At 35.8% G+C, this 72,089-nt stretch overlaps 9 protein-coding genes and 1 pseudogene across 9 annotated transcripts; 6 read left to right on the top strand and 4 right to left on the bottom strand.

Annotated features, from left to right (window-relative positions):
• Nucleotides 1-5,146: 5,146 nt before the first annotated feature.
• Nucleotides 5,147-5,860, bottom strand: LOC137709884 (late embryogenesis abundant protein At1g64065-like). The gene has a single exon (XM_068448864.1). The coding sequence runs from the start codon at nt 5,776-5,778 to the stop codon at nt 5,188-5,190; it is 591 nt and encodes a 196-aa protein (XP_068304965.1). The 5' UTR covers nt 5,779-5,860; the 3' UTR covers nt 5,147-5,187.
• A 1,025-nt stretch (nt 5,861-6,885) lies between these two features.
• On the top strand, nt 6,886-7,696 carry LOC137709789 (late embryogenesis abundant protein At1g64065-like). Its single transcript, XM_068448772.1, has one exon. The coding sequence runs from the start codon at nt 6,926-6,928 to the stop codon at nt 7,556-7,558; it is 633 nt and encodes a 210-aa protein (XP_068304873.1). The 5' UTR covers nt 6,886-6,925; the 3' UTR covers nt 7,559-7,696.
• Nucleotides 7,697-19,711: 12,015 nt separating this feature from the next.
• On the top strand, nt 19,712-20,660 carry LOC137711713 (late embryogenesis abundant protein At1g64065-like). Its single transcript, XM_068450973.1, has one exon. It carries the CDS (start codon nt 19,809-19,811, stop codon nt 20,439-20,441), a length of 633 nt encoding a protein of 210 aa, XP_068307074.1. The 5' UTR covers nt 19,712-19,808; the 3' UTR covers nt 20,442-20,660.
• Nucleotides 20,661-24,510: 3,850 nt separating this feature from the next.
• LOC137711469 (late embryogenesis abundant protein At1g64065-like) lies at nt 24,511-25,721 on the top strand. Its single transcript, XM_068450716.1, has one exon. The coding sequence runs from the start codon at nt 24,625-24,627 to the stop codon at nt 25,255-25,257; it is 633 nt and encodes a 210-aa protein (XP_068306817.1). The 5' UTR covers nt 24,511-24,624; the 3' UTR covers nt 25,258-25,721.
• Nucleotides 25,722-37,524: 11,803 nt separating this feature from the next.
• On the top strand, nt 37,525-38,456 carry LOC137711284 (late embryogenesis abundant protein At1g64065-like). Its single transcript, XM_068450515.1, has one exon. It carries the CDS (start codon nt 37,641-37,643, stop codon nt 38,274-38,276), a length of 636 nt encoding a protein of 211 aa, XP_068306616.1. The 5' UTR covers nt 37,525-37,640; the 3' UTR covers nt 38,277-38,456.
• Nucleotides 38,457-39,278: 822 nt separating this feature from the next.
• LOC137710081 (late embryogenesis abundant protein At1g64065-like) lies at nt 39,279-39,887 on the bottom strand. Its single transcript, XM_068449035.1, has one exon. The coding sequence runs from the start codon at nt 39,885-39,887 to the stop codon at nt 39,279-39,281; it is 609 nt and encodes a 202-aa protein (XP_068305136.1).
• Nucleotides 39,888-42,369: 2,482 nt separating this feature from the next.
• On the bottom strand, nt 42,370-43,228 carry LOC137711435 (late embryogenesis abundant protein At1g64065-like). The gene has a single exon (XM_068450678.1). The coding sequence runs from the start codon at nt 43,128-43,130 to the stop codon at nt 42,495-42,497; it is 636 nt and encodes a 211-aa protein (XP_068306779.1). The 5' UTR covers nt 43,131-43,228; the 3' UTR covers nt 42,370-42,494.
• A 2,631-nt stretch (nt 43,229-45,859) lies between these two features.
• On the bottom strand, nt 45,860-46,738 carry LOC137709791 (late embryogenesis abundant protein At1g64065-like). Its single transcript, XM_068448775.1, has one exon. The coding sequence runs from the start codon at nt 46,674-46,676 to the stop codon at nt 46,101-46,103; it is 576 nt and encodes a 191-aa protein (XP_068304876.1). The 5' UTR covers nt 46,677-46,738; the 3' UTR covers nt 45,860-46,100.
• Nucleotides 46,739-47,786: 1,048 nt separating this feature from the next.
• On the top strand, nt 47,787-50,116 carry LOC137710080 (large ribosomal subunit protein eL34-like; annotated as a pseudogene).
• Nucleotides 50,117-60,383: 10,267 nt separating this feature from the next.
• Nucleotides 60,384-61,132, top strand: LOC137711730 (late embryogenesis abundant protein At1g64065-like). The gene has a single exon (XM_068450986.1). It carries the CDS (start codon nt 60,457-60,459, stop codon nt 61,003-61,005), a length of 549 nt encoding a protein of 182 aa, XP_068307087.1. The 5' UTR covers nt 60,384-60,456; the 3' UTR covers nt 61,006-61,132.
• The last annotated feature ends 10,957 nt before the right edge of the window (nt 61,133-72,089 follow it).

Here is a 72,089-nt window from a genome sequence, read left to right as displayed (position 1 = left end):
CCTGTAAAATAAGAGAGGCTTTCAAGAATTTAAAAAGCAACGTGATCGAAAAACGCCAACCTTAACAGTATTGAAATGAATCTATACCTGGTGGAGTTCATGTAGGACTTGACCACATTTAGCCCAGGAAATGGGAGAACTTGAGAAAAAGTTTTGTTCATAAAATTAACAAAAATTATCCCAACTGCCCCAGATCTGTAAGCCCCAAGAATTCCAGTGTTCTTCTCACATACAAATATCTTTCCCTTAACTAAATCAGGGTCCAGGCAACCTTCCCAACATATACTAAAATGCAACAAGAAGTAGTCAGTACTATAGTTTCATTTTTATTCCTTTCTATTGTATGCAGTAAAAGTGAAACGGGGACAAGAATTACCTAGCTAGCATTTGAGAGCAATTTGTTCTTGAAGCATCTTTTCCATATATGAGAGGAAAATTTGTTCCATTTAATGTGAACGTGTTCGTAGAGTGCCCCTGTTTGTGATAAGAACATTAAAATGTATTGAAATGAAAACAATCTGAGCCACAGTATGTACAAGTATTCATAAAATATTTTTATTTTGTTGAAAAAGGAAGCAGATGAGCCATACGACTAGTTTCTTTCCGTTTGCAAGAACAGTGCTGTTAATCCGGCGATATGTGGTACTAGCTGCAACTGTGAATATCCATGGTGCTACACTTGACACAGAACCAACCTTATAACTATTAAATATGGTTCTGGCAGACTGTGAAGTTAGTATCCCTTTCTTCATGGCACGAAGGGCACCAATTGCAATCCGATCAATATAAAAATGAGGCTCAGAACGAAAAAATCCATTAAGTGAAATTGAAATGATGTCAACTACATCAGCAATTGCATCGTCAAAAGCAGCCAAGATACCATCTGAACTACACACGAAACCAACATCACAGACTTTATATGCTGCGATTCTCGCAGCAGGTACACCTCATCTTGCAATACCATTTGCTAGTCCGTAAAAGCTTGCATCCTTTACAGTACTCCTGGCTACAATTGATGCACAGTGAGTTCCACGACCCTGGAAATCCCTTGCAGAGTCTGTTAAGTAATATCGAGCACCAACAATCTTTCTGCAAAACAAACATTTCTTGATGTTAACTAATTTGATCGTTAATTTAAAACATTCACACAAGTGGATACCACAAAAGAAAAATGCAATGGAAGAAACCCAAAAGAAAAGCAAAAGGCGAAAAAAAAAAAAAAAAAAACACAACTTTGCGCTACGTAGGTACAACTGCGTCGCGCAAAGCTGTTTTGCGCGACGCCGTTGTACCTACGTCGCGCAAAGTTGTGTTTTTTTTTTCCTGCCTTTTTGCTTATGAGTACAAAATAAATAAACTAAAAATAGGAAACACATTGTACGGAATTAGTTTTCACAATCCAACCGTCATATTTGTTAGGATATACTTCGAGATCGTACACGCCAAAAATCACAAAAAAAAAAAACATTCAAAGATCAAGTTACAGGACAAAACTTTTCGACGGTTATAAATGAAAAATCACGATTTAACGATTATTTTAACTCTGATTTTGATGATTTTTTACAGCTACACTCCTTGACCTTATATGAATACAACGAATGGATTCGATCGTCAATTTAAAATATTACAAGTGGATACTACAAAATCTTATGTTACACTTAATGAAAGTATAAATAAACTCTAAGTGTTAGTGAATCTATCGTTTTGATGGGAAACTCTTTGTACGAAACTAGTTTCAACGATCTAACCGTCAAACTTGTTTATATATGCTTCGAGATCGCATACGCCAAAAATTGCAAAAAAAAAAAACATTTAGATATCAAGTAACGGGGCAAACCTTTTCGACGGGTATAAACGAAAAATCACGATTTAACGGTTATTTTAACTCCGATTTTGATGATTTTTTACACGTACACTCCTTGATCCTATATGAATACAATAAACTAATTTGATCATCAATTTAAAATATTTAAACAAATGGATACTACAAAATCTTATGTTATACTTAATGAAAGTATAAATAAACTCCAAGTGTTGGTGAATTTACTGTTTTGATGGGATACGCATTGTATGAAACTAGTTTCAACAATCCAACCGTAAAACTTGTTTGTATATGCTTGGAGATCGCATACGCCAAAAATCGCAAGAACAAATATTCAGAGATTATGTAATGGGACAAACCTTTTCGACGGGTATAAACGAAAAATTACGATTTAACGGTCATTTTAACTTTGATTTTGATGATTTTTGACAGCTACACTCTTTAAACCTACATGAATACAATGAACTAATTCGATCGTCAATTTAAAACATTTACACAAGTGGATACCACAAGAGAAAAATGCAATGGAAGAAACCCAAAAGAAAAGCAAAAGAAAAAAAAAAAAGTGTGGGTGTGTGTGTGTGTTTTTTTTTTTTTCTTTCTGCCCTTTTGCTTATGAGTACAAAATAAATAAATTAAAAATAGGAAAAAAGTGGTAAAACATTCATGTTTTGCTGCCAAAATCTTGCGTGACGCATAAAATGTCACGCAAAAGACCTTTGCGCGACGAAATATGGCGTCGCGCAAAGATGTTTTGAGCGACCCAATTGTATCTGCGTCGCGCAAAACTATTTTGCGCGACGGCAACCTTCGTTGCTCAAAGTGTTGTCGCGCAAAGGTCTTTTGCGCGACGTTTTGTGTTTTGCGTCGCGCAAACATGTTTTTCTACTAGTGACCCTATAGCTTATGAGATATCAAGTGGACGTCAATGAAGATAAAGGTTGGGTTCTACAATAAAAAAAGGGCATGTACCGAGGTACCATGTATAGTATTATTTTTATTTTATTCTTCTGTGAAAACAAAAGAGAAGAAAAGATAAATAAAAATAAAAGATTTAGAAAAGAAGAGTTTGAAATTGTTCCATTCTTATGACATGAGTCCTGGACGCCAATAATAGAAGATCCAAGTTTGAAAAGAGGATCAATTGAATTACATTATGAAGATATCTTGGCATTTCTTAAGCTTTAGTTTTTTCCATATCCTTTCTTTGATAGCTCATACCCTAGCCTATTGTTACAACTCTTGTAAAGATCTTTGATCTTTGGTGTTGCATTGATTTACATTAGTGGAGAGTTGATATGAAGAGCAAGCTTATGGGGTTTTATTTTGCTTATCATAATTTGAGTGAAACAATTTGCCCTTTAATGTGTGATTTTCTTTTTGAGTGATATTCATGGTAGAGGATTTGAAGTGGAAGCTTTGGTTTGCATATACCTATCCGGGTTGAGTAAGTTGTATTGATATTGTTTATTTCACTCATTACACTTGAGAATGTCGTGTAAGGTTTGGTTAGTTCTATTTTGAAAAATATTTAATTCTCTTAAGTTTGGTGACCGTCTATTGATTGCTTTGAGGCTAATTTATGGAAGGTCTATTGTTTTCTTGTTGTCTTTTATTTTTTGTTTTGCTCGAGGACTAGCAAAAGCTTAGTTTGGGGGTATTTGATAGGTGCATTATTTATCATATTTTCATATTAATTATCCCTAAGTTTTGTTAAGGAATTGATTATAAAAGAGCATTATTACTTTCCTTTTCTCTGTTTCAGCCAATCTGTGCACTTAGGACGTTTTTGGTGATAATTCGACTTTCCAGAGGATTTTTGATGCAAGGCTAATTGGAGAAGGAGGCTAAGAGGCTGAAGATCGTTATGTCCGAATTTCATAATTTTCCATGGAGCCATTCATTCCAGTTTCACAAATGAATCCCGCAGAAGTTGTTTTCCCGTCAGAATTGCGCAGCTGTAGGAGAATGAAGATTTGAAGGCTTTCCCGATTTTTCCTAGTGACGTGTGATATATGCTGGAAAGATAAGAGATAAAGCTACGTTTCTCATATTTTTACAGAATTTTCCAGAAGGGAAATAGACTCCAAATCTGGCATGTAAATTAGATGCCGTGTTTCCCAAGTCAAGAAGGACTCTTTCCTAGTTTGTGTCGTTAATTATTTAGGAGTTTGCTTTCTTTTAGGATAGTTTTTATTAGACTTTTTATAATTTTATAGAATAAATAGAGGGCCATAGGCTATCTAAAAGGAGGAACAATACACAAGAAAATTCATCCAACGTGAAGGAGGGCAGTTTAATGTGCTTTTACCATTCTTTTCCGGGTTTTATCTTCCATGACTTCTTTTGTGATTTCTATTATGATTATGTGTAACTAAAATACTTTTCTAAGGTTTATGATGAAGCCATGACATGATTATTCCCGAAGTATTTTGTTGATTATTGTTCGATTACATGCCATGTCTAGTTCTTAATCTTTGTGCTTAATCTATTCTAGTTTCGAATGTTCTTGTGATTGGCCATCATTGTGAACTTGTTTCTAGATATTTAGATAAATCTGAGAGGATAACCAATATCAATTAGGTTTATTGGAACTAAGATTAAGAAGAGTGGACAAACTAGTGAGGATAACCAATATCAAGCTAGTCCTACTTGGTTGACTTTATTCTTCAGTGCTTAATGGGTTTTTATGTGTTTAACTGTATGCCTAACCAATAGGATATAGTTATCATGTATAGACACACGAGTTGATGCCTGACCAAGGATTAATTCATATCTTAGAAAGAACAACCTTAAATATTGGCATGGTAATTGGATAGTAATCGGCTTGAAGAAAAGGGAATATGCTTGTCATTGGTGGATTCATGACCTTAGGCTTCCATCACATTAATTTCTTTTAAACTACATTTGTTGTGTGTTTTTGGTTATTCATATTTATTGTTTAATTTTAAGTTGAAGTTTTAATTACTTTTCATAATCAATTAGTAAATCAGTTGTTTCCTAGTTAAGTTAAGTTTCACGTAATCAACAGGTTGAATTGGTATTAGAAGCATTCCTTGTGGGATCGACCTCGTATTTGCATATATTTCTACAATTAATTCGTGCGCTTGCGAGTTTAATTTGGTTTAAATTAATCTATTATTTAGGTTAGTTTAAATACATATCAATCATCTATTGGAGACAGGAAGAAAGGAAAAACTGGCATAAATGGTTAAAAAATAATTAAATTTTTTTTACATCAAATACAAATTCAATGTCGCATAAATAATAATAAATCAAGAACTAGTCTTGTTCACTCGCAATTTGAATCCTAAAGATGTTACAGAAAGAACGCAGTTCAACTCCACCCTACTTGGTTTGTGTGATCACTTGCATTGCAAACTTTTGACCGTCTTTGATGACAAATCAAATGCAATGGTGCAGTCCATGGTGGAAGACTTCTTCTTCTTCATTATAAACATAAGTTCAACCTTTCCAGTCAACGTAGCCGCACTGTTGAGAATCAACACCTCGCTACTCAATTCACTGCCAAGATTGGAACTGCTCAGTGCACTTGAACTCAAGCTCACCTCGACGTCAACTTTTTTGGTGGAAAGCATTCCAGCCTTGCTCTTTGGAATAGAAACTTGCCCGACGGTAGCGCCTTGGTACAAAAATGTGACAATGCCAGCATCATACTTGTATGGACCAAAATTTGTGTTCTTGACTCTGATTTGGGTTGTGAATTTAGTGTCGAATGAAGATGTTGCCGGGATGGAGTTGAGGTCTTGGACATTGATGTTGCCTAGTCTGACCTTTGGGGTTTTAACTTTCATGAAAGTGAGACTCATCGTGGTTATGACAATGATCTGAAACACAATAAAAATACCAATATAAATGGCCAACTTGATTCTTTTCTGGCGTTTCACCTCATCAGCGGATTGCAAAGATTCCTCATCATTTCTTTTCCAAGCCATGTTAATTTCTTATTCTTTTCTGATATGAAAGTGGAGACAATGTTAGTTATCCGCTACTTTTGCTAGTTTCTTTTGTGGGATGAAAGCTTGGAAGTGGAGGGAGTTTATGGAAATGATGGAAGAGCAGTGTGTTATATATAGAGGGTTAATGTTGTGTGGTACAAGCTTCTAGGAAATGCTCAAATAATGTATCCAAAACGCGCGTATAGGGTAGGGTTTTTGACATTCTGGATCAATCTAGGCGGCTGTACGTAGGAAGAAGTCTTTTGTGTCACATAGCATACAAAGAAATGGATATAAAATACAAAATAACACATGAGGTGCCTTTCTCTGTAAGACTTGTGGAGATCCAATTGTTTGTGTTCTAGGCAAAGTTTATATTAAAATGTTCCCTGTACATCAGTATTATGAGTCATGTGCTTTCTATTATAATAATCATATCAATCACATGTGAAACAAAATATTAGCTTGAATGTTAATTTAAGTTTCTTAAGCCTTGTTTTTTCTGGATTAGTTTGAAAATATCTTTCAGTCTAATATTATAATCTGAGAACCCATTCTACTTTTTCCATACGAAATAGAAAAAAGAAAAATGTTTTTCGCCCTCAATTTTCTCCTCTGCACTCATCTATTTTTTTTTTCCTGCTACTGTATTTCTACATTTTTTTTAGTCTTACGATTGAATAAATTAAAGAAAAATAACTAAATAATTAAAAAGGGCAAAAAGAGAAATTGAGAGTGAAAATCATCCTAGAAATTAATATCCTTCTTGTCCAAGTTTATAAATATTAAAGTGTACTAATAGATGCTTCCATTGATATTTTGAATGTCGATGTCAAGACAGCTGAAAGAAAAAATAACAATATAAGATGATCTAAAGTGTATATTAGATGCTTCGCCAAAGTCGTCGAACATCTAGAAGACAGTAAGTTCACCTTTGGCTTTGGACGCGTTTGGCGCGTCTGCAATCAAATTCTTCCCTTGAAACTCACTTTACAGGAAGCTCATTCCCCCCTACACAACTTATTGAAAATAGTCCAAACTCCAAACGCTATATATAGTGCATGACTCTTCCGTCATTTCCACAAACTCCCTTCACTTCCAAGTTTCATCCTTGAAAACATACACCTCAAACAATCACAAGAACATGGCCGAAAAGAACCAACAGGTTTATCCTTTAGCACCAGCAAATGGTTACACAAAAAGTGATGCAGAGTCTTTGGAATCCGCTGATGAGCTGAAACGTAAGAAGAGAATCAAGTTAGCCATTTACATTGGTATTTTCATTGTGTTTCAGATCATGGTCATAACGGCAATGAGTCTCACTGTCATGAAAGTTAAGACCCCGAAAGTCAGACTAGGCAACATCAACGTCCAAGAGCTCAACTCCGCCTCAGCAACACCTTCATTCGACACGAAATTCTCAACCCAAATCAAAGTCAAGAACACAAATTTTGGTCCATACAGGTTTGATGCAGCCATTGTCACGTTTTTGTTCCAAGGTGCAACTGTCGGGCAAGTTTCTATTCCAAAGAGCAAGGCTGGAATGCTTTCCACCAAAAAAATTGACGTCGAGGTGAGCTTGAGTTCAAGTGCATTGAGCAGTTCCAATCTTGGCAGTGAATTGAACAGTGGGGTGTTGACTCTCAACAGCACGGCTAAGTTGACAGGAAGGGTTGAACTTATGTTGGTAATGAAGAAGAAAAAATCTTCCACCATGGACTGTACCATTGCTATTGATTTGTCATCAAAGACTCTCAAAAGTTTGCAGTGCAAGTGATCAGACTTGCGAGATCAACATTAATTCTTGATTTATTATTTTTTCATTTTTTTTTTCACTCTTTGTGAGTTTAGTGTATTTTCTGCAGAAACACAATATTATTGCTGTACTTGTTTTCCAAATAGGCTTTTTTTTATTAGCACCACATATAATGTTGAATACACTCCATTTTAAAATTTAATAACTTATATACTGTGCAGTGACAATTTTGACCTTATAATGACACACCCCGACCGAGATCAGGACATGCTGGCTGTCACGTGGAAGTAACGTAACCATGTGTACAGTGTGGAAGCTAATAAATAATAATAAAAGTACGAATAAATAAAAACCAGCTATATACAAAGTAATAACATACATGTGCAAGCGTAAGTGTGAGAAACAAAGTTCAGAGCACGGAAGACCTAATGCAGTCCGGGCGAAACAACACTAAATAAACACACCCAAAGGTGGTCCTACACTGGTGATAATCTGTCAGATAAGCCGGGAAAATCCTCTGGGGAGCCACCAAAAGCGCTAGCCGAACTAGAACCTGGAGGTGGAGGGGCGCAAAACAGAAAGTGTGAGTGAGAGCCACCAAAATTCTCTGGGGAAATCCTCTGGGAAGCCACCAAAATTCTCTGGGGCACAAAACAGAAAGCTGGGAAAATCCTCTGGGGAGCCACCAAAATTCTCTGGGGCGTAAAATAGAAAGCTTCACCAAGTCGTCACGTGATCGTAGCACTTGAGCGTACTTATTATACACTCAGTCCTGTCGTACAGACCACTTTAGGTGGTTCCGACTCGTGTGCAGGTATAGCTAGTGAGTTGGAGATTTGAGCTCTAGATTCAGCCGTACAGGTCACGTTAGGTGACTCCGGCTGACAGATTACATGGCATTGTTTGGCATTACCTGAGTACTTGCATTTTATTTCGAGGCATTTGGCATGGCATATTTCTAAGCATGGTTATTATATATATGTTTATATTCTATTTTTCTGGGAAGTATACAGGTTTTACGGCGAGGGGTTAGAACTTTGTTTATAAAATGGTTTTTGAAAAGCTTTGTTTTTGCCCACTCACACTTTCTGTTTTGCGCCCCTCCTAGTTCTAGTTCTATTAGCGCTTTTGGTGGCTCCCCAAAGGATTTTCCCGACTTATCTGACAGATTATCACTAGTGTAGGACCACCTTTGGGTGTGTTTTTTTAGTGTTGTTTCGCCTGGACTGCATTAAGTCTTCCGTGCTCTGAACTTTGTTTCTCACACTTACGCTTGCACATGTATGTTATTACTTTGTGTATAGCTGGTTTTTATTTATTCGTACTTTTATTATTATTTATTAGCTTCCGCACTATGCACATGGTTACGTCACTTCCACGTGACGGCCAGCATGCCCTGATCTCGGTCGGGGTGTATCATATAAGGTTTTTAAAAAAAATTAAAAAAATACTAAATGCACCCCAAATGACTTTTAACATGTATTTCACAAGATTATTTATCTTCTTCAACTCTATAAACCACTCTCACTCTCCATTGTAGAACAAAAAGCCTAACCACTGAAACTACAAACCCGTTGATTGAGAAAAATTAATTTTGATGAGTATAACATGAAATCGATGTTTCGAAAGTTTCACCTTATTCAAAATGCACCGTCATAAATAGTGAAGTTTAAACTTCATTGGTCTCAAATTACAGTCATTGCCTTCTTTCGCATAGAAACTTCTGCCGTTTCACTTTTGTAAGGTTCCCCAAACATGCAGCTTCTACTTTCCTCTATTATCTCTAGCAGTAAGAAAATCATGGTATGACATGAATGATTTTGTATCAACAGTACATAGCACAAAGAAAAAGAAAAAAGTCATTGTGAAGAGTACCGAGATGTGTATGGAGAAAATGTGGGGTGTTTATATAGAAATGTAAGGTGTATGTTGAGATTGTGGGGTGTGAGGGTATTATGGAAAAATATGTGGGGATGTATTAAGAAAAAATTTAATTGAAAAAGCAAATGTCGGGTGTATCAAGTATATAGGGTGTATTCAACAATATGTGAGGTGTTAATATAACAAGCCATTTAAATATGATGCCCTATTTTTTTTTTCTTGTCTTTATTTTGTTTGTACTTACTACATTTTAGGCATATATATATTCAACGATTCCATAAGCCAGTAAGATTACAATTTAATCTACTATCATATATATGTGTGCCATACGTCTTAGGAGACACATCATTTGGGCTTGTCGCACACCCCTTCTATTATTGGGTTTTAGCCCGATTCGCTATTATTTTATTTATTTTGTTAATTCGGTCTTTTCTTTCGGACTAGGCTTCCTTATTTATTTTAGTTCAAGTAACTTATAATAAATATAAGGCCCAAACCAATTAATCAAATATAAAATGAAAAAAAATTTCTATAAACAATTCATATTAAATTCAAACTTCACCAATTTTACATAGTTAGAAACCATTCTAATTCAAACTTATAGGAATATCCACAAATCGAATAGTAACATTTAGCAATGAGTTTCAGCTACCTAGATTAGTTAGAATATGTTTGAATTCATATAACACATATTTAGAACCTTAGTTACGGTTACAATGCAATTTGGTTCATATGTCTACTATATTCCGATCATATATTTTAGAAAATGTGACATTTGTCAAATGCTAAGCATGAATATGATCGCGGTGATGTATCTCATGTACGTTGCTTTGGCCAAAGACTGCTTCTAGAGATAGATCGTCAATGGGCTACTAGAATATCAACCTTCATGATTGCCTAGAAGGTGACAGATTCCTTTTTGTGCATTCACGTATCTCTATGTTGATACATATGATCTTGAACCTCACACTAAAGGGCTCCACTATTGTTTCAGACCTTCAAGGCGAGACCGAGATTTGATACATTAACACAAGATAACCAGTGAAGCCTCATGTCTAAGTACTAGTTGTGTCCATAACTCAAAAGTGTGGAATGATTGACAAGTACGAAATCTTCCATTCGTACACTTTTATGGTTGGTTAATATTCAATGAACTCGATCTCATAGACGATCACCTTTATACCTATTCTAAGTCACTACATGCATTGTCCAAGACTTACTAATGAATACGACACAAATGGGCCTTTGTTGACACTACTACAAAAAACACTTTGCGCGACGAAATAAGATTTGTTGAGCAAAGTAAGATTTCGTCGCTGAAAACCTTGTGCGATGAAATTTTGGTCGCGCATGGTTCGTCACGCAAAGCTCGTGAAGATAGGGTTTGCGCAACGAAACGCGAAGGTACTTTGCTTGACGAAATATTTCGTTGCGCAAAGTTTTTGATTTTTGATTTAATTAAATTAATTTAATATTTTATGCGACAAAATATTTGGTAGCGCAATTTGCGCGACGAAAGTTTTTAGTTTTTATTTTTTTATTTAATTAAATTGACCTTTTTTTTATTATTTCTATTATTTAATTTAATTATAGTAATTGTGATGAAATATTTGGTATCGCAAAATTTTTTGAATTTTTACTTTTTAATTTAATTTAATCGTATGGCTTTTTTTTTTAATTACTTTAATTTAAATTGACATATTCAAAATAAAATTACATATGAAAAATGTGATCAAATTATCCATAATATACGTATAAATTAACAAATTACAATAATAAAATCCTAATACAAGTCTATTGTGGTGGTGGTGGCAAGGGAAATGGTCTGATAGCATCATAATCCTCAACTTTCACCGTCAAAGTCCTGACAGATTCCCTACAAAAAAAAAAAAATGGTCAAATAATAAAAAAGTAACAACATAAAATAATACAAAAAAATAGGCATAACCTCCCCTAAAATCGGCATACCCCAAATCCGACCCCAAACTCCACCCCTCACCCTATACCCGACCCCAAACCCTACGCAAACCCAAAATTAACTCCAAAATCATATATTAATGTAAAATAAGTTAAAATTTAGAGAGAATACCTTTTGGCAAGATTGAGAGTGAGTGAGAGATAGGGAGAGAGAGTAGAGGGTGAGAAGAGATAGTGAGAGAGAGAGAGAGAGAGAGAGAAAATATTGAGTGCGAGTGAGGGGGTCGGATTTGGGGAGAGGGAAAGAGAGGAGAGGTAAGAAAACTAGAGAGATACGTTGAGAAAACTGTGGAGGAGTTATTTTGGTTTTAAAAACCATAGCACTTTGTGCGATGAAGGATATGATTTTATGTGATGAAAAAATGGTCGCGCAAAGTCTTAAGAAAAATTCTCGCACCCCATTTTTGGCCCCCACCCAAATTTTTAGGGTTTTGCGCGACGAAACATTGGTCGTGCAAAGCTTTTTTAAAAAAAAAATTTCAAAATTAAATTTCCCGCATCCCATTTTCAGCACCGCCCAAATTTAACTATTTTGCGCGACAAAATATTGGTTCGTTGCACAAAATTTATAGAAATAAATTTTATTAGAAAATTTAAAATATAAAATTAAATAAACAGGGTTTATGTGATGAAATATTAGTATTCGTCACACAAAGTTTTTAAAAAATAATAAAAAGAAAATAATTTTATTTTACAATTTAAAATATAAATAAATTAAAATAAATAAGGTTTAGGTGATCAAATGTGTATTCATCGCGCAAAGAAAATAATAAAAAAAATTAGGTTAACAATATAAAATATAATAAATAAAAAATAAGTAAATAAGGTTTTGGCGATGAAATATTGATATTCATCGTGCAAAAGTTTTTACAAAATAATAAAACCTTATGAAAATAACTATATTTTAAAATTTATAATATAAAAATAAATAAAAATGAAAATAAATTGGGTTTAGGTGACGAAACATTTGGTTTCCTTGCACAAAGATTTAAAAAAATAATTTTTATTTTTATTTTTGTAAAGACTTTGCAGAACGAAGTTTAAAGTTTTGTTGCGCAAAGTGACTTTGCGTGACGATGTGTGTTTCATTGCGCAAGGGTTTTTATTTTTTATTTTTTTATTTTTTATGTTCGATAGTCCTTTCATCATCCAATGGCTGGGAAGATAATTTTAGACTTAAGATCCATAGGCTACGTATATCAGGATTGGAACATCTTTACATCTAGTCCCTACTACTTAAGTTATTCCTTGGACTTATTCTAATCAATAATGAAGCTTCCTAATCTACTATTAGGTCCCATGCTCGGCGGATGTTCTCACTTGCCCTTTGTCGTCGATGACTCGGCATTGGGTTGCCTTGAATAACCAATTACGTGTTGCCACGTCAATTGCTTTTCAGGCATACTCCAATAATCTCCCACTTGCACAAAAGGTAGTTGAGCGCATGACAATTCGTACTATTACGAATTTCGTCCCAGTTATATGCCTTAATCACTCATTGAGTAAAGGTGTCCACTACGTTTTTTTCGATTATCGCCTCTAAGAATGTTTTTGCTCATATCTCTCTTGGATATGAATTAGAAGCTGATAAGAATTACTCCATGAAACCTATAAGGTCTTATGGCTTGAGCTATTGCCCCATCAAATCCGCAGTTAAGGGAATCTTGATACTCTTGATTGGATTAGAGCTTCAAATTAAACTTTTGAATTCTGTAGTCTCCTTACAACTTTACTTGACACTTCTAAAATACTTTCAAGTTGCACTCTCACTATTTCAAACATTTTGAATCCACTCGATGAATTTAATGGCATGATACAAACAATGTGCATCACCCAAGCTCCCACTTCTCAAACACTTCAAGTATATCACATTGATTAATTAATACAAACATTAATTTGTCAATAATTAAATCATTAGATTGAATTAATCTTCTTTATCCCTTATAGGGAAAAAAAAAATTAAATAATGAACAATGGACTAGTAATAATGTAGTTCAGATTTGCCTTTAATGAGAATCAAACCTAAGATCCTAGCCTTGGCTTGTGCCTTTGGCTTTCAACTTTTAAGTACTGGCTTTAGCTTTCTTTTTGGGCTTTGATTTAGACGATTCTCCCATGGCGAGCAACTCTTTGCTCCCTTTATCTCTCTTGATATCTTTGCAAGCGATGGACATCATCTGGACCAGTTCTTGTGTCGTACACGAGATGTCATTCGTATGGTAGTTTAAAAGAACCGGCTGAATGAGTCCGGTACAGATAGCAGTATGATGTTATGTTGAAGACCAGGATGAAGATCAACCCCAAGCCTCTTTATGTCATCGATCAAATGGAACATCTTGATTCCATGAGCTCGTATATCACCTCCTTCAACACAACGAGCTCATATGAACTCCCTAACAACATCAAAGCAGGCCGTGCGGATATCTTCTCCGAACAACTTCCCAAGTTGATCGATGATAACTTTGGCAGCTTTCATTTGTCAATCTATCTTCGAAGTTCGAGACTCAAGTTTGCTAGCATATAGCAATGCGCTGTCTCATTAGCCTCCAACAAAGTCTTCCTTTCACGCCTTTTCTGTTGAGTGGCGTTATCAGATAACTTCTTAGTAGGAGGGTCCAGATCCATATGGAATGCTAACTTCTCAACAGTTAAGACATAGCGAAGATTGCGGAGCCAATTTGAAAGTTTGGGCCAGTTAGCTTGTTTTCTTTGGGGTTTTTGAGAAAGTTTGTCATGCTATAAAATAAACATACAAACAAATTTTAATTAGTTTTAGTGGTTTAAATATTCACCAATCAAATTTTGATCTTAAAAATGAGATTGGGTCCTATAACATTTTTCGAGATTGGCCCCTTAGTAATTTACACATTCAATTATGTGTAATTCTGGTGACAGAATCAGAGGCTTGTGATAAGAGGTCTAAATACCACATGTACAGCTAATACTCGACTGGTTATTCACCACAAGAGATTTTAAACTCCTTTGCCATATTTTGCAAATACCGATGTTTAGCCTCTAAAATTGTTTACTTATCGTATGTGCAACTAATAGTCACAACTTTGGTTAGTTCTTTACCCACCAAATAGTGCCTTATTTGAATTAGTATCCTTAAATATTCTCCAAGCAATCATAGTAGTCATATTCAAAGTATTCATCAACACAAATTTAAAACAAAAACAAGGTTGGGGAAACGTATCCCTTGGCTGAAATTGACATGATCATGGGCTTCTAAAATTTTGACCCAATCCCGGGTCACGAAGATTGGTTCAGCTAGGTATGAGTGCTGTTGATTTATTTTAATTTCCTTAAAGAAACTCTGACTGTAAAATAAATACAAAGAAACCAAACCATCATACAGTGGTTAGTCAGGAGGCCGTGCCTCTTGTGTGTTGTACTTTTATGCGCAAGTGGAAGCGAATTCTAACAAAATACTAAATATGAACGTCATAGACGAATGCTAAAACAAACAATCTCAAAATAGCAACACAAGATATTAACGTGGTTCGGCATAAAAGCCTACGTCCATGGACGGAGAATGGCGATGAATTTCACTAAATAAACGGTGATACAAAAGAATGTTTAAACTCTCACAATCCAAATCTCACAAATTACAAATCCAAAACCAACGAGTAGAGAACCCAAAACAAATTGATTAGATTCTCCCATAATTGGTTGCTATCGGTTGGCGTTGGTTGCATTGGAATTGGAATCTGCATCTGCTTGGCCATTGGTTTCCTTCTTGGAAAGTTCACGTTGTTACCACCATGGTTTGACAAGGGTGTTGGAAAATTAATTTACTATGGTTTTTATTAGTTTACTTGGAGGACATGGATTAGGATTCCTTGCCCATTAAGTTTAGGATTTCTTGCTATATATAGGATTGTTTGTATTTCATTATGAACAACTTAGTTACGATGTAGACTCTTTAATTCATGTAGCCTTCTTGGCAGCTGTAGTTCTTTGTTTTTGCTTTATATTCCATTTGTTCCTTTTATACTTTGATTTTCAACTTTTCTCCGTTCCTTCATGAACCGAACTTCAACGAGCCAAACACGAGCCGAACCTGGCCAAGCTCAAACTATTTCAAGCTAATTTACGGCCCTAGTTGTGTGGTTATATTCCCTACCTAAACGCACATGGATTATTTTTATTTATTTTTTTAATTTTTTGACAAACAATAGGATAATCTACATTAAATTCATCTAAACTATGAGGATGGGGAGTTTGAACCCAAGAGATAATAAGTTGAAGAGGAAATCCGTATCCACAATGACAGTCCACCACTTGCAACTTCGATAGATTTTTAAATTGTGGCTTGTAAGTTTACGTCTTTGTATTCGCATCTATTAGCTTCATAATTTATATTAATCCCTCTGCTCTAAAGGACCGAAACTTTCAGTCTTCAAGAGTTTTGAAATTCTTGCTTATGATGGTTCACAAGCAATAATTGAAGAGGAAACCTTATTGGACAACAGAATCAGTCAAATTAAGAAAATATAGAGGGTGATTTTGTGAAAAATCAATAAAAAATTACAATATTAACAATAGATCAACAATAATTATGTTAATTATAAATAGGTCAATCATGTATTGTGATACTTAAATGCATTTAAATTTGACCCAATGCAGTGTCTGTTTCTTGATTCTGTTTTTTACATTTGGATTTAGACACTGAGTTGCAGTGTCCATTTATTGGTTTCGTTTTTTCCATCACTCACACACAGAGTTCTAAAAATCCCCGCCTAGGTGGTGGTGCTAGGCAGCTGGTCACTGCCCCGATTAATGCCTAGGCGTTTGAAAATTAAGAAAGGGTGCCTAGACCGCCTAGGCACCCACTTAGCCCGCCCAGACTTACTTAGACACCTGCCTAGGTTGCAACTCACTTAGATAAAAAAATAGATAACTTTCCTTTTGCATTTTATGGTTTCCAATAAATTGTAAGAGACTTATTGAACACTTAATAAACACACATTATATGTTTGCTCCCTATGTTTTCATTATGTTCCAATACTTCATAATATATATGTCATTCTATTTTCTAATTTATGATGCAATTATATATATTTTAAGTATAAACAAACACTTATTTACACGAAATACAATAGATTTACTTAAATCCGCCTACTCCGCCTAGGCGCTAGGCCCTAGCTCGCCGCCCTACTAGCATCTAGTGCCTTTTAGAACCTTGCTCACACGTCTCTTACATGTTCCTTTGTACATTTGGATTCAGACACTGCAATGCAATGTCCATTTCCTGGTTCTATTTTTTCCATCACTCACACGTCTTCTACACTTCACACCTCATGCGACTCATGATTTTACATTTAGTTTTAGACATTGTAATGCAATGTCTGTTTCCTAGCTCTGTTTTTTACATTTATATACATACATTGTAATGCAGTCTTTGTTTCCTGGTTCTGTTTTTTACATTTGCATTAGAACACTACAATGCAATGTTCGTTTCCTGGTTCCTTTTTTTTTTCTTTTTACTTGAGTAGACTCTTTTATGTAAACGTAGGGTGAGAGAGAGCAATAGAATATACATATTCTAACTATTTATTGGATTCAAATCCTCTCAAGATCAGTTCCATAGGAATAGAAATCCAACAGCCAAATCCTCCTCCCCCGCCTCTTTTCCCCCTCAACTCCTATTTCTCCCTCGCACCCCCACACCCCATCATTGTTAAAAAAAAACTCCAAATTCAATTGCAGGTCATCTGTGCTCTAAGTCAGATTTATTTTTTCACTATCCCTTACTGTTTTAGATTTATTTGTCATCTTTTTCTTCTTGTTCATATTTGAGATTTATCTCACTCTAATTATTCCATAGTTATGAAAAAGATCTCTGTAACCAAAAGACATTGGTTTGCATGACCCCTCTCTTTGTTGTTTCATTAACATCGGCTGAGATTTTAAGGTCAAGGGACTTGCAACTGAGGGATGTGGTGGTGATGGGGCTGATTTTGGAGAGGGTAAGGTGAGGGACTCGCAATTGGTGTTTATGGGTTGTGGCAGTGTTGGGGTTGATTTTGAGGTGGGGTTGAATTTAATTTGGAATTTGAGGAGTTGGTGGTTCGAGGTTGAGAGCTTCGAAGTGAGGGAAAAAGAGAAGAGTTGAGGGAAAAAGAGGAAGGATAAGAGATTTTGGCTGTTGGGTTTGATCCATTGGCTCGAAGGATCTCCAAAAATTGATCTGGAGATGATCTAAATCCATATTTATAATAGCTTAAGCCCATATAAAATTTAGAGAGAGAGAAAGAGACAGTAAATGATAGAATAGTCAAATTCTAACTATTTATAACGACTTAAAGCCTATGTGGCATTCATCATTGACCTATGCCTAATTAATAAAAATAAATCATTGATTAAGTTCAAACAAAAATATGTCATTGATATATGGCTTAATAGTAAAGTTTTTATTAACCTTTGGCTAAATTACCTAAATATAAATTTTGATAATACTATAAACAATTTGATTAGTGAAGGGTTATTATTATAGAGTAATGGTTCACAATCTCACCTGCCATTTGGGAGATGTGGTGTATGCCACGGATAGAATCGAATTGATGATTAAAACTTTGCACGACCAATAATCTTCCATCACGCAAAACTTTATGCAACCAATCTTTTCATCGCACAAAATCCTAAAAATTTGGGTGGGCGCCAAAAATGGGATGCGGGAATTTTTTTAAGACTTTATGTGATCAATCTTTCGTCGCACAAAATTGTATTATTCGTCACACAAAGTGATACAGTTTTTAAAACCAAAATAACTTCACAAATTTCTCAATGTCTCGCTCTATTCTCTTACCTCTACTTTCTCTTTCCCTCTCCCCAAATCCGACCCTCTCTCTCACACTCACTCGTCTCACTCACACTCAATCTCTCCTCTCTCTCTCTCTCTCTCTCTCTCTCCATCTCTCTCTCACTTACTCCCTCCTCTCTTTCACTATCTCCTTTCACTGTCTCACACTCTCTCCTCCTCCCTATCTCTCATTCACTCTCAATCTTGCCAAAAGGTATTTTCTCCCTAAAATTTAATTTTTTTTTTCATTAATGTGTTTTTGGAGCTAATTTTGGATTTAAGGTGGGGTTTGGGGTCGGGTATAGGGTGAGGGGGGAGTTTGGGGTATGCCAATTTTAGGGGAGATTATGCCAACTTTTTGGTATTATTTTGTGTTATTTTCTTGGTTATTTGACCATTTTTTTCTCGTAGGGAATCGTCGGGATTTTGACGGAGAAAGTTGAGAATTAGGACGCTATCAGACCATATCCCCTGCCACCACCACTACAATATACTTGTGTTAGGATTTTATTATTGTACTTCATTAATTTATATGTACATTTTAAATATAACATATATTATGAATAATTTGATCAATATTTTTCATATGTAATTTTATTTTGAATGTGCCAATTTAAATTAAAGCAATTGAAAAATAAAGTCAAATTACATAAAAAATAAAAAAAAAAGGGTAAAAACTCGAAAAATCTTGCGCTACCAAATATTTCGTCATGCAAACAATTACTATAATTAAATTAAAATAAGAGAAATAATAAAACAATTTTCGTCAAGCAAAATATTAAATTAATTTAATTAAATAAAATACAAAAAACAAAAAAAAAAAATTAGCGCGACGAAGATTAATTTTGATCACGCAACCTGCTAATCTTCACAAGCATTGCGTGACGAACCATTAGCGACAAAAATTTCGTTGTGCAAGGTTTTGAGCAACGAATTCATACTTTGCACAACAAATCTTATTTCGTCGCGCAAAGTGTTTTTTGTAGTAGTAACAACTTTGTATTTACATCTATGAGCTTCATAATTTATATAAATCCTTTTGCTCTAAAGGACCGAAACTTTCAGTCTTCAAGAGTACTGAACTTCTTGCTTGTGATGGTTCACAAGCAATAATAATTGAAGAGCAAACCTTATTGGACAACAGATTCAGTCAAATTAAGAAAATATAAATTTTGATAATACTATAAACAATATGATTTGTGAAGGGTGATTATTATAGAGTAATGGTTCACAATCTCACCTGCCATTTGGGAGATGTGTATGCCAACGGATAGAATCGAAGCTTCTGTTGATGATTAAGATGCTAAAAGTTATCTCAAAACTCATCCATCATCTAGAAGTCAAAAGTATGTTTTCACAGTTGGCTTTGGACGCGTTTGGCGTCAGCAATAAAATTCCTACCCCAACTCGCGATTTCCTGGAAATACATTCCCTCTCTTAACTCATTGAAAATAGGCCAAACTTTAAACAGCATATATAGCACGCTACTCTTCCAATATTTCCATAAACAACTCCCTCCACTATCAAGTTTAATCCAAGAAAACCGAACCCACGAAACAAAAGCACGGAAAGTTTCCTCCCCATTTCATACCAGAAAACAAAAGAAACATGGCTGAGAAAACCAACCAAGCCTATCCCTTGGCACCGGAAAATGGTTACCAGAGAAGTGATGCAGAGTCTTTGCAATCAACCGATGAGCTCAAACGCAAGAAGAGAATCAAGTTGGCCATTTATGTCGGTGTTTTCATTGTGTTTCAGATCATTGTCATAACTGTGATCAGTCTCACTGTCATGAAAGTTAAGACCCCTAAGGTCAGGCTAGGCAACATCAACATCCAAGAACTTAACTCCGTCCCAGCATCACCTTCATTCGACACAAAATTCACAACCCAAATCAAGGTGAAAAACACAAACTGGGGTCCTTACAAGTTCGATGCAAGCACTGTCACGTTTTTGTACCAAGGCGCGGCTGTTGGTCAAGTAGTTATTCCAAAGAGCAAGGCTGGAATGCTTTCCACTAAAAAAATGAATGTCGAGGTGAGCTTGAGTTCGAGTGCATTAAGCGGTACCAATCTTGGCAGTGAATTGAGCAGCGGGATGTTGACTCTCAACAGTGCGGCTAAGGTGACTGGAAAGGTTGAACTGATGCTTATAATGAAGAAGAAGAAGTCTTCCACCATGGACTGCACCATTGCATTTGATCTGTCAACCAAGACACTCAAAAGTTTGCAATGCAAGTGAAAACAGATTAGCTACTTGGCATTAGAGTTAGTACTAGTACTCTACATCTTTGGGAGTGATCAAGACTAGTTATTGGATTTTTTAATTCGTTGATCTTTATATTTCCTACATACGTATATTTGTTGTTCATAATGCTACTTTTGGTTTTTGAATCACTTGATGTTATCATTTGTTTTACTAAGGCTGAATTTTATCAGTAACAGAGCCAAAATTTTAATTCCTCATATGGAGCGTAAAAAAATAAACTAAATATAGTTAAATTATGAAATTCCAATTGGGACAAAGCCTCCACTACTTTTCTAAGTGGAGGTTTTACTACGCTCGGGTTCTATAATTTGCCACTCCAAAATTAATCGGACAAACCCTGCACTATTTTTCCAAGTGAGCGCAGCTGCACAGCCTGCACTCACTAGGCATGCATTAGCTCCGCCCGTGATTTTTACCAAACTATTTCCGATCGACTAGGACTTTAATTATGAAGTACAATTATAATTTCACAACAACAACAACAAAGTCTTTTCCCATTAAGTGGGGTCGGCTATATGAATCCTAGAACGCCATTGCGCTCAGTTCTATGTCATGTCCTCCGTTAGATCCAAGTACTCTAAGTCTTTTCTTAGAGTCTCTTCCAAAGTTTTCCTAGGTCTTCCTCTACCCCTTCGGCCCTGGACCTCTGTCCCTTAGTCGCATCTTCTAACCAGAGCATCAGTAAGCCTACTTTGCACATGTCCAAACCACCGTAACCGATTTTCTCTCATCTTTCCTTCAATTTCGGCTACTCCTACTTTACCTCGGATATCCTCATTTCTAATCTTATCCTTTCTCGTGCACCCACACATCCAAAAAGGCATCCTCATCTCCGCTACACCCATTTTATGTACGTATTGATGCTTCACCGCCAAACATTTTGTGCCATACAGCATCGCCGGCCTTATTGTCGTCCTATAAAGTTTTCCCTTAAGCTTCAGTGGCATACGACGGTTACACAACACGCCGGATGCACTCTTCCACTTCATCCATCCAGCTTATATTCTATGGTTGAGGTCTCTATCTAATTCTCCTATCTTTTGCAAGATAGATCCTAGGTAGCGAAAGTGGTCGATCTTTGGCACTTCCTAATCTCCGATCCTCACCCCTAACTCATTTTGGCCTCCATTTGCACTAAAATTGTACCCCATATATTTTGTCTTTGATCGGCTTAGGCAAAGACCTTTAGATTCCAACACTTTTCTCCAAAGGTTAAGCTTCGCATTTACCCCTTCCTGAGTTTCAGCTATCAACACTATATCGTCTGCGAAAAGCATACACCAAGGGATATAATCTTGAATATGTCCCGTTAACTTATCCATTACCAATGCAAAAATGTAAGGACTTAAGGATGAGCCTTGATCTAACCTTACAGTTATGGGGAAGCTTTCAGTTTGTCCTTCATGAGTTCTTACGGCAGTCTTTGCTCTATCATACATATTCTTTATAGCTTAGATATATGCTACCCGTATTCCTTTCTTCTCTAAAATCCTCCAAAGAATGTCTCTTGGGACCTTATCATACACTTTTTCCAAATCTATAAAGGCCATGTGTAAATGCTTTTTCCTATCTCTATATCTTTCCATCAATCTTCGTAAGAGATGGATTGCCTCCATGGTTGAGCGCCTTGGCATGAACCCAAATTGGTTGTCCAAAACTCGTGTCTCTTGCCTCAATATATGCTCAATGGCTCTCTCCCAGAGCTTCATTGTATGACTCATTAGCTTAATACCCTTATAGTTCATGCAATTTTGTACGTCGCCCTTATTCTTGTAGATAGGCACCAAAGTTCTCTTTCGCCACTCATTTGGCATCTTCTTCGTTTTCAAAATCCTATTGAAAAGGTCTGTGAGCTATGATATACCCGTCTCTTCCAAGACTTTCCACACTTCGATCGGTATATCATCTGGGCCCACTGTTTTTCTATGCTTCGTCTTTTTCAAAGCTACAACCACTTCTTCCTTCCTGATTCAAAGTTAAAAGGAGTAGATTCTACACTCTTCTGAGTTACTCAACTCCCCCAAAGAAGTACTCCTTTCATGTCCTTCATTGAAAAAATTATGAAAATAACCTCTCCATCTGTCTTTAACCGCATTCTCTGTAGCAAGAACCTTTCCATCCTCATCCTTGATGCACCTCACTTGATTTAGGTCCCTTGTCTTCTTTTCCTTTGCTCTAGCTAGTTTATAGATATCCAACTCTCCTTCTTTGGTATCTAGTCGCTTATACATATCGTCATAAGTCGCTAGCTTAGCTTCTCTCACAGCTTTCTTCGCCTCCAGCTTCGCTATTCTATACCTTTCACCATTTTCATGGCTATTCTATACCTTTCACAATTTCAATAAAAAAAAAACTTCGAACTTTTTGTATCTTTAATATTAAGGGAACTTCTAAAGAGGCCACTTAAAACATAGCATTGATTCAACAAGGTTCTACAAATACAATAAGTGTTGCTATGCCCATTCATTTGTCTTGTTTTCTAACTCCAGTACCAAAGTGATACGGTCTTTAAAACTAAAACTCTTCCACAAATTTCTCAATATCTTTCCTTATTCTCTTACCTCTCATTTCTCTTTCCCTCTCCCTAAATCCAACCATTACTCTCATACTCACTCCTCTTACTCACACTCAATCTCTCCTCTCCTCTCTCTCTCTCTCTCTCTCTCTCTATCTCTCACTCACTCACTCACTCTCTCCTCTCTCACTTTCTCCTCTCACTGTCTCACACTCTCTCCTCCTCCCTATCTCTCATTCACTCTCAATCTTAAGTGAAGGTATTTTCTCACTAAATTTTAATTTTTTTTTGTCATTAATGTGTTTTTGGAGTTAATTTTGGGTTTAGGGTGGGGTTTGGGGTTAGGTACAGGGTGATGGGGAGTTCAGGGTCAGATTTGTGGTATGCCGATTTTAGGGGAGGTTATGCCAATTGTTTGGTATTATTTTATGTTGTCTTTTGGTTATTTGACCATGCTTTTTTTCTTGTAGGGAATCGTCGGGACTCTGACAGAGAAAGTTGAGAAGTTGAGAATTAGGATGCTATTGGACCATATCCAACACCCCCCCCCCCCCCCAACACAAAAACACCACCACTACAATATACTTGCGTTAAGATTTTATTATTGTACTTTATTAATTTACATGTACATTTTTTAATATAATATATATTATGGATAATTTGATCAATATTTTTCATATATAATTTTATTTTGGATGTATCAATTTAAATTAAAGCAATTAAAAAATAAAGTCATATAATTAAATTAAATTAAAAACAAGTAAAAAGTTGAAAAATCTTGGGCTACCAAATATTTCATTGTGCAAACAATTACTATAATTAAATTAAAATAAGAGAAATAATAAAACAATTTTCATCGTGCAAAATATTAAATTAATTTAATTAAATAAAATATATAAAAAAACCAAAAACTTTGCGCGGTGAATCATTAGCGACAAAAAATTCGTCACGCAAGGTTTTGAGCAACGAATTCATACTTTGCACGGCAAATCTTATTTCGTCACGCAAAGTGTTTTTTTATAATAGTGAGAGCTTTGTATTCACATCTATTATCTTCATAATTTATATTAATCCCTCTGCTTTAAAGGACCAAAACTCTCAATCTTCAAGAGTTTGAACTTCTTGCTTGTAATGGTTACGAGCAATAAATTGAAGAGGAACCTTATTAGACAACAGAATAAGTCAAAATTAAGAAAATATAAATTTTGATAATACTATTACCAATTTGATTAGTGACGGGTGATTATTATAGAGTAATGGTTCACACTCACCTGCCATTTGGGAGATGTGGTGTATGCCAACGGATAGAATCGAAGCTTCTGTTGATATACAATATGCTAAAAGTCCTCTCAAAACTCATCCATCATCTAGAAGTCAAAAATAAGTTTTCACATTCGGCTTTAGACGCGTTGGCGTTAGCAATAAAATTCTTGCCCCAAGTCGCGATTTCCTGGAAATACATTCCCCCTCTTAACTCATTGAAAATAGGCCAAACTCCAAACACCATATATAGCACGCTACTCTTCCAATATTTCCACAAACAACTCCCTCCACTATCAAGTTTAATCCAAGAAAACCGAACCGACAAAACAAAAGCAGGGAAAGTTTCCTCCCCATTTCATACCAGAAAACAAAAGAAACATGGCTGAGAAAACCAACCAAGCCTATCCCTTGGCATCGGCAAATGGTTACCAGAGAAGTGATGCAGAGTCTTTGCAATCAGCCGATGAGCTCAAACGCAAGAAGAGAATCAAGTTGGCCATTTATGTCGGTGTTTTCATTGTGTTTCAGATCATTGTCATAACTGTGATTAGTCTCACTGTCATGAAAGTTAAGACCCCTAAGGTCAGGCTAGGCAACATTGACGTCCAAGAACTCAATTCCGTCCCGGCAACACCTTCATTCGACACAAAATTCACAACCCAAATCAAGGTGAAAAACACAAACTGGGGTCCTTACAAGTTTGATGCAAGCACTGTCACATTTTTGTACCAAGGCGTGGCTGTTGGGCAAGTAGTTATTCCAAAGAGCAAGGCTGGAATGCTTTCCACCAAAAAAATGAATGTTGAGGTGAGCTTGAGTTCGAGTGCATTAAGCGGTTCCAATCTTGGCAGTGAATTGAGCAGCGGGGTGTTGACCCTCAACAGTGCGGCTAAGGTGACTGGAAAGGTTGAACTGATGCTTATAATGAAGAAGAAGAAGTCTTCCACCATGGACTGCACCATCGCATTTGATCTGTCAGCCAAGAAGCTCAAAAGTTTGCAATGCAAGTGAAAACAGAGTTGCTACTTGGCATTAGAGTTAGTACTAGTACTCTACATCTTTGCGAGTGATCAAGTCTAGTTATTGGATTTTTTAATTCGTTGATCTTTATATTTCCTCTATACGTATATTTATTGTTCATAATGGTACTTTGGTTTTCAAATTACTAGATGTTGTCATTTGTTTTACAGTGCCTGATTTTTATTAGTGATGGAGACAGAATTTTACTTATATGGGGTGTAAAGAAAATCAACCAAAGTGTGTGTGTGTGTATTATTTTTATAAGAAGACCACCAAAATATAGTTCTAAGTGGAGGTTTTACTAGGCTAACAGGTTGTATAATTTTCAATTTGCCACTCCAAATTATGGGACAAAGCTTGCACTATTTTTACAAGTGAGCGCAGCTGCCCGCACTAGGCAATGTAGGCATGCATTTCCGTGATTTTACCAAACAATTTCCGATCGACTTAGACTTTAAATATGAAGTACGATTACAAATTCAATAAAAAAAGTCTTAACTTTCTATATCTTTAATATTAAGGGAACTTCTAAAGAGGCCACTTCAAACATAGCATTGATTCAACAAGGTTCTATAAATACAAAGAGTGTTGCTATGCCCATTTATTTGTCTTGATTTCTCTGTTTTAGTCGAAAATCATCTTGTTGAATTATGATTCTTTGTATTGCTCATTGTGAATATGTTACAATATATATGCCATGCTTCTAACTTATTATGGCAAGAATATAATAAGTACAGTTAAGATTTACAATTATACAAGGAAAAGTATGATAACGGAGAAAAATTTGGAGATACTATTTCAATTGTAGCAGTCCTCCTACGCAAATTGGACAAGCCTGTTCGGTCGAGTTTGAAACAGAGAAGCTCATGGCATGGCTTGTGAAGAGCCTTGATGAGAAGGTCAGCGAGTTGATTAGCAGAGGAGATATAACAAACCCAATGACTACCCAAAGCTACTTTTTCACGAACAAAGTAGTAATCCTGTTCAATGTGGCATGTGGGCATGATGAACCAGATTGGCAACAAGGTAGATGGCACTGAAGTTGTCACAATGGGGAATTGGGAAGGACAACCGAACACCAAGTTCACCAAGAACAAAGAAAAATTTATGTCGTCTTAGCATGCATGAGCAAGTGTATATACTCGGATTCCACACTAGAACGAGAAATAGTCGGTTGTTTCCATGGGAACACTATGAGATGAGATTGGATCCAAGATAGATAAGATAACAAATAGTGGAGCGTAGCGTATGCAGACAACTCATCCAATCAGCATCAGAATAAGCAAACATGGAAGCATAATAAGATTAGTGGCACACCATGAGGCTGAAATCTAAACCCCCTTGACGTGCCGGAGAATCCGCATGGCAACGATCATATCAATGGTGTGAGCAGAGCTCATGTATTGAGCAACAATATTTCTGTCATGCTTCACGCTATGATGCAACCTTAAAGAATGAGTGTGTCACTAGTCTGCATAGACTGTCTCTAACCCAAGGGCGGGGAAAATAAAATCTCATAATTTTGGTATATTTCCTCTCTAAGGTGTGTATATTTTGGGGTGGGAAAAACAAGATTTTGGGATTGAGAGTTGGTATTTGGGTCTTATATCCATCCCGGGATTTTGGGTGAAAAAGGGCCCATTGTTGCAACAAACCCATGTGAAAAATTGGGACAGCAGGGCCCGCGCGTCAGTTCTACTGACACGGGGATGATCTAGTTTGCCGCAGCATACGGTAGCATGAAAATGTGCTAATGTGATTTTATGACCGTTAATATCCATCAGCTGTCCTGCTTCTTAGATTACTTTCAAAATCTGACAGCTCAAATCCAATTAATAAATTTTAATGGTAATAAAAAAGATTCAACGGCTTATGACACACCTCAATCCGGAATGTCCACCTGAACTCCGAATCAAGCTGTGCTGGCCGACACCAGGAAGGTGACAAAACCATAAAGTGTAGTGATGTGAAAAAAATGAATAAATTTAAACCTAAAGTGCCTAAATGTAAGAGTGCGCATGTGAGCAGGATTGAACTCAATTCAGACGTGATGTCAGAGCATAAGAAAAGTACAGTAAATGTATGATAAGAATTATACCATTAAAAGTAATCACCTATACCTACATTTGCCAAGAATTCTCGTCATCACAAAAGCTCTACTACTAAACCTAGATGGACGAAAAGTAAGGGTGAGCAGGCCTAAAAATAAAGTTTTGTAAAACCTTTTTGAAAATATAATAACTCATCATCGTAAAACAAATATAGTTTCCAAATATAACATATTACGTATAGTATGAAAATACTTACCATTAAGGGTAATCACCTATACCAACATTTGCCAAGAATTTCACTAAACGGATGTCAAAAAAGGACTTGGAGTGTCGAAATTAGCATAGAAGGATTTTCGAGAAAATTTCGAAAAGTTAACTGGGAGTTAACTGAATATTCCCTCCAATTTCAGAAATGGACCCAAGTCGGACTTGCTGATCCAGGTTTGGATTTTTCTTTCTGTTGGGTCGGGTCGACCCAGTCCCAATCACGGGTTGCACCACTACAATCGTCAGTTTCTGGGTTGGTTTGGCCTGTAAACTTTTGGAGTTACGAACAAGCTCGATTTTTAGCTATTTCACTCCAACATTAAACAAAAATAAAAATAAAAGGACAACAGAATTGAATCTACCTTACCCAAGTAAAATATGTGGCTGGAGAGGCTTGAAAATCGCCTGCAAAAATCGCGACTCTCGCCCTAAAACTAGGGAAGTCTACCCGAGTTGATTTTTGCACCAAAACCCCCCACTAAAGACCTTAGAAAAGCTAGAAACCTATACTAAAACATGATCCAAGAAATTTTAGGTGGTTTTGGAACTTACCATTGTTGAAAATTCAAAAGCTCACCGGAGGAAAATATGTACAGTGATGGTGCCATTGTGCAGAGAAAGAATGAAGGACAAAGACCTTGGCCTGGTTTGAGATCAACACTGGGAGGGTCTTAAGGTAGTGGTGTTTGGTACGGTCTCCACGGCGTGGGTTCGACGGAGGTGGTGACCTGTGATTTCCAGAGAGGGAGAGAGCTAGACCGGGACAAAGGTGAGGGAGAAAATAGAGAGAAGAGAAAGGGGGTACGGATGTGTGGGGAGGAAAATCCCACGTGGAAGAAAGTGAGTGGTGGGCATTGGTCCCTCACTTAACAAAATCTAAAAGGAAAATAATACAATAACTTAGGCCAATTATCTTGGATAATGAATTTAATAAAATGCCCTTTGTCTTTGTAAGTCCGTAAAATCTCCATCGTAGCTCCAAATTCGAATTCTCTTGGGCCCACGCGTTTGTACCATCGAGTACTTCGAGATTACCATAAAATAATAGCTCATACATGTCACGAAATAACGGTCAACGAAAGTCAATAACCTCGCCACTAGGGGCATTTTTGTCAATTCACTCTTTCAAAATTAATAAAATTGTAAAATTAGGGACAGGTTGTTACAATCTACCCACCTTAAAAAAATTTTGTCCCTGAAATTTGAAATAACTTGTTGTACATAAAATAGTAAAAATACAAAAGAAAAGTATATGTAAAGAAGATATCCAGCTAAAGCAGTTGCATAAAAGAAAATGTCATTATGTCGCGATCAGATTGCAATAATTCCTTTTTCATGCCTCCAACTCAAACTTCCTTCTCCTTCAACATAATACTGTAACATAATACCTTTATAAAATAAAAGACATGAAGTCAAAAATGGATATATTAAAACATAACGCCAAAATAAGTATTTAATAACATAAATTTATAATAGTTCTACTAAAATCAAAATCGAACATAGAAAATTTTCACCACACACTCATAGCGTCACGTACTCCGAGAACAAGCATGTAGTATCTTTGGGTCAAGCCCAAACCATAGATAGATAACTCAATGAATAAATATAAATACTAAAGTAGATGGGCCTACTTATCCACTTGCTTAATGAATCCAACGAATAAGTTATTGATATTACAGTATGCAATCTAGAATACTAACAACTCACTGTTGTCACAATAAGCAAGAAAATAATTCCCGAGGGTGAAATATACCATCTTGTCCCCCATTGGGAAATACGCATAAAACAACAGAATAATGCCTCGTTCGCGCTCACATACTACCTTTTTGGGTGACAACGTCAATAATACACAAGTTTGCTACATTGTAATCTTGATCATTCAAATACATGTTTGCAATACTCATTTGTCAATCATGTACTGTGCATAAAATCTCTATACAACGGCTCAAATGATACCATAGCCAAACTAGAATAATAATTATCATTGTACGTAACTCAAACAAGGATAAGTGTTTACCATAACCTTGCAAAAACTACAGAACAGACAAGCGCAACATGTCCACTAAGGTCTGAATAATTCGTTCAAACTGGTCGTTAGTTTGAGGGTGAAATATGGTATCGGACAAAAACAAAAACTTAGTACTCATGGCCTTCAAGAAGACTTCCCAAGAATTAGAAGTTAAACGCGCATCACAGTGAGATACAGTAGTAACATGGACACCATGTAGCTGAATAATGTAGTTGACAACGTCTTAGCGGGTAGATTCATAGTGAATTTCTCTCAAATTTAGAGAAAAACTAAGTCGAGAAGGCTAAAAGAACACCCAAGAATTTGAGGGTCAAAACAAGTCCATCAAATTAAGAGTACAAGATAATTGATTGAATGCATAACATCTCGCTACAACGGTAGCTTCCAAGAGATTTAATCACCAACAATAAAGATTTGTTCAGCAAAGTAATTGTTGGGTGATTGAAGAGTTGACGGTCACAACTAAAAATTATAAGCGAATTTCCTAGACAATCTATCTGCATATTAAATAATACGAAATGCAGTAGGGTAGACATGTACCCAAGGTTGACTGGAATGCCTTCTGGCATAAAGAGGTGAATATGGAATCACAATCAGAGTAAATGCTGATTGAAACTGCTAGCAAAACTAATAAAGAATGATGAATCTTACCAAGTGGTCTAAAATGTTGCCCTTCTAGGACCAACGAAAAGTGAGCTAACTTGTCAAGCTAGTCGATAATCACCAAAATATCATCATAATCTCCACATGTACAAGATACCTTGTACTGGGAGCTTATGGTGATATTTTCCATCTCTATTTAGATATCATAATTGATTATAACCACTCGAACGATTTCTTGATAGTTTGTAAGTAACGTCATATCAATACTCGTGAATTCTAGCTGAAATGGGATAGGATAGGCTGAAAGTGTTCAAGGGATATATGTCTTTTGCTACAGTAACAGTAATTACATTTGCATAACCAGGGTGATACACGATGGTGCAATCGTAGATGTTGATTTGGTTCTTCCATCGTCGCTGTCAAAAATTTAGTTCCTTTCAAATGAAGATACATTTAAGGAGTCTAAGGCTAGTAAAGATTTTGGACACGTTTCTCCACAAAAAAGTGTCATCCAGTTTTCAAGTAAAGATGGTAGTTGCTAATTCTAAGTCATGAGTAAGATGGTTCACTTCATACGGTTTTGACTGTCAGAAAAACATAAGCGATACTCCGTCATGCTACATCGGTACGCAGTCAAATCATTCAGTGAAACATCACTATAGATTATGTAATCATCGTTGTTATCGAAAGGTGTACGAACAATGGTCGAAAAGAAACAACACCTCAGTTGTCAGAAACTTTATCCACCTTTAACATCTAAAAGTAAACTAACTTTCCTTTGTTAACTTGTGAGGAAAATGCTATAGCTGAAAAATCATTAATATACCGCCAATCAAAATCGACAAGGCCAAGGACGTCTCGCATTTCACAATAATTTGTGGGAATGTCACACTACTACAACCTTTTGGGGAAATAAAAATAATATCGCCAGTTGAGATCATATCTTCCAAGAAAGATACCTAATCTAACAAAGCTAACATCTGGAGAACTTGGTATAAAGTTGACTATCGGTGTTTAGAAAATTTGATCTCATTTCTAAAGTAGGTGAGAAAGTTGTTGATAAGACTACTACGAATTCGTTACGCTATGAAAGAAAACTCGGACTCTAAAAAGTTAGTCAGATAGACCATCAACTTGAAGTATGGGTTTTAATCGTCACCCGATTATGTTGCCAGGAATCCAGGTACCATCCTAAGGTTCGGTCTATCATCCTCCTGACTAGGTTTGAGGTTCCCTAAATAAAGTATTTGGTTAGGTAAATTCCTAATTGGTAAGCCTTTGTAACTAAGTTCTCTCAATGATGTAGGAGTAGTTCGAAAATACGCAAGGAAAACTGGTGTAGTACGAGAAAGTGGATCAGTGGTGTACTTCACTTCACAATTTAGTGGTATCCCATGTAAAATTTTGAGAAGTGACACTAGAGATATATGTTTCCTCAGAACGTACAATACTACTTCTTTTCCCTACAACATGTACTAACAGGTCTTCACAGCTTTCACGATACTCAATTCGCTCTTACAGGAAGAATTCAACTCATGCTTCAATTTTAATGTTTGTCTGTGGAGTTGATCAAAAAGGCGAATGGTCGAGAATGTTCTGGTTACCTAGATGGGTAAAATGGTTTACACAACTGCGAGTTTACGGTCCTCCTACAAGGCTTACTCCTAAATTTCCACAATTGTAATTTCTTCAGCTTAGGTAGTCAAAATTAATCAATCTATCAGTCACATTGCTAATTAACGCATTTAAGATATTTTGATATTGTTCATTATCCTAAAATTGTGAACTAGCGTTCCGGCATAAAGGTATCACTCCTAGATACTAGCATGTGTTCGGTTTCATAAATCATACCCCCTGAATACTGGTTGACAGATTCTAGATATCGGACAGTATCAACAATTAGTAGCGCCATCGTAGGCTGATTATAGGTTTGAGCCTGCTCGGGTGGATGGTTTCGAATGATTGGTAAGGAACTGGTCCTGTGAGTTGGTTTCGTTGATTATGGGGAAAATACTTACTACGTCGAGGATTTCTACTAACCGTAGGTATAACAATTTGCACTCTCATGCCTATACTCATTGAAATGACGAGTACAACATTGAAAGAAATTATGGGAACTAGTATTGATTGAAGTGCTCTAGGACCAGGAAAAGGAATTCACTACTAACCTACTTTAGAACAGGTTTAATGATATTTGATTTTCCTCCTGAAGATCTGGAATTATAACTACGTTTAAAAGATTGGCGTTGTTGGGGATCAAAGGTGATTGTCCCCAAGATGTTCTTTGTCGAGTGCTACCACTTTAGCACCACATTGTTATTCGAGACATTTTCAGAGATTTTGACAAAAAGTAAAACTTCGTAGGAAATTTGATTGGTGGTATACTAACGGTACCGCCAAGGAATCAAAGCTATTTTTAGGTTCCTAACTTGAAGGGTTAGTAATGATGATTGGATAGTAGTAATGGGATTAATTGGTAAATTCCTAGTGGTACACAACTATTGATACATTAGCCCGGCTTCAGGGCCAACAATTCATTCCAAATCGGGATTTTCCTTGGCAGGGAAATTCTTAGTCTGAAGGCGTTCGCCAAAACGATTTTCTAGCATGTCAATAAGTCGCCTAATCTGTCCAAAACTTAGGAAAAGCTAACACGTTTTTTGTATTCGACGGGGTGACAAGATTCGACATTAGGTTCAAAAACTGAGAATGCTCACATCACGTATGTGATGGACGCAATATTGCCCAAACTTATGCTTTGATACCAAACTGACACACCCCGACCCAGAGTGTCCACCTGGACTTCGAATTGAGCTGTGCTAGCCGATACAGGAAGGTGACGAAGCCATAAAGTGTACTGATGTGGAAAAAGTGAATAAATTTAAACCTAAAGTGCCTAAATGTAAGAGTGCACATGTGAGCTGGATTGAACATAATTCACACGTGATGTCAGAGCATATGAAAAGTACAGTAAGGTAGAATAAGAATTATACAATCAAGGGTAATCACCTATACCAACATTTGCCAGGAACCCTAGTCACAAAAGCTCTGCTACTAAACTTGAAAGGGTGAAAAACAAAGGTGAGTGGGCCTAAAAATAATCTTTTGTAAAACCTTTCTGAAAATATAATAACCCTTCGCCATAAAACAGGTATAGTTTCCAAATATAACATACTACGTATAATATGAAAATACTTACCATAACCAGCAGTATCTCAAGAATGCAATACATCACAAACTTTCATAAATAAACACATAACGTTCGTAATCACATAATCTCGCATAAGAAAACCTATCATATCGAGTGCTCATCGACACATGATGACACACGAGTTCATGCAAAGGTATTCTGACAAGAACATGACTAGGTGTAACAATGATATACACTCTAGTACTAAAATCACGTGAAGACTAGCGCTATGCGCATCACATATGAGTCCTAATTGTCTATAGCAATCTAGGACAGGACTAGCACCTACAATGGATCCAAAGTGAGCATACGATGCGATCTGAACATACACGTGACAGACTGGCCCTAGCCCCTAGGTGAGTACTAACACCAATGCAGCACACAATGAGCAAATAACGTAAATATGATCATGCAACGGTAAATCAATAATTGTAGTTAACATAACACTTTTCATGTTGCAAATATAATTAAGGCATCCCATAATAGTACACATACATGTGCATCCTGTAAGATTCAGAATAATTTCATAATTCTCAACATTACGACCTTTCTTGTAAATGTTAATTTAATTATGGCAATCACATAGAAAATTCATTATTAAATATATATGTGGAAACTAAATAAATATATACACTATATAAAAGAAAAGACTCACTCACAGATACTTGCGAGGCCGCATCCTTTCGAACTAGAGAAGCCGAAATCTCCGATAGTATTCACACTTAAGCATAATATTGAGTCCCATCAGTAAAACTCAACTAAAATGATTAAATTTGAAAAAACGGACTGCGGATTTGAAATCAAGGCATCGAAATACGCTAAAAAGGGTTTCGGGCAATTTTCATAAAAAGTCAACAAAAAGTCAACGGTCAACCCTAAAGAGTCAACTAGGTCACCCCGGCGGTCAATTACGTTAAAAGTTAGGACTTTCGCTAAACGGATATCAAAAAAGGACTCTAGGCTTCGAAATTAGCTTACGAGGGTTTCGGAGAAAATTTTGAAAAAGTCAACAAAAATCAACTAACGATTAACAGTTAACTTCAATAGAATATTCCATCCTCAAAAGAAAAATTTTGTTAAAGTTGACGAAATATTCCCTCCAATTTCAGAAATAGACCCGGGTCAGATTTGCAGATCCAGGTTAGATTTGGTCCACAGATCCAAGTTTGGATCTTTTTTTTCTTTGGGTCGGGTCGACCCAATCCTAGTCACGGGTCAATTTTTGGGTTAGTTTGACTTGGAAACTTTTGGTGTTGCGATCGAGCTCGATTTTTAGCCATTTCACTCCAAAATTAAACCAAAAGAAAGATAAAAGGACGAGGAAATTGAATCTACCTTACCCAAGTAAAATAGGTGGCTTGAAAATAGCCTGCAAAAATTGCGGCTATCTGGAAAACTTGGAAGTCTCCCCTAGTTGATATCTGCACCAAAACCCCCACTAAAACCTTAGAAAATCTAGAAACATATACCAAAACACGATCCAAGAAGTTTTAGGTGGTTTTAGAACTTACCATTGTCAGAAATTCAAAAGCTCGCCGGACGAAAATATGCACCGTGATGGTGTCACTGTGCAGAGAGAATGAGGGAGAAAGGCCTCGACCTGGTTTGAGATCAAGACTGGGAGGGTCTTAAGGTGGTGGTGGTTGGTGCGGTCTGCTCGGTCTGGGTTCAGCGGAGATGGTGATATGTGGTGGGCATGGGTCCCATACTTAACAAAATCTGAAAGGAAAATAATAAAATAACTTAGGCCAATGATCAAGGATAGTGAATTTACTAAAATGCCATTCGTCTTCGTAAGTTCATAAAATCTCCATCATAGCTCCAAATTCGCTTGCGCCCACGCGTTTGTACCATCGAGTACTTCGAGAATATGGTAAAATAATAGCTCATACGCGTCACAAAATAATGGTCAACGAAAGTCAATAACCTCATTAGTAGGGGCATTTTTGTCAATTCACTCCTTCAAAATTAATAAAATTGTAAAATTTGGGATGGGTTGTTACAGCTTAGATTTAAACCGTCAAAATAATATTATTAATAATCCAAATCAGATCCAACACATTAAACTCTATAATGCACCCATCCATTTATGTGTAATCCATAAAAATAATAATAATAAATAAATTTTTTTTTTTCGAAATTTGAAATTTTTTTCCATCAAAACCGTTGTGATAAAAAAGATAGATAATACAAAAACTAATTTCAAAATTGTTAACAAACAAGAAAGATTAAAGAGACTTTCTTACTCTCTATTCTTATAGAGGAGATCTGTTCTCCTTCCCCTTAAAATACAAAAAACCTAACAAACTATAAAGTTAGAGGTGAAAAATAATAGGTTCATTATCTTGGATGGAAAAGGGACTAACCTCATATATATTAATAGTAAAAATATGGTGCTAAATTTTGTAATTTCCTATCCTTGAAATAGAGATAGTCTAGTCTTACTAGCTGAGTCAACTAATTGAAGCTTCACCAACCGCACTGTTACTAAGAGAATACCTCTTGCCAACCTAAAGCGCGTGAAAATACAATTATACCCCTATACAAATTCCTAAATTTTAAAAAATTAGTTAATTAAGTATGGATAATTATGTCAAACAACAAATAAAAATACTATAACAAATATATATATATATATATATATATAAAGAATAACCAGAAATAAAAATAAAACTCCACCGCCCACGTCCCCTTTTTCCTCCACACCACCCCAACTTCTTCAAAGCCAATTTTCTTTCTTTTTTTTTTTTTTTTTTTTTTTTTTTTTTTTTTTAAATTGCCTAAAGATTTGATATAAATATAAGTCATAGCAAATTGATAGATTAAATTTAATAACACAACGCATAACGTGTGGACACATGGCTAATAGGATATATAAAACATATTGAGATGAAATCATCGAAAGAAAAAGAAAAATAATACCCTGCCCAGTCGTGTATTTTTCGTTAACGCATATATCGTGATGTGGAGGGACCAATTGTGCTCTAGTTGCCACCAGTGCCACGTACATGTTTTTGTAGTGTTCCAGATGGTCTAAAGTAAAAGTCCATAAGCGCAGACGGTTAGCAGTCTTTGACTTACTCATCTTCTAGATGGTCTAATAGGTTCCCTGACTTACTCGTCTTCTAGATGGTCTAATAGGTTCCCTGTGGAATGGTAATGCACTTCACTTACTCTTCTTCTTATGGTGGAAATAATTAAATAGCTAAAAAATAAAAATAAAAATATCTACTTCTAGCTTTGACTCTGTCTCACTTGGTGAACCCCTTATTTGTTTTGTGTTGAGTAAATATAGTGTTATTGGTTTATTATTTGATTTGCTTCAGAAATTGACATTTAGTGTTATTTTATTTTGTAGAATTAGTTTTGTCTCATTTTGACTCTGGAAATTTCTATTTTTGTCTCATTAATCTCAGTTCATCTCATTTTTATCCATTTTGTCAAACAGATGTTAAATTAAAGATTAGTATTGACATTTTATTTTTGACACAACTCTTTGCCTCCAACTTATTTGTGAAAACTATCCAAACTCCATTTTTTTATAACTCAAATTCAAGCCCCCACCCGTCTCTTTTGCGCCTTTTTTTTTTTTTTTTTTTTTTTGCAAATTGGTGCAGAGTTGTAGTTGAAGCTGTTGGATTCAATTACATGAGTTTGAATTAGAGTTGTGAGATTATTTTAGGTGGCATATGTTGGAGGCAAAGAGCTGTTTCACTTTCAATAATGAAATGTCCACACTACTCTCTAATTTAACGTTTATTTGATAGAATGTATAACAATGGATGAACCGAGACTAAATGAAATGAAAATAGTTGTTTTAGGAGGCAAAGGAAGACAAAATTAATTTCAGAGAGGAAAATGAGATTACATGACAGTTTAAAGGAACAAATCAACAAATAAACCTAATCCTTATTATATAATACTATATAATAAACAGGTTTGTAATCATATTCTCAATCAACTACTGGAGTGTTACAAGTCTACCACTACAAGTCAATAAAATACAAAAAAAATTATTTGCACGTTATGGTTCCATTTTCCAGGAAATTATTAACACCGCTGATGTCTCTAGTTAACTCACTATCCAAAACTCTATATATATACCAAGCTCCACACAACAAACATTCACACAATCAACACATTTGCTCATCAGTTCATATTTTAACATAGAGAAAGAGAGAAACCAAACAGATCATTTTTCTTTCGAAGCTTTTATTCAGCAAAAGCAATTAAGATGGCTGAGAAGACCCAACAGGTTTATCCTTCAGTCCTCGCAACCAATGGTTACCAAAGAAGTGATGCTGAGTCTTTGCAATCAGCTGACGAGCTCAAACGCAAGAAGAGAATCAAGTTAGCCATTTATGTTGCAATTTTCATTGTGTTTCAAATCATTGTCATAACCGTGATTGGTCTTACTGTTATGAAAGTTAAGACCCCAAAGGTCAGACTAGGCAACATCGACATCCAAGAACTCAACTCCTTCCCGGCAACACCTTCATTCAACATGAAATTCACAACCCAAATCAAGGTCAAGAACACAAACTGGGGTCCTTACAAGTTTGATGCTAGCACTGTCACGTTTTTGTACCAAGGAGCTGCTGTCGGACAAGTGGTTATTCCGAAGAGCAAGGCTGGAATGCTTTCCACCAAAAAAGTGAATGTCGAGGTGAGCTTGAATTCGAATGCACTGACGGGTTCCAATCTTGGGAGTGAATTGAGCAGCGGGGTGTTAACTCTCAATAGCACGGCTAGTTTGACCGGAAAGGTTGAATTGATGTTAATAATGAAAAAGAAGAAGGCTTCCACCATGGACTGCTCCATTGCATTCAATCTGTCATCGAAGACGCTCAAAAGTTTAGAGTGCAAGTGAAAACAGACCAAAGATTTCTTTGTACTTGTTTTATATTTTCCTAAATTTTGAATGTTTTTTTTTCTGTTGCCTTTCGTTTTCACATATCCTATAGCTCGGTATATACGTATTCATACCAAAACGCAATTTTGCACTTGTACTCTTTTTTCTTTGGTTAAATGAAGATTGATAGTGCAGTTGTTTTAGGTTTTGAACAGATCCTTTGGAAACTTCTGTAACAAAATATTGACAATTTCATCCCAAAATAGTATGTAGTAAAATTCAAACATTTAGTAATTGAGAAGGACCATAAAGATTGCGACATGCATGGAGCCTATAAACTAACAGAAACTTAGTAAAGTGGTCAAAAATTCCATTGTTTGGGATGGTCACCCCTTTAGATTCATCCAATCCAACCCTAACTTCAACTGACTAATTAATACCTAATTAATACCTAGTCTTTGTCTTACAAGGGGACAAATTACAAGCTGTGGTCTTGTTTGCAGTGGGGTATGACATTGCTGTCTAATTTGTCCAGCTTAAGATGCTGTTTGATCTACTATAAATAATTCTCAAAGATAAATATCTAGGGAACTTGCCATGCTGTTATCCTATTAATCTAATGCATAATTCCAGCCTCCAGGCAATATCTTCCTTATCTTTTTTCTACGTTTCGTTTTATTTATTTACTTCTTTTGAACGTGAAGTAGCAGCGGTTATGCAGTCCTTCTCTGTATTCAACCAAACAAAAAAGTTTAAAAGAAGAACAAATAAAAAATAAGAAGGACTGCATAACCGCTACTTCTTCGCGTTCAAAAAAAATTCAAGCATCACACAAATAATAATAAATCATATGAAACCAACTGGTTATTGGTGTGGATGTGTTTCCCAATACCTTGGAATAGGTCCCAATTTCCAGTTCTTCAAGCACAAACCTTAAAAGAAAAATAAAAAATCCTAATTAATGATGTAATAAAACGCAGTTCAACTCCAATCCTCTTGCACTCACAGCTTAGTTTGTGATCATTTGCATTTTAGAGTTTTGACCGTCTTAGTTGACAAATCGATTGTTACGGTGCAATTCATTGTAGCACTCTTCTTTTTCTTCATAATTAAAAACAATTTAACTTTTCCACTCAATTTGGCTTGGCTGCTCAGCGTTAACATCCCACTCTTCAATTCACTGCCAAGATTGGAACTGCCATGCGAGTTCAAACTCACCGTGACACTGACCTTCTTGGTGGAACGCATTCCAGCTTGGCCCTTCGGAATTGAAACTTGCCCTATAGTCACGCCTTGGTGCAAAAACGTGACGGTGCCAGCATCAAACTTGCAAGAACCCCAGTTTGTGTTCTTGACACATACTTGGGTTGTGAAGCTCGTGTCAAACGAAGGTGTTGTTGGGTCAGAGTTGAGGCTTTGGACGTTGACCTTCAGGGAATTAACCTTCATCACAGTGAGTGCAATTATTGTGATTACTATGATATGAACTACAAGGAAAATACCAATGTACTTGTACATCATCCTTCTTTTCTGACGTCTGAGCTCCTCAGATTGCAAATACACCGCGGATTCTTCATCTCTTCGGTGGAGCACAGGAACCGGTCCCATGTGACTGTACTTCTCAGCCATTTTTCGTTTTTATGGTTTTGTACTTCTCAATGATTGATTGAGAAGTATAAGAGTTCTACGTTTGGTAATGGTAGCAATATTGTGTATTTATATTGTTTAGACATCTTGACTAATTAATGTATTTACTTGAATTGGAAGGGAATAAGTACAAGTGAGTTCTGGAATCAAAGTGACCATTTTGGATTTTTCAGTTGGAATATGCAAACACGCTTAGATGAGATTCTTGCCTTCTAAATGGTTCCATGGACATGACTTGTAATGCAAGATGAAAAATGTACACTTATTTATCTATTGAAGCCTCGGTGACATCCAATTGGGACCATATAATAAATATATCTATACTTTGTCGCTTAAGGAGGGCGAAGAACGTGATATTGAGTAAGTATATGAAAAAACCTGAGAAAATACTTGTATTCACCCTATGGGGCAACTTACTTGTTCAACATCATAATCATAACTATTCCTTTTTTTTTTATTTTTTTTTATCATCATGTAAAGATCATCTCTTAAAAAAAAATAAAAAAAAATAAAATAATAAAATAAAAAAAGTCAATTTGGAGAATGTTTAGGTGCCATCCACATGCATCAAACAAATGGGTTGTTCACCATGATGATGATATTTGTTACAAAAATCATTAATTTGTTTGACACGGATGGATGACTAAATGATCTCTAAATTGAATGATTATTTTAAAGTTAACATTTATATGATAATAAAGAGAATGAATAGATGCCCGCTTATGATGCTTGTATAGTGAAAGTACGTTATATCACAAGTAAGTTTCCATTAGGTGATGGTCACAAGTATTAATATCCTTTATCAAATTTCCAGTCTGTTAAAATTTGCACACCAACTTTCACCAACAAGAACTTGCACATTAATTATGACAGAGAAGCATGGTGGCTCACATTTTACAGTACAAGCTTTTAACTTTCACCAACAAGAACTTGTCGACATTTTTCGCCCTGTAACGAGCTTTTAACTTTTTGTCCCAGTAAAGTAGAGGCAGGGAAGAAAATCCATGCCAAAAATTTGGTAATTACTTCTTGTCGACCTAAGTTCCTCATTACAGTGATGGAAAATTGTTTTGTGGATATTAAATATATAGACATACACACACATACATATATATAGGAAATCTTTAAGGGAAGAGATTTCCATTTTTTTATAAAAATGGAGATTAGTTGTAGGGTCCACACTACATCAAACTTTAACGATCCGAACCGTCTATTTTTCAAGTTGCACCTCATAGATCATCCTTGCAAAATATTAGCCAAATCGGAAATGTTTAAGACATCTAATTGAATTTAAAGAAATTAATGAATATTTTGTTATATAAGAAACAATGAAATTTTATCTTGATAATTAAATAGGCAAATGATTTCGGATTGAATTGAATTTTTGCAAGGATGATCTATGAATCGAGACTTACAAAATAGATGGTTCAGATCGTTGAAGTTCGATGTGAAGTGAGCCCCACACCTAATTCCCATTTTTTGAAAAGAAATGGGGATCCCTTTGCATAAAGGGCCTGTGTATGTACGTGTGTATGTGTATATATATAGGGCTAGGATCGGAGGACAATTATTTTTTGACACACATTTTGTAAAGTCCACTCCATAATTTTTTAGAGGTGACACGTAGACTTTTATTCAAGAAAGACAAGATTGCCCTCAATAAATGGACAGGTTTCTCAGATGCTCTCACGCGCAGCTTGCATCCATTGAGATCTCAGCAGCTGAATACGACTGCCCACCTGCCCTTGGTAAGGAATTAAAGATAAGGATTAATTATCCAAATCCTTATCTTTAGTACATTCCTAAATTGAAGATTGACTCCAATCAAGTAAGTAATCCTAATTTAAATCAAGTAGGGATAATTTCCCCATTATCTCAAGATATTATCTCCTATTAAATAACTTAGGCATCAGAGATCTATTGACCTAACCCCCCCCACCCCCCACCTCGTGGGCGGGCACGTGAGGCTTAGTTCTTTGATCAAAGGTGTTGATTGTTTTGCAGGTGCATTTTCGTCAAGACTGAAAACGGCGGAAATTTGCATCGACACTACGTAAGAAAGAATCTCGTTTATTGGTTAGCTGACGGTAATGGCTCTTATTTTTGCCAAGTTGTTTGCATGCTTTTAGAGACTAAATGACTGCACTTAATAAATATCCAACATGCTAATATCCTTACAAGACTTGTTGCCTACATGGACACTTCCAGATTCTGATGCTCAAGTTGGCATTTAAACATATAAACCAGGTGATCAAGAAGTACTGGTCTTTTAAGTTTGGACAGTCTTTGTGAACAAGTCAAATGCAATGGTGCAGTCCATTGTGGCTGCTTAGATAGTTTAGCTTTACTGCTCAGCGTCAACACCGCGCTGCCCAACTCATACTTGAAGTGTATAAAACTATATTCATCTTACATTATTAGAATTTTGTGAATGGAATGATTTGTAAGCATATGTTTCTACATATATATATATATATATATATATATATATATATATATATATATTCAATCATATAAAAGAAAAAAAAAAGTACACTGAGAAACAAGAATAAACAAATAACAGTAATAATCTTCATCTCGAAAGTCTTATCATTTGCATTCCAAATTTTTGAGCGTCTTGGATGACAGATCAAATGCAACAGTGCAGTCCATGGTGGAAGACTTCTTCTTCTTCATTATAAGCATCAGTTCAACCTTTCCAGTCACCATAGCCGTACTGTTGAGAGTCAACACCCCACTGCCCAATTCAGTACCAAGATTGGAACCGCTTAATGCACTCAAACTCAAGCTCACCTCGACGTTCATTTTTTTGGTGGAAAGCATTCCAGCCTTGCTCTTTGGAATAACTACTTGCCCAACAGCCGTGCCTTGGTACATAAACTTGACAGTGCTAGCATCAAACTTGTAAGGACCCCAGTTTGTGTTTTTCACCTTGATTTGGGTTGTGAATTTTGTGTCGAATGAAGGTGTTGCCGTGACGAAGTTGAGTTGTTGGACGTTGATTTTGCCTAGCCTGACCTTCGGGGTCTTAACTTTCATGACTGTGAGGCTAATCACAGTTATGACAATGATCTGAAACACAATGAAGATAGCAACATAAATTGCCAATTTGATTCTCTTCTTGCGTTTCAGTTCATCGGCGGATAGCAAAGACTCTGCATCACTTCTTTGGTAGCCATGGTTTTCTGGGGCTGAAGGATAAGCCTGTTGTGTCTTCTCAGCCATGTCTCTTATTTCTTTTCCGATAGAGAAATGATTAGAAATTGCTTTGCTTTTGTACTGAAGGTTGAAACTTTCAAGTGGAGGGAGTTTTTTTGTGGAAATGATGGAAGAGGTGTGTTGTTATATATACTGTTTGGAGTTTGGCCACTTCCAATGCGTTATTTAGTGGTATGAGCTTCCTGGAAAAGAGGATCTCAAGGAAAGTATTTTATTGCAGACGGCAAACGCGTCCAAAACCGTGGTGGAAATTATTGACTTCTAGATGATCGATGACTTTGGTAAAGTGAAGGACTTTTTTTATTATTTCTTTGACCCGTCAGGAGATTAGATATTAAATCTCATTAAATCTCCTTATGACAAGTGAGAACGTGATGAAGGATCTATTACAGTACTCTTTACTCATCACCTAACACTTTGGCAAACTATTCTGAACTTGATTTATTCTTTCAAGTCCCGTAAGATAGGCAATTGCATGATTTCTTTAGGGTAATAATTTTAACACTCTCAATTTTCTCTCTGCTTTATGTTTATTTACTGATTCTTCTTTAATTGATACGACACTAATCCTAATCATATATAAGAAAAAAAAGAGCGAAAGAAGTGCACATGATAGTGAAAATCATTTATCTTCTTCTATTGCTATAAAGTGGATTGCATGTTCTAATTATGGCTAACTACATTTTATAAAGTTTGAAGTTTTCAAAATGGACCATGAGATTTCAATTCTCTCATCACATTGTAGTATGAGGTTTTTTAAATTGTAGCAATTTAAACGTTGAAAAATGCTAGAGAGATCATAGTTTTAGACCATATTTTGTAGGTCACATGATATGATGGTTGATAGTTGGATTCTTTTATTGATCATTTAAAGAAGACTCCATCATCAATTGTCACATCATATGGTCTACAAAGAGTAATGCTAGGAAGACCAAAATTTTAAACCAAATTTACAAACTAAATGATGTGTCACCACTAGGAAATAAATACGTTAATCAAGGCTTGAGTAATAATCCAATCATCAGTAACCACATCATTTGGTTTCCAAAATTTAGTTTAAAATTTTGGTCTTCTTAGCATTATTTGGTCTACAAAATATGGTCCAAATAGATGGTCTCTCCAACGTCATTCTTGCACATTTTGTCTCCTTGAATGTCTAATACTTTATTAATTGATGATTTTTTTGTCAGTTTGGTACAAATGAGGTTTACATGTTAGCCCATACATAAAAGTCTCAAGATTACCACGTCAACAATTTAATGATTATCATACAATCAATGAAACTGTAAGCATAAATTAATACAATTTTAATATCTTAGGGTGCAATATGAGAAAACTAAAACGTTGCGACCTATTTTAAAAATCGCCCCAAACCTAAAAGGTTTATTATGACATGTCACATCGCCCAAGGGAGTGGATCTTGTAAGCCTTATATGTATATTCCCATCTCTACCTAGCACAAGCCCTTTTGGGAACTCACTGGTTTCGGGTTCCATTGGAACTCCGAAGTTAAACGAGTTCGCACGAGAGCAATCTCAGGATGGGTGACCCACTAGGAAGTTCTTGTGTGAGTTCTCAGAAACAAAACCGTGAGGGCGTGATCAAGGCCCAAAGCGGACAATATCGTGCTACGGTGGAGTCGAGCTTAGGATGTGGTGGGGGCCCGGGCCAGGATGTGACAATCCAGGTGTCGGCCAGCGCAGCTCGATTCGGAGTTCTAGTGGACATTCCGAGTCGGAATGTGTCATTTATAATGTAGTTAACCTTTCTAATTATATAATTACAGATTGAAAGAAGCAGAGGCCTCAAACCAATCATGCAAATCCATGGGATTAAGAACTTAATTTAAATTTCAAGCTATTTTGTACGAACCTTTTCAAATCTCACATATGGAGCTCACCAACTGAGTAATTCAGACCGTTCAAGTGAGACATGTAGATATTTGGGCGTGGAAGAGAGAGATTGTGTGTGAGGTGGGTCAATGGATGAGCTAATGATGACCGTATGATTCAAACTAAACGGTCTGAATTAAATAATGGATCATTTTGGCTTCGGTCCTTAATCAACCTAATTGTTGGACTGAAACCTTGTTTGTTTAAATATTTTGATCGAGGTCTTAACATTATTCAAGAGATTTAACTCATGCATTTATGCATATAATGTCCCACAAATTATGAAATTTAAACAAATTCAAATAATATTTTTAAAATATAATAAATACTTAAAAATAAATATTAGAGTAACATTGTTCTTTACAAATTATAGCAAGAAAATAATGTACCCAACCCACATAATTATTAACATATTTTAAAAAATAACTACTGATATATTTTAAAACATATAATAAATACATATAATTAGCATGGGTACATTTAGCAAAATTAAAAATGGTTACAAATAAATTAAAAAATATGGGTACAAATACAAATAAAACTTTAAAATATATGGGCACAAAAAGAAATTAATATATGGATACAAATTAAAACTGAAAAGAAAATAGGTACAAACTAAAAATTAAAATATGTGATAAAAATTTAGCATGGCTAAATATAAATATACCAAATGTAACATTTGTAACACCAAATGAATATATTTAGAAATAAAAAAATATTTTATTATTGAAATAATTAATGGCGTTTATTAATACCTAAGGACATTGATAAAAAAAATTAAAAATGAATAAGATTTTAATCAATGAAGTGGCAAAAAGAGAGATGAGAACCTAATTTCTCCTTAAACAATTAACTTTGTATTAAAAATTTATATTCCAAAAAGTCAATAAAAAATTGTAATGTCCCTAATCACACATCTCTTATTAACTTTATAGCAACCATGGAATAAATAAAAAAAGAAAAGAAAAAAAGGCTACAATGAGCTACGTAAAACATATTCAAACGCCGCCTCAGAAGGAAAGAAAAAACAAAAAAACAATCAATCTAATGAAACTGAGCAAAAACAAAGATAAAATCAAGCTCATCATTTACAAGCCAAATCATAAACAAGCTGATTCGGTAAATTGACAATCATTGTGCAGTTCATCTGTGCTGTTTTGCGCTTCTTCATCAATTTCATCAATGTCACCTTACCTCTAACCCTGGCAAGGGTACTCAATGTCACATTCCCTGAGCTCACCTCAGTCCCAAGCTTAGCACCGTCCGATATCCCATCGGAGCTCACTTCAATCGTCACGTTCATTCTCCTCGTCTTCCTAGCCTTGGCTCTTGCTTTGATTATATCACCTTGCCCCACTATGACGCTCCCAAATGTGACATTAGCTTTTGTGGGATCAAATTTGAACTGCCCGAAATTCTTGTTCCTCACAGAAACTTCAGCAATCAAAGTCATTTTGAAGAATGGTGAATTGCTACCTGAAGAACTATAGTCTACGCCTTGGACCGTCACCGATCTCAGCCTCACATTCGGAGTTTTAATTTTCATCACCGTTGCTCCGAATATGGCCAGGACTATGATTTGGAACACAACAAAGATAGCGATGTAGGCAAAACACTTCCTGTTCTGCTGAATTTTCTTGAACCTCTCAGACTCCAACATGGCTGCAGGTTTGTTTTTTGAGTACCCAAATTTGATGTGTCTAGGTAGGTGGGGTTCTCTGCAATTTTTTGTTTGGTGATATTTGGGGTTGGTTGCTACCAATATATACACAATTAGATGACGACCCAAGGAGCATGTAATTTTTGAATATTTAATGGGAAGAAAGAAGGAAATTGTGTGACGTACTACTTTTCTAGTAAGTGAACGTGTTGAAAAATACATGATAATTCTTGTCAATAGAGGGGCTTGGACGATGCCGCTTTAGTATTAAAAAAATAAAAATAAAGGGCACAGTAATTTAGAGAATTATTATTTCCACTCTAAAAATTTAATTGTATACTAATTTATAACATTTTTTTTTTAATAAAGAAAACTTGATGTACATAATTAAAATTTTAAAGAGTTAATAGCAAGTTCTTAAATGTGAAAATAACTAATTAAAAAGTAAACTAAATTGAATAGAAGATACAAACAAAACCTAATACCCAACAAAAATATGTTAATAATTACTAATTAGCCTTGGCTTGAATAACAAGGCGTACCCAAAAAATTGAGGTAATCTGTAACGATTCTTATTTAACGGTGACTCGTGCATTTGATCCGACCCAAGAAAAAGTACTATTTGTTGGACTTGACTTTCCAATTAATGCACGTATTGTGTGTTTGTTTAGTATTTTTAACTCTATTTTACTTCTCATTTTAATTTTTTAATATTTATTTGTAGTTTGATTTCTTTGTTAGAGGTGCCCATAAGAAGAGCACATAAATATTAAAAAAATTTAAAAGACGTGTGGTAGGAAAAGTAATTTTAAAGGACTAACTATATATATTTTACATTTTCAAGGCTTGAAATGATTTTCAAAATGGGTTATTAGGTTTTAATTTCTCACATTGCTCCTTAATGTTTTATAATTGTATCAATTTACATTTTTTTTTCTATTTGAACGTCAAATTCGCCATTAATTGAATGAGTATTTAGTCAATTTGGTGCAAATGTGGCTTGCATGTTGACCCAATTACAAGTTCCACACCCACCATGTCATCAATTTAATAAAGATTCAAATAATTTGTTAAACAAAAAGCAGAAATTGATATAGTTTTAAAACCTCAATGTGTAATGTGAAAAAGTTAGAACCTCATGATCCAATCTGAAAATCACCCTAGACCTAAAGGGTGTAAAATGTAGTTACCCTAACCTTAAAAGCGTTTTCTTCAAGCTTCTTCTATTTGGCCAGTGAAGAAGAGCAATGAACAAAGCGTATTACTACTAAGGTTTATTTGACTCTTTTGACCATGTTTGGCAAGAAAAGTTAAATTTGCTTTTAGAACATAGAACGCCTTTTTGAATAAAAACACGCTACAAGCTTCTTCAAGAAGCAAGAACCACTTCAAGTTTAACAAAAGTTTCAATCTGCCTTTAACGAAAGTACTTCTAACAAAAATACTTATGAGCAAAAGTGTTTTCCGCAAAAGTAGTCTCAAATGTCCCTTAATTTGTTAGGACGTAATTATACATCAATTTAATTGCCTTGTAGGCCTTTCATAACCTTGTATATATAAAGCTAGAAGTGGTAAAAAAAATAAAAAAAAAGTTCATGGCACCTAAACAAATTAAATAAGGGAAACTAATTAATGAAAATGACTTCAAAACTTTGAATTTTAACCAAAAACACTTTAATAAGTTTATTTAATGGTTAGGAAAAAAACAAACTCTTTTTTTTTTTTTTTTTTTTTTTACCTTTTCCCAATCTTAGATTCTTTAGAGTGAGTGATAGTTGAAACTACTGTAGCGTCTCACATATATTGCCCGACACAGCTATGCCACCAAATCCAACCAGCACATGATCGTCAAAACCCTAGAGGGAAGCTAGTGTACTAGACCACTAAGAGCTCTTCCAATGTAGGAAGGCTTCCGTGGGCAATAGGCAACTCAATCCCTTTAAATGAACAGTAACGGCCTGCAATGAATAATACCTGCTCAAGTGCATCTCCATCCCTGAATTGAATAGCCCAGGCAATTTGTATTAAAATATTAGTATTTTTTATATTATAAAATAATAAAAGATAATTTTTTTTTTAATTTCGGATAATAATAAAAGATTAGTTGAAAGTCTTCGAAAATATTGAAATGTAGTATAAAGTAGAAGAACATGGTTATGTAATTATAGAAGAAAAAAATTATAATTTTTTATATTCCTAATTAGTTTTTATAATTTTTAATAAATTCTATAATTTTTTAATTATTTAAATTGTGGCTGACGTTATCTTACATCATATAGGCAGGGTGTTGGGCTAGGCGATTATTGTCTAACTTTTCCATCGGGCTCACCTTGGGTCCAATTTTTGAGTAGGCTGGAGTGTTTTGGGGAGGAGTAAGAGTGGATTAGGTGTCCTATCTCTAAGGCAATAAACAACAGTAGAGTTGCTCTAAGAAGAGGGTAAGTTTGCCCAAGTGCCCTGTTACTGGAAAGAGAATTCAAGCGATCCCTGACTAGTGGCCTACTGAGTATAAGAGGTGTTGAAGAACAATTCAGAAATAAACAAAAAATAACAGAAATAAACAGAATTTGAAATTCTAATATTTTATTAACCAAAAATATTTGATGTGCAGAATGAAATTATACAATAAATACAGAAACTAATATAAGAATATCAATGATACTAACTTGATCACAGAAGGTAGAGGCTAGCGTACAAGCTATGTCATTCGAACAGTATTTTCGTCCCACTCTTGTGCTTGTGGTTCTACAATGTCTGCTCGACCAGGATTCAACTACCTAATTCTACAACCCGCACTAAATTCTAGAATTCTAGCGAATTTGCTTTGTGTGCTTACTCTCTGGAAATTTCATACGGAAGAAAAAGAGGAAGAAAAGATGATTTCACTTGGATACTGTGATTGCAAATATATAGGTTGTTTCACACCATTTCAAATACCTGTTCAGTGTATTTGAACAGGTATTTGAAAGTACACAACTTTTTCTAATAGCTGTGTCTTTTAATCAAAACGTTTTTAATTAATAAATTAATTAAAAACTTAATCCGAAAATTAAAATTAATGAATTTGATTAATTAAAATTAATTGTATTTAGGCTATATTATATTCAAGCCTAATCCACACAACCATAAGACTCAAGCCTTCAATCCATTTCCAAATGGTCCAAGTTCTAATTTCTAAGAAGAAGGAATAAGCCTATATAAAGGTTAGTGAAAAAATACTGTTGCCCAATGTGGGACAAGAGGGGTCTCAAAACTCCTACAAGAGGTCCAGATTATCTAGGAATCGAAGGACTATTAACCGTGTTTATGGAGGTGTGTTGTCTGGAAGTGCCATCAAGGAAATGATGATTAGGGCCTTTCTGGTGGAGGAACAAAAGATTGTGAAAAAGGCGTTGAAGATTCAGAAGGCAAAGGAAAAGCAAGCTACAAAGACCGAGTAGAACTCTACTGTGTTTTAAGTAGTTTTACAGACTAGGCTAATTTTGGCTTATGGTGAGCGATGCCAAGTAATTCAAGGTGTTCCATTCTGTACTTTTACATTTTATTGTGGCTAGTTTAAGTTATGGCTTACCATGGAAATTCCTGTTTTGTATTTCAGTGGTAACATGTACGTTTTCAAATTAATCGTGTAATGTAAGATTGCTGACTTTATTTGCAAAAAAAAAAAGAAAAGAAAAAAAAAATTCTTAGATTCATTATAAGTCTCTCACACGGTAATGAAATCATGCAAGGTTAGAAGCTACGAGTTTGTTTGACACCCGTCTTTCTTCTAATACAAGATCCACACATTGAGATTCAATGTTCAGGGAGATCCAGCTTTCCAAAGGTGATATTTTTTTTTTGTGACTTTTGCCAATTTTTTACCAAACCTGATAGAATTAGTTCTTGACCCAAGAAAGTCATTTGTTTCTTTTCCATGTTAGTGCTTCCTCAAAATTAATACTTTGGTGGCTTCCGCAAATTTGATTTGGCCCATTTGATGATCAACCATGCTAAGGAAACAAAATTGTTAATATTAAAGAAATAGAAAGCAGAGTTCTGAAAGAGAGAGTATGAGAGAACAGAGGGATAGAAGTAAGAAGGTTAAAGAGATTTCTGTATTGTTTACTTAATATTGAAGTAATTACAAGAGTGTATTTATAGTGAACTAGTCACTCTAATAGACTTTCTAACAAACCACCTAATCTAATTACAAATGGCAAGATCTCATTCATACATCATTATATTCTAACATCGCCCCCCGCTTCAAACTCAAGATTGGGGCACCCAATCATGATGTTGAAGTGGTATCTTCACAAATACAGTATTCATGATGTTATCAAAGAACATTAGTGTAGTATTCCTTGCAATTGGAGAGTGAGGTTGCTGGTGCCACCACCCTTATCACAAATGCCCATATGGTAGCCTAACTGAATATCAAATATACCTCCATCATAGCAAAACACATAATATCATCTGAACTCATGTGCATCAGTTTGAATATATTTCTCTTATATGGTCAAAATAACAAGTTGAACAAAAATTTCTAGAAATAATATTGCATTGTACTTTTGTTGTGACATGTTTGCAAGAACCTGTGCAAATTGATGTGCCTAATGGACCCTAGTTGAAGGATGCAATATAGATAGTCCTTGCACTTCTAGTAACTAAGTTGAATCAGAAGATGTTGGTAATTTAGCTGATTTGCTAGTTTGTGAAGTTTCTACTTTAACTAAACTAGTTGTTTGCTCCTTAGTTTTCATTGTGGAATTAAGTGGCAGGGAAGAGACATCAGACCCCTTCAAAACGGCGAATTCAGATTCAAGCTTTTTGATATTTTCAGCAGTCGAGCGAAGTTGAGCCATCAACGCCACTTCAGCCTCCTTAGCACACTTGACAACATCCTAATCAATGCGTATAGACTCAGCTGCTAGAATCAAAGTCCTATGCATTGTAGCAATCAAGGAGTACCTCTTCGAGTAGGTAGGACACTTCGCAAAATAGTCAGAGCGGATGACAACTTTCCCAACATTGTTAACAAACTTGGCGCATACATCAACATCCTCAAGCAGGTCAGCTTTTATTAGCGCGTAAACCTTGGGAAACTCTCCAGCCTCACTTGGTGGATTTCTCACAACTGCCCACGCGAGCAGATTTCCCTTTCTCAGCAGACGAATCAGTCGTAGCAGGAGGAGGAACAGGCCCAGGCACCACTTTAGCAGCAAAATCCACCTTCTCACTCTTCATAGCGGCAAGCTTCTTAGAAGCCAAATCGGACTTAGCTCCCGATGCGTGCTTCGACACAAACCTAGACACTAGGGCATTACCAAACCTTTATGCTGGGCAATCCTCTCAACAATGGTCATGGCCACTTTCGGAGCAGTAGGTTTCACAGGCTCAAACTGAACGGACCTTTTCGTCCCCTTAGGAGAGGTTAGATCGATGACAAGCCTCTCAGCAACAAACGAGCTCCCGTAAGCAGCAGAAGAAACCCACGGCTTCTTCTTGACTGAAAGCTCACAAGAAGATCAGGAGGATCTCTTCTTCCCACCTTCATTGGCAGCAGACACCTCATCCTTTATTCGCTTTATCTTTTCCTTCGGAGGTAGCCCATCTTTTCCCAATGAAGAAGACTGAGCAGCCAGAGCCACTCACGATACTCAACAGGAATGCTAATGTGATGTGCACTTTCATCATATCTTGGAGTTGAGCTAAATTCAGAATCTACACAAAGTAATAATGACGATTAGTAAACTGAAGTCATGGAGCAACTCAACAAAAATTAAAGCAGGCCAGGAATGAAGCAGTTTACTTACCACTGATAAAGACAATTAGGACATGTAACTCAGCAGAAGAGTTGGACGCCCACTCTCCACTAATCTCCAAGGTGTCTCTCTCCAACTCATGATCACCTTTGCAAGAAGCATCAAGTAGCCTATGGCGAGGCGTCAGCTACCTAACACTGTTCTTGTGGCCAATTTCGAAGAAGTACCAAAACTCATTTATGGTCAAGCCAAGATCAAAGAACCTGCTAAAGTTTGAAAACCCTACCATCGCAGAAAGACGCGCATTTCATGGAGCAGATCACCTCCTAGAAAAGACGTGGCATAGGAAAAGTAAATTCCAACACGAAGTAATACGAATGGAATTTGATAGCCCTCTTCCCAGCAGTGGCACCATCGCCACACGGTTTATGGCTGTTATCATCCTTCACCCGCTTGACGCGAACCCCTAACGAAACACATGCTTGTACGCATCAAGAAAATCTCGAAACAGCTGGTTAGAATTAATCTTGACATGTACAGCCTTGAAGTAACCCACCTTGCTAAAAGAACCACCTTGACAGTACAAAGATGGAGGGTACTCATTACTTTTGTGATTGGAAGAAGACATCTCAAAGTCCCTGCAAAAAGTACGAAGGAAAATATTTAGAAGGCAGCTCGCAAAAGGAGAAAAAAAAAAATTAGAAATGACCTTGGGGCCCAATGTCCCAGCACCAGGTCCTATGGCCTAGCTCATCGCTCTCACTCCCTCCTTTAGCACGAGCCCAAACTGCAAGAGCCTAGTTACCAACCAGGCCTCATGGCCCAGACCCAGTTTTCCTTTGAGCAACATGGCCCGAAGACCTTTGGAAGCCCATGCACGTGGCCTACGCCGCTCAGCCTAACAAGGGAAAAGGCTATCGCCTCCTTCCCTTCTCTCTCGCGCGCCTAAAGCCCCAAACAGGCCCAGCCCCTCGGCCCAAGTCACGGATATTAGAAATCTGGCCTATGTTGAACTCTCATTCTTTCCTATGAGTTCCAATGGGCCCGAGCCCAGCACCGCACATCTGCACCCTTGGCCCGTGCCAAGTCATTGTTTGGCCCATGCCAGTCACGCTCCAAGCCTAGCTTATGCCGCAAGCACTTCAGTCCAAGCTGAGCTGATCCCGTCCCGTGTTAACCATTATGCACACAGCAGCTCTGTGGCATCCCTGCCACATCAATCTCACCTCATCGGCTTCCGCCAAGCCAATTTTTCAAGTCCCAAGACTCCCAAAAAAAATCAAGAAGAAGGAATTCATATTTTTCTTACCTTGGTGCAACATGGAGAAGAAGAACAACAACGGGAGACAATCCTTTGCAAGAGCAAGAGAATAAGAAAGCTAGGGGAAGGGGAAGAAAATTTTCCTTTGGTTTCTCTCTTCCTTGTTGGAATGAAGATTGTTCTCCAAATTTATTTAATCCCCTGCTTAATGCAGAATTAAATAGGCATTGGGGGCAATTGGGTTTCCTTTTCCTAGAAGAAGTTAATCTCCAAATCAAGAAATGAGATCAAGTTCAAATTGGGAAACAATTCTACAAGCCCATCCAGCTTGGGATTTCTTCAACTACTGCCATTTTCCTACGTGTAGCTCAGTAGGTATGGGGGCATTTATAGAGCCTAAAATAATCCCAAAAATTGTAGGAACGACATGTGGACTTTTGCCCAAGAAAGACAAGATTGCCCTTAATAAATGGGTAGGCTCCTCATATACTCCCACGCGCAGCTCACACCCTGAAGGTCCCAAAAGTTGAATACGACTACCCACAGCTGACTTACCCTTGGCAAAGAAAAGTCAAAGCATTAAAGATAAGGATTAATTACCTAAATCCTATTTTTAATACATTCCTAATTGAAGATTGACTCCAATCAAGTAAGTAATCCCAATTTAATTCAATTAGGGACAATTACTCTATTATCTCAAGATATTATTTCCTATTTAATATTTTGAGAATATTTCTCCATAAAATCGTGGCCAATAGGATGCCGCCACATGTAAGGCAAAAACCTAACACTATGGCCGGCCCTATCCCTATAAATACCCCATATTCTACCAAATTTCAGAAGCTTTTGCTACCCCTAAAAATCCCTAAACACTTTACTCTCTTAGAGAAACTGACTTAGGCATTGAAGATCCATTGGCCTTACGCCCTTCCCCCCACACTTCGTGGGTGCGCGAGGCTTAGGTCTTTGATCAAAGGTGTTGATTGTTTTGAAGGTGCATTTTAGTCAAGATTGAAGATGGCGGAAATTTCCATCGACAGTTAGCACCGAGAAATCTTGACAACTGGGGTGCAATTCTCACTGAGCTTATTTCAACAATCTATCATACTTCTTGGAGTTTGTGGATGTCTCATCTTCCATGTTGAGAGTAGCCTTAGGAAATCATCATTCAATATGTTCAGCACTCAGTCATTATTAACATAGCCAGATAAAGGAGGTTGATGACTAACTATGCCACTGCCGGAAGATGTTAGTGTTGTAATGGGCGATCTTCGTGATAAGTCCAATTCGAGTAAGTATGTACAATCCCATTCCCAAATAAATGATAATGAACGTTATCTAATGTCATCCAAATGTAGTTATTACATTTCATGCACGAACACCTGATACGATACTAAGCACTGACATGGTTGCTTGCAAATTCAATAAATGTCTCGATCCCATCCAAATGTTCGTCACAACATCTATCTTGCAACTTTATCCCTCTTTGTCCATTGTGCCCATTTTCAAAAATTTAGTCATCATAACAAGTTGATATATGATTTTTCATCCCCTTATGCCAACGACAATGACATTATCCCATTCGAAAATGGCACTTTCTATGTTGCGGTTTGCAATTCATGCAGCTATTTTCAATCGTAAAAAATTCAGCAACATCTCCCTAGGGTTCCTTAAGTGCACGACTTATGTATTATAAATAAATATCTAGTACGTATTCGAAGAACATTAAAGGGATACAACCAAATTTTCCATAATCGAAAATTAACCAGGTTCATCGCAAATGCTAAACACATACTAGTGCGTTCCTGAACTATCCGAATTGGACAATTTGAGAATCAGTTAGATAGCAAAGACACATACTACATCTACATGCACATCCAACAAACTTTTAAACGAGTCTAAGGTTTTTTCGATTCTCTCATACATGGGATTCTTTTGAGCTAGAATGGTTGTTAAATACTTTAGCTTCTGAAGTGAACGTTTCTATTCAAGTTTAATAAAATCTTTCTTTCGACAAAAAAAAACAAAAAAAAAATTTGTATAAACGGTTATGAAATTTCAAAAAACAAAAAAAAAAAATTACACCACGATTTCCAAGACTACTAATGCACAAATAAAATTCACCTAATCTACATATAGTCAAATAGTGCCTTGGTGCCTTGAGATATTTGACCAGAGGATGGAACAAGGAGGTGTTCGGTAATGTGCATGTTAAAGTAAGAAAGCTTTTTGAGGAAATGAATAATGTTCAATCGCAAAGCATGGATGACCCAGTTAATGTTCAATTGTTAAATGAAGAATTAAGGATTCAAAATGAACTGAATAGAACTCTCAATAATGAGGAACTCCTGTGGGCTCAAAAAGCGAAAATTAACTGGCGTTAATTAGGGGATAAAAACACAAAAAAAATTCAAACAGTAACTAATATTAGACGTAGAAGGAATGAGATTCTTAAAATTAAGGACTCTGGGGGCTTTTGGTGGATGAAAGGGGAGGGCATGGAGTAGGTTTTTGTGTAGGACTTCAAAATGCGTTTTACTGCCTAGTCTACCCCAAATAATAATGCGTTGTTTACATTTACTGGATAAATCTAATTATGGAATGTATTTCGTCTACATCTATGTCAATCATGATTAATGGTAAAGCTCATGGTTATTTCAAACCCTCTAGGGGAATTAGACAAGGAGATCCCCTATCGCCCTACATTTTTATTCTTTGCATGGAGCTGTTAATTAGACACTTTAATAAGTTGGCTTTAACGCCTAAAACTAGTGTTAGGCTTTTAACTTCTCCATTGGGTTTTAAGGTCTCTAATTTAATGTTTGCAGATGATTGCCTTATTTTTTCCAAAACATCTAAATGAGCTGCTAGAAATATCTTAAATACTTTGAACATGTTTACCTCTGTGCCTCTGGACAAAAGATAAATTTCCATAAGTCTTCTCTCTATTTCTCGGGGAATACCATTAATAGTGTTCGTGTGGAGATTGCTAATATTATCCAAATTCAACACAAAACAACTATTGGTAAGTATCTAGGCATAAATAAAATTATCTGTTGGAGAGATTTGGTAAATACAAAGGATGTTGAGTTAAAAATTAAGAACAAATTAGCAGGTTGGAAAGCCAATAAACTCTCGAGAGCGGGAAGAATTACTTTAACTAAGGCTAATCTTTGTGGTTTACCCAATCATATGATGTCTTGTTTCAAATGTCTTGAGAAGTTCACTAGGATGTTGGATAAAGAAAACAGGAACTTTCTTTGGCGAAAAGAAGGTAGGATGAATCTTGTTGCTTGGGACAAAGTTTGTCAGCCAAAAGGTAATGGGGGCCTAGGTATTAGAAAGAGTAACTGCTTTAACAATGCTTGTCTAGCTAAACTTGGAGGAAGGTTCTGACTGATGATCAAAATTGGTGGGTTCAATTAGTTAAACAAAAGTATCTTCATAAAGAAAATTTTATGGATGCGAAAGTGAGGCAACATTACTCGGTAGCCTAGAAAGGCATTCTAAATGATAGGCCTGTTATTGAAAAAGGTGCGCGATGGATTGTGGGAAATGGCAAAGACATTTCGTTCTGGACTCAAGATTGGGTTTTTCCTTTCTCATTAAAGAACCTTATTCCGAAGGACCAGGATGTCAGATTGATTTAGACCTAAAGGTTAATCATTTCATTATCGATGGGAATTGGAATAGACATTTGCTAAGTGAGTATGTGGATGAGGATGTTATTTGTAAGATATGTAGTATACCATTGCCTTTTTATGATAAGGATGGCTACTTGTGTTGGGGCTTAAATGCTAATGGTAGGTTTAGCATTAAATCAGCAACTTGGGTCCAAAATACTATGATAAGTGATGACTTGAAGAATAAGTTGCTAAATAGAATGCGGAAGCTAAATATTCCAAATAAGGTCAAAATTTTCAGTTGGTTATTGATTCTTCATAAGCTTCATACTAGTAGTAAAATTCATAAATTTATTAACACCATAAGTGAGACTTGCTTATTATGTAATGGAGATGCGGAGGATCAAGATCACCTGTTTATTCGCTGTGAGTATGCCAAGCAAGTACGGGCTTATAGTCTGAAGATTAAACCTCCTACTAATCATAGTAGGTGTTCTTTGTTTGAGTGGCTCGCTAGATGCTGATGACGGTGAAAATCTTTCGAGTCTTAGCTTTGCTCTTATTATGTGTTGGCAGATATGGAAATTGAGGAACAATGTTATTTAATAAAGTTAAGATCCACCCTGTTAAAGTGGCGTCCTTAGCCTTTAATGTGGCAAATGATTACAATAATGCTAATAAAAGAAGTGTAGTTACTAGGAAGAATCAGGAGAAGTTAATCAGATGGATCCCTCCGGGGGATGATGTTTTTAAATTATACTTTGATGGTTCAGTCAAGAATAATGGAGCGGCTGGGGGCTTTGTCATTTGGGATGAGTGTGGTGATCCGGTGCTAACTGGTGCAAGAAGCTTGGGGGAGGTTTCAATCAATGTTGCGGAATGTTTGGCTCTAAGGGATGCACTCTGGATGGCAAGAAGTAGGGGGCTCCATAAGATCATGATGGAAGGGGACTCAAAGCTTATTATTGAGGCGGTCTAAGGAACAATCATTGATGATGTTAAACTTATAGCAGGATTATTCGATCTTATTTCCTGGAACCACATGTATCGAGAAGCAAACTTTGTGGTTGATGTTGTTACGGATGTGGACTTACATTATGGAAACCTTCACATTTGGGATAGATCCTTACCGCCCGCTGCATTTAGAGCTTTGTTTTTTGATCGTGCAGGTTTAGGGTGCTCTAGGGGTTTTTCCCTTTAATGTATTGCTCTTTTCTATCAAAAAAAAAAAAAAATTCAAACTCAAAATTTCACATAGCCAACAATTTCAACATATAATATATATATATATATATATATATATATATATATATATATATATATATATATATATGTGTGTGTGTGTGTGTGTGTGTGTGTGTGTCACAACTCAATAAATTAAAATTTACTAAAAACTAAAATTAAGAGACAAATACATACCATTGTTTTTATTTTCTTCCAATTCAATTACAAATATACAACAAAGAAAATTAATTAATTACATAATTAAACCAAAAAAAAACAACACCCTTACCATTCACATGCTCTCATTCAGTGTTTCCCCGTAATAAATAGAAAAGGAATTCTCTCCGGATTCTTGTCTCCTAAGCCATTAAGTTCGAGAATCCAGACCATTGAAATTTAATTTAACGGCTATAAATAGGGGTTCACTTCAAAAGTTATAATAACTTTAACTGTTGAATCAAATTTCAATGACTTGAATCCCCAAACTTAATAGATAAAAAAACAGAGATCAGAAAATGATCTCTTTCCTTACTAAATAATAAGTGGACCCAACCATCCGTACTTATCTAATCTCCAAATTAAAGCTGTGTTGACAGTCTACAAAGGCGGCTGCTTCATATATATATAATAATCACGGACATTTCCAACATGACAGCCTTGAGTTGGCGAATCCTTTCTCGGCGGTTGCCTTTGTTTATAAAAGAAGATAATCCAGTAATTGGGCGCGCCACACGTTTATGTCGTTAACTGTATTATTCTGAAGGCGTCTTTCTCTTCCAGAAGATAAGAATAGGCATCTAGTCTTTACGTGAGAAATGCCCCCACTTGATAAATTCTTAAGTTTATTTTTAAATCCACAAGTAGTCAATCTCTCAAAGACTCCAAACTTTCTTTTTTTTGGTCCAAATAAAGACTCGAAACTTAGGGTCACGAAGCGCCACGTAACTTTGAGGTTTGATTAGGCAACAACTTCTCGAAAAATTCTAAATTTTTTTTTATATTAGTTAGTAAATAGTGTCAAAAAACTATTTTAGTTAGTCGGTTTAACTTAACATTTCCAACAACACTCTATTTTAACAAACCTCTAATATTGATTACTTTTTAAAAGAGAAAAAATTGAATAGTTTGAGAGTTTTAAAACTTTTTTACTGTTTAGCAAGTTAATGGCCACTCTATAAGATTCATTTAAAGATTCTTTTTGAGCGAAGTTTTGTTAGTTTTTAGCTAACATAGTTGGCAAATGTTTATAGCATCTCTTGGAGATGCTAAGGCAATGAAATTAGCTCAACATTGTTAATCATCGATTTACTTAGCACAACTAAACGACGTTATTAATTGTAGATTCACTCAATAAGATTAAGCCAAATGCTTTCTTAGAATGAGAAATCACTCGCTTTTTATAAAATTATGAAATTTGCTAATCAACTACATTTTTCATATCATATCTATACCACCTCTCTAATAGAGCGATGGTACATATATGATATGAAAAATATGATAAAAGTAGCATTTTTGTTTAAATACACATACACAACCTTTTTAAAAAGAGAAATTACCTTCAATTGATAGGATAATTAGTTAATACCAAGGGATAGTTCGACAAAGTTTGATACCATAAAATGCTTGGATTCTCAATGTCATTGCGAATTGTTGGTCAAAAGTCTTCCAAATGGCAAACACGTTTTGAAATATTAACAAATAAAAAAACAAAGATAATAAGAAATTAATGCAATAAAAAAATCCTATGTCTCCACTTGAATTTCTTAAACATTTTTACCGTATCTGACACCACAAGAATTTTATAAATACAGCAGCCCCTTGGTACCAAGTCATTCAACTCATTCAACTCCTCAGAGCCTTTTGCAATTCTTTGATACATACCAAACCAAGAGCAAAGACAAAAATCACTCATCCTTTTTTCGTACACAATGAAAGGAGAGGGGAAGAACACGAAGTGCCTAGCATATGTTGCTATTTTCATTGTATTTCAGATCATAGTCATCACAGCCTTTTCACTTACTGTGATGAAAATCAAGGGTCCAAAAGTCAGGTTTGGCACAGTTGCAGCAGAAAATTTCAGATCCACAAGCTCCAACTCTCCATCTTTGAGTTTGAATTTGGTAACCAACTTTGCAGTGAAGAACACAAACTTTGGTCACTTCAAATATTCAAACAGCACTGTCACAATCTACTATGCAGGACAGGCAATTGGGTCCGCTGATATTCCTAAGGGAAAAGTCAGAGCTCGATCCACACGAAGAACCGATGTTGTCATTAGCATTAATACAGACAAGCTTTCAGGATCCACAAACCTTGGCAATGACATTAACTCAGGTCTTGTGCCTCTGACTAGTGAGGCTACCTTGAAAGGAAAGGTTGAATTGATGAAGATTATCAAGAAGAACAAGTCTGGCAAAATGAGCTGCAGCATGTCAGTTAATTTGGCCAACCGTGCTGTCCAGGATTTGAAGTGCTAGTGATCAAAATTTTGTGTGGTTTTGGTTAATTTAGTTCTTTGTGGTACTTTATAAGTCTCCTTTTTTTTACTTTTTTTAATTTTTAGCTTTTAGGTATTGCACCTTGTTTTTTGTAATGCCTTTTGGATTCTTGTGTTATATTGATTATAAATTCTTTTATATTCATATTCATATTCATATTCAATTGGAGTTGAGAGTAATTTATGCTTTTTTGTGGGTAATGAAGGGCAACAAAAGCAAGCACAATTAGAAAAACTACTTTTAAAATGAATTCATGATACTTTTTCCTGGTAGAAAAATGAATTCTAGTATGCTTATGCTTAAGTGAGCCAGCCAAAGAAAAGAAAAATGGTGAGAGTCCCATCATGCTTATTTAAGACGGTTTCTTTATGTAATATCTATCCGTTGTCTTAACGAATATCGAACACGTATTTATGAAAAGAAAAACAAAATATAGTCCAAATGTAAATAGATATTCGATTAGAAATGATTTCTTAGATTTGTATAATTTCTTACTTTGGTTCTTGAGATTTGAAATCAATAGAATTATTTCCTGGGTTTGTCCACCATCAATTATTTTGATCTTTCCATAATGTGGCAGCCCAACGGCCAGGAGGGCCCACGGCCATGCAGGCCCAAGGTGAGCAGGCACCGGCCCAGCACGCCCCGCAACCCTCTTCGACGACCTGGCCCGCGGCCCAATCCATTCCAAGGCCATCTCCAGCGATCCGGATTCTGACCACCGGTCCCGAGATCGATTCAGGGTTGCTTTCACCCCATTTTTATGCAGGAATTCCCCCTTTGTGCTCAAGTTTTGTACCTGCAGTCCACTATACTTCCACCACACATGGAGACACCCATTATCCAGACTCTTCCAATGCAAATGGCGAGCACCACCTGCCCAGCAGGTCGCCAATTTGACGAATGCCATTGCACAGCAAACCACATTGGTGAACCAACCCCTTGAGTGCATCGAGATGCAGCGCGCTGATAGAGATTTTTACCGCCTGCAAAAGTAGAGATAAAAACACTTAAAAATACTTGCAAGAGAACAAGGTAGTTGTAGTATAAAAGGCTCAAACAAGGTCGTTTTCACAGGGATTGAATAAATAATTTATGTAAATACCAAATCTTAATTAATTATTTAAAAATAAAGATTGGAAAAAGTTGATTTTATGACCTAGAATATTAAAAACGAATTTTAAATTAAAACAAATAAATAACTTGACAAAGTAAAGAAAACAAAAGGAAATAGTTTTGAAAACCAAATTGCAAAAGCCTAGGGTTCCGCCATCCCCTTTACAATTCTCTGTAGATTTATCAATTATTTATGAATTACCCATGCAACTTTGAAGGTTAGGTTTTCCTAATGCATATTCTACTTGTGGTATTCAAGCTAGAACGTATATCAAACATGCAATCCATTCGTGGTATTCATATCAAATATAAACATGCATGACTCATTACGCTTTGTGAAAACCCTTTGAAAAACCATGCAACCCCTAAGACATGGTATTCATCCTAGGTGAAATTACAACTATCAATCACAAGAAGTAATACTCAATTCCCCGGTGGTATTCCAACCGAATTGCATCCAATTGCTTATCTAAACATCATAATGGTAGCTAAACATTAAAATATAGAGACAGTTTAAAATACAGTGATTAATAATTCAAAGCATGCATGCATAATATCATAAGCAATTAAATAAAAACTACATATTCATGCTAAGGCTCAAGGCATCGCCCTAGCAAACGAAAATTAGCTACTAGCAACCATAAAACAAAGGGAATTTATTGAAATAGAAAAAGGATAGAAACCACCTTCAAAATACAAAGCGTCAAAGCCTAGCTAAATTCTCCACATACGTTCCCCCCCCCCCCCCCCAAAAAAATGTTGTGTAACGAACCCTAATGGCTAACAAGCCTTATTTATACTACTCTAATTAAAATCCTCCTAGTAAAAGGTCTTAGAAGAAAACTAGGAAACATAATTAAATGATAAAATAGAAAATAAAAGGTTTCCTATTTGAACTAGAATTCGGAGTTCTCAGAAAATTAGTCTTTTGACTGACCAAATAAAATCCGATTTGGTTCCAAACGGTCTCTTTTGAAAGCTGAAGACGTCCCCTACAAATCCTCAAAAAGAATCTTCCTCAAAATATGCCATCTTGACTTTCAAAATACCCAAAACGTGCAGAAATGTCAATCTGGGAAAGCTGCGCGTTGGGCCTTCATTTCTTTGCTACGGTCAAACGACTTGGTAAAAAAATCTGGAATTTTGACACAAACATCTTGAAAGACTCACAAATATCCGCTAATTGGAATCACTCCAAAATTCATCTGTTTGAATACTTTTTTCTCCCAAGGAAGTCGAATGTCCTACATTGAAAATATATAGCAAAGTATAAAAATTCTACCAAAATAACTAATAAATTAATACTAAGATTAGGGTAAAATATATAGTATAATATGAACTCATCAAATACCCCCAAACTTAGCTTTTTGCTTGTCCTCAAGCAAAACAAAACTCAAAAACAAATTAAAAACTAACAAACTAAAACTAAATGACAAAAATTTTACCTTCAAGTTGCAATCTATAGAAAATGTTAAAAATCAGAACATCTTTTCAAAAGTTCCAATTAATCCCACTACAGAGTCTAAGGCATTTAGAATCAATTAGAAAAGAATTCATGAACTTCCTTTGGTGTAAAGTGAACCAACATGACTAAGGAGACTCCACTAAAACTCTTACCTCTCATCCTTCTTTATTCCACACGTATTAACTTTAAAGATAGCTATTTTTTTTTTCTCTTCTTTTTGATTTTTCTCTCTCTCTCTTTTTTTTTCCCCCAGTAATATTAGTGGTCGTGCAATGTCAGTTCACTTAAGTTTTCGATCCAACCCATGTAACGAGCTTTAGGTCAATGACTCCCAAACCACAAAGGCTTTAGGTCACTAGGTGTAGAACACCCCTAATGACTTATTAACTCGAGCTGAAAAGGCTACGAAACCAACTAACCACCCTGCCCCATTCCAAGACTCTACTGTTTGACGCGAGAATCACTATTGATTAGGCAGGATTGGCCCGATTACTAAGTAAAGTCTCGGGTGGAACAATTATTACTTTATTCATAACAAGAACTAACTTTACTTAAAACAAAAATTAAAATTAAACTTAGACTAAAAGTAAGGTTTCAATCTCACTCCCCACAAACCATGTTGATGTGAATGCGCAAATTTTCAAAGTATAACTCATGAATTAGTGTCTAAGCAACGATAAATAGAAAATACTCTATTGTGGGATTAATCTTCACCATGTCCATTTGTTCTAATATTTAAAATAATCTATGGCTATTAACTTAAAAAGAATGAAAATTTTTAACATAACTCAAAAATAAAAATCTAAAAATTCTATTTCTCACCCCCAAACTTAATCACACATTGTCCTCAAGGTGTGGAAAATAAAGAAAGAAAACAAAAATATTAAAACCTTAAAATAGCTAACAAAGACAAAGAAAATAAATGAAGAAAATAAAATAAAGAAAACGATAAAAGAAAGTATAAAATAAGAAAGAAAACAGAAAACAAAAGACTATGAAACTGACACACTTGGGATTCGAAGACAGGACCTGAAGCTGGGGAAAGGCGTTGGAAACTAAAAACCTACAAGTGCTGCTAGCTGGATTTGAACCCGTGACCTAGAGGAACAAGGTGAGGCGTTGAGCCTTGCACGTGCAGGAACACTCGTGTGAAAACCATAACACCTGGAGCTTATAAGCCGACTTAACAGCTTCATTCTTCATTTCCAATCCATGAGTGCACTCCTTCATCATTTCAAACCCTAACACAAAACCGCTGCTCTCTAGCCATTCCAAAATCTTCCAATGGTCTTGGATTTGTTGAACTCAAAAACAAATACCAGCCGTGCCTCCATAGCTGGATTTCTGTCATTTATTCCCAAATCTCCATGATGCTGCAAATCGAAGTTCCAATCCGTCGAATCAATGTCCCAGTGCACACCAAGGTAAATATCTCTTTTTTTCTTACAGATTTCATGACCAAAAGTTGCATGAACTCCTTTCTGAACTTGATGCATGGGCTCATTGATATGACGAAATTCTCTGATCTGATACTTGTGTGTGCTGTGCCTGCAAGTTCAACCCAGAAGTGATGCAGAGACCCAAAAATTCGTAGATCCTCACACCCTCGAAGGTAAAATTCATCACTGCAATTATTTGAGCCTGAACTTGCCAAAGCTGTAAATGTGCTGCTTGTGCATGCCTAAAATGTGAATTAGGTTACGTCGCATAAATCTGTGTAATAGTGCTTTCTGATTTCAGTGCGTTCATGCATCAATGGTTTTAGTCTACTATCTGCAAGCTCATGAATGTTATCTGTATATTGCATGTCTCCATCGATTAACACATGAGCCTAAAAATCCGTGCATGAGGTCAATCTGCGTATTGGCTTGATGAATGTGCTCCCCTCTATGCTGCTTAGATCCCACCCCTAAACTTGTATGTAGTGATATTTTAAATAAAATGCGAGGAAGTGATTAAGTGAGAGGGGGTGCCAAGCAATACAGGGAGTCTTCTCAGCAACCCCACTATGAGTATCCCTGGACCTCAACTTGGTTTCTGTTTCTGTATTCTTTTGATTTCTGCATTGCTGAATCTCATGAATGTTGATGAATTAATGATGAAAGCTCAGATAAGTGTTGATGAATGGATGACTAATGGTGCTTTTTGAAATGAATGGATGTTGAATGTTGGTGAATGCAAAATTCAGTCGAATGTGCGCGTATGGTGGATGTTAAGGGCCAACTTTGAATCCGAATGTAACCTGCAAAGACCAGGAATTAAAAACTTAATTGGACAAGGATAATAAAAATAAAAATAAAAAAATAAAAAACTGAATTTTTTTTTTCTTTAGATTTTTTATTTATTTATTGTTATTTAATTTTTTTTTATTCTTGAAAAAGACTAAAAGGAAGAAAATATAATGAATGAAAATAAAAAGAAAAGAGTTTAGAAAAATTGGGTTGCCTCCCAATTAGCGCTTTAGTTAACGTTTATAGCTAGACGTAGAAGGAAGAACTGAAGATCACGTCACTTGTTCTATTAGAGTCAACCACTCTTTAGTAGCATCGTAGGGCAACAGTAGGTATGGAATGAGTTATTGTTTATCAGTGGTTGAATTCTTCATAATTGCCCTTATATGTGAATGAATCTTTGTGATCAAATAGAGTCCCTTCCAGCAATGCTTGTGTTTCCCTTGAATTGACTTCAATCTTGTATTTAATACCCACAATTTTTGTATAGGTCAAATGTCTTGACGAAAGATTGGGCTGCTGTTAAGCTTTTTCTTCTTCCCGTTGCAGAATGTAGCCTGCTGGATAGACCTGCCCAGATTTGCTTTAAATTTGATGGGCTATGTATGTGCAATGTCATGTGAATTTCCAGATTCTGATTTGTTATGAACAACCCCTTGCAACACGTCAGTTATGATGAATTCCGGCAGCTTGGTTGGTTTCTTTGCAGCCTCTTGATTTGGCTAAAGCAAACATTGTGGGAAAATTTCGTGTGGCATATAAGAATGGGTAGCAAATGATTCCGTGGGAATTTCAGGATCAGCATGTGCTTTTTCCTCCATTGGGCACGAGTAACTGGCAAATTGCTCCTCGGTACCTGTGCCAATCTCCTCTTGATCATTCAAGCTCTTCCCACAGTTTAATGCTTGAATAAAAAATCCTTGCTTTGTTATTTCAATGTACAACTCAGTTGATTCCAACAATTTAGAGAGCTTGTCCTTTACCGGAAGCTCCTGTGGCACATTATACTGCTCAAAATAGTGCTCAAGTTGCCTTTGCAAGCTTAGGGTGTAGAACTCTGAATATGGATTGTTCCAATTTCTTTTTGAGTTGTTTCTCATATTGGTATGCTCCTGGACATAATCTGGAAAATATTCCTTCTGAGGACATTGCAAAATATCATGGGTCTTCAAACAACAAAGTGCACAAATTGTAGGTTTAAATCCATAAAAACCCAGTTATGCAGAGTTGACCCATAAGGGTGGTCTTCTTGGTTGTATATTGAATCCAGGAGGAGGAACAAATTCCATTATTGTGCGAATTGTAACCTTAAAAAAAATTAAAATAAAATCAAGTAAATAAAAAGTTATATACAAAAATAATTAACTAAGAATATGATAAACACAAATTATTTAAAACAATCCCCAGCAACGGCGCTAATTTCTTTATAGGGATTTTTACCACATGCAAAAGTAGGGATAAAAACACTTAAAAATACTTGCAAGAGAACAGGGTAGTTGTAGTATAAATGGCTCAAGTAAGGTTGTTTTCCGCAGGGATTGAATGAATAATTTATGTAAATATCAAATCCTAATTAATTATTTAAAAACAAAGATTGGAAAAAGTTGATTTTATGACCTAGAATATTAAAAACGAATTTTAAATTAAAACAAATAAATAACTTGACAAAGTAAAGAAAACAAAAGGAAATAGTTTTGAAAACCAAATTGTAAAAGCCTAGGGTTCCGCCGTCCCCTTAACAATCCTATGTAGATTTATCAATTACTTATGAATTACCAATGCAACTTTGAAGGTTAGGTTTTCCTAATGCATATTCTACTTGTGGTATTCAAGCTAGAACGTATATCAAACATGCAATCCGTCCATGGTATTCAGATCAAATATAAACATGCATGACTCATTACACTTTGTGAAACCCTTTGAAAAATCATGCAACCCCTAAGACATGGTATTCATCCTAGGTGAAATTACAACTATCAATCACAAGAAGCAATACTCAATTCCTTGGTGGTATTCCGACCGAATTGCATCCAATTACTTATCTAAATATCATAATGGTAGCTAAGCATTAAAATATAGATATAGTTTAAAGCACAATGATTAATAATTCAAAGCATGCATGCATAATATCATAAGCAATTAAATAAAAACTACATATTCATGTTAAGGCTCAAGGCATCGCCCTAGCAAACGAAAATTAGCTACTAGCAACCATAAAACAAAAGGAATTTATTGAAATAGAAAAAGGATAGAAAACACCTTCAAAATACAAAGCGTCAAAGCCTAACTAAATTCTCCACGTACATTCCCCCCAATGTTGCGTAACGAACCCTAATGCCTAACAAGCCTTATTTATACTACTCTAATTAAAATCCTCCTAGTAAAAGGTCTTAGAAGAAAACTAGGAAACATAATTAAATGATAAAACAGAAAATAAAAGGTTTCCTATTTGAACTAGAATTCGGAGTTCTCAGAAAATTGGTCTTTTGACCGACCAAATCAACTCCGATTTGGTCCCAAATGGTCTATTTTGAAAGCTAAAGACGTTCCCTACAAATCATCAAAAGGAATCTTCCTCAAAATATACCATCTTGACTTTCAAAATACCCAAAATGTCCAGAAACGTCAATCTAAGAAAGTTAATTGTAAGCCTTGTTCTACACCCTGTAAGCCACATCAGTTTGTTCTTGCTGCTGAAGGTGAGTTATTACCTGATCCTACTATATACAGAAGCCTTGTTGGAGCCCTGCAATATCTAACCTTGACAAGGCTTGATATTTCATTTGTTGTTAATAATGTTTGCCAATTTATGAATGCTCCAATCAATATTCACTTTAGTTTGGTCAAAAGAATCATGGTACTATGAAATGTGGCTTGCATTTTTCTTCCGGTACTGGCATGGAAATCAATGGCTATAGTGACTCAGATTGGGCTGCTGGATATTAATACCAGAAGGTCTATTATTGGATATGTGATTTACCTTGGTGATAATGCTATTTCTTGGCAATCTAAGAAGCAAAATTTAATGTCAAGAAGTTCTATTGAGGCTGAATACAAGGCCTCAGCTCATGCAACAACTTATGCATCTTGGATCAGGTTAATTTTAAGGGACATGGGTGCAATTTTACCTCCTCTTCTACTTGTTAAAACGGAGTCTGCAATTGCATTAAGCCTGAATCCAGTGCAACATTCCAGGCTTAAACACATGGAAACTAATTTCCACTTTATTCGAGAAAGAGTACAGAAAGGTGATCTGAACAAGTGGCAGATGTGCTAATTAAATGTTTACATGATCCTGGCTTTCTTAGACATTGTGCTTACCTTAAACTGGGAAATCCCAGTTACGATTGAGGGAGGAATATTGGATATAGATGAATTGTATACTTGTGCCACATCATCAGTAGCTTAAGAGATAAGCTATGTAGTTTTGAATATGATTGTATAAAAAGGAATTTCCCTCTCTTGTATTGTAGGCTGATTGTAAGAAATACAGTTACACATTTACAAGCTTTCTTCTCTCCTAAGCTTCTTCTTTATCTTCTTTCTTCTGAGTTTCTGCAAATATGAATCTTTATGTTAATACCTTGTTCCTAATAGAATGCATGTGCCACAAGCCTTGCATTATATTACGTACCATCAGCCAAGATTTCAAGAGCATCTATCTTTTCTTACTTGAAACTATTGATCATTCGATCAGGCACTCACCATCTATTTTCATTCTTCAACTGTTTGACAACACAAAAAACCATTGTTCAACTCTTTGGCAATATAACAAACCAAAAGCTCTGCCCTCTCTTCTATCTATCCAAGGATGAAAGGGCAGAGATCTTTGGTGTCCCCTCCAGTCAAGAATTTGGGCTTCACAATCACTAGCCAATATGTTTTTCTCTCGTACCTTTCTTTGCTCATTTACTATAGCTAAAATATTTGGTTTGCGAGTTATTTTAATTTACTCTGACATCTTATATTAGCCCAAAAGAGTATGTGAAACTATTGTAACACTTAAATTCCTCAAATGATAATATACATAGTCTCTACTCGTTGACATATACGATTGTTAGTTTGTGGAATTCAGTACAAGCAGTAGTAGTTTTGATTCTAGACTACAAGTGGTCAAATAATACGATCATACTAAAAGCATGATTTCTGAGAAAAGTAGTAATTGCATCATGACAATATTCCCACGACTAAATGTATGAAAGAAACACATTTTTGTTCGAGAATCATAGTTAAGTGTGTGATCAGTTACAATGTAAATCCCCTTAATATGGTAAGTTAAAAATGAGTTTCGTGCAGTAAAACCTTATGTGTTTTTTTTTTTTTTTTTTTTTTTTTTTTTTTTTTCTCTTAAGCATACAATTCATGTGTTTGATGTGATCATAGAAAAATCAACTTGTTGGAAAAATTAGGGTCTAATTGCTATATTAAATCACATAAAAAAATTAAGAAATAATTCATGCAATTATATTTCAAAATTAATGCATGCACATGAGTAACCAATGTTAAATGAACATGACATAATGGATTAGAAAAACTTGAAAATTCGGTCGAGACAAGTGTTAGACACTTTGTTCTTAAGACAAGTTTAGACCCCACTACGGTGCTCATAGTTGATTGACGCTTGTCTCCCAAGATACAACTACATCCTTGTAATAGTAGCACCCCAAATCACAAGCCTCCATGAACCACAACTGTGTTGAATACTCTTTCATATGAACTCAATGAGATTCTCTAATATTTAGTGCACTATATGTATGATTATGTAAAACAATGAAAATTTATTTTATATTTATAGGGGGGCTTCCTTATTTATAGGATTTGCGATGACTCTTTGAAAAATATGTAATTATTCATGAAAAGTCAAAAATTACAATTCTTCATTTGAATAGACACATCTTTCTACCAAAAAATTTCACTTCTAATTTTCATTCAATTAATAAATTTAATATATAATAATATTATTATTAAATTTTCCAAACACAATTACCAACATCCAGAATCATGCAACTTTCAGCTATCAGCTACCCGAGCTGTATCAAACCTCCCCGAATTCAATCCCGGAGTAGAAAGTCCAAAAGCCCATTTAAAACTGAGGTTGAGCTAGAACAAAGCCTGTAAACCCGAAGCCCATCAAAGACTTTGTTCTTTGTTTTTTGTTTTTTGTTTTCCTGTTTGTTGGGGGTTGGTGTGGAGGTAAGTTGTAGCGAGATGGTGTTCACACACTTTTTTTTAGTTTTTATATACATTCTTCTTTGTTTTTTATCATTGAATTGAATAAATCAAATGAAAGCATAAGTCGGAATCAAACATGGGTGTGTGAGAGGCTCCAAAGAGTTTTACCATTTGCCCAGTTTTATTGTATCTCATGTCATTGCAAAATTTTGCTAGTAAACTCCAATATCCATATTGAGGTGTTATATGGAAATGATTCTCATATCTTGAGAACTATATAAGTTTAGATTTGGATTCTGAATTAAACCTTCTACTCATAAATTAATATGTGAATATTATATGGATCATAGTGTCTTAAAAAGAGATTCCACCTTTCACATTATAAATTTATTGTGTTGTCCTAAAGTTAATACCATAGCATCCAAAAAAGAATAAAGACTTCAACAGTTTAGCAAATAATCATATAAAAGTTTTTTTTTTTTTTTTGAACAACTGATATTATCTATACTAGTGGAAGAGAGAGAGGGGGGCTTAGCCTCTCAATAAGCTAGATAATGTGATTCAAACTCGTCTTTGGCAAGAATTGAGCCTAAAACCTCTCATTTACAAGTGAAGAGAAACACCACTAAACCATAATACTAAATGGCATATAAAAGTTAATTATAATGACCAAAGTAAATGAGATTAATAGGGAAAGGTGATACTATTGACACACTTATTTTTACCTTTCATACACCCGTATTAACCTTTAATCATTTTTTATTCGTTAATTGTGTGTGCAAGATAAAATGGGATGTCCCGACAACACCACCCAATAAAGAATAATGGCCACTACTTTAGTACTTCACGCTGGATTCCAATATCTTCCAAAGACACTTCCACTTATGTTTCAATGAAAAAAAAATAAAACATGAAGGATATTCCTGTGCCCACTTCACAAAAGGAGGAGATCAATCACTCTAACAGACAAAGCCATCTCAATCACTCTAACAGACAAAGCCATCTCACTCCCACCACCTCCATAGTCCACTGAAAGAACCTTCTTCTGTTAATTTCTCCTTTTTCCAAACTGTCTTCTT

Source organism: Pyrus communis, chromosome 12 (genome assembly GCF_963583255.1).
Source record: "Pyrus communis chromosome 12, drPyrComm1.1, whole genome shotgun sequence".
NCBI classification, from domain to species: domain Eukaryota; kingdom Viridiplantae; phylum Streptophyta; class Magnoliopsida; order Rosales; family Rosaceae; genus Pyrus; species Pyrus communis.
This window is presented reverse-complemented; position numbering and strand designations above follow the sequence as displayed.

What these genes read in the sequence shown, in the direction of transcription:
- LOC137709884 (XM_068448864.1), bottom strand. Translation starts at nt 5,778, where the DNA reads ATGGCTTGGAAAAGAAATGATGAGGAATCTTTGCAATCCGCTGATGAG.
- LOC137709789 (XM_068448772.1), top strand. Translation starts at nt 6,926, where the DNA reads ATGGCCGAAAAGAACCAACAGGTTTATCCTTTAGCACCAGCAAATGGT.
- LOC137711713 (XM_068450973.1), top strand. Translation starts at nt 19,809, where the DNA reads ATGGCTGAGAAAACCAACCAAGCCTATCCCTTGGCACCGGAAAATGGT.
- LOC137711469 (XM_068450716.1), top strand. Translation starts at nt 24,625, where the DNA reads ATGGCTGAGAAAACCAACCAAGCCTATCCCTTGGCATCGGCAAATGGT.
- LOC137711284 (XM_068450515.1), top strand. Translation starts at nt 37,641, where the DNA reads ATGGCTGAGAAGACCCAACAGGTTTATCCTTCAGTCCTCGCAACCAAT.
- LOC137710081 (XM_068449035.1), bottom strand. Translation starts at nt 39,887, where the DNA reads ATGGCTGAGAAGTACAGTCACATGGGACCGGTTCCTGTGCTCCACCGA.
- LOC137711435 (XM_068450678.1), bottom strand. Translation starts at nt 43,130, where the DNA reads ATGGCTGAGAAGACACAACAGGCTTATCCTTCAGCCCCAGAAAACCAT.
- LOC137709791 (XM_068448775.1), bottom strand. Translation starts at nt 46,676, where the DNA reads ATGTTGGAGTCTGAGAGGTTCAAGAAAATTCAGCAGAACAGGAAGTGT.
- LOC137711730 (XM_068450986.1), top strand. Translation starts at nt 60,457, where the DNA reads ATGAAAGGAGAGGGGAAGAACACGAAGTGCCTAGCATATGTTGCTATT.